The sequence below is a fragment of the Lolium perenne genome, chromosome 4, assembly GCF_019359855.2.
Source record: "Lolium perenne isolate Kyuss_39 chromosome 4, Kyuss_2.0, whole genome shotgun sequence".
In the NCBI taxonomy this organism is placed as follows: Eukaryota; Viridiplantae; Streptophyta; class Magnoliopsida; order Poales; family Poaceae; genus Lolium; species Lolium perenne.
The window spans coordinates 398,436,375-398,508,463 of NC_067247.2; the positions used below are offsets into that span (position 1 = coordinate 398,436,375).

A 72,089-nucleotide genomic window follows, 5' to 3' on the forward strand; every position below is an offset into this window, starting at 1 on the left:
TATAGGGGATCGCAACAGTTTTCGAGGGAAGTAAAACCCAAATTTATTGATTCGACACAAGGGGAGCCAAAGAATATTTATAAGGTTTAACAACTGAGTTGTCAATTCAGATGCACCTAGAAATAGACTTGCTCGCAACAATTTATCAGTGGTAACAGTTTTATAGCAGTAGTAGTAGTGAAGCAACAATAGTAATGAAATAAAAACTGCAGTAGTGATGATTGCAGTAGACAACATGATTAAAATATTGTAGACACATAGATGCATTAAATACTGTAGACAATAGGATTAAAATACCCCGTACAACATCATTCTTCACCTATTTCTCATACATGCTAATTTGTAAGCTTATTGCAAACCTAATCACTTCAAGCTGATGTCTCAAAGTGGTACACACATTTACCTTCAGTATAAGTAAGAGAGGCTCCTTTGTGCCCTTTTTGCTATGAATGAGTACAAATTTTTATGCACCCAGATATTTCTTCTTTAAAATTTTCAAAAATAATAACCATGCACATATCATACTCTATATTTTTCAATTATTAGTCATAAATATTTTACATACTACAGTTTATGAACTATTTCAGCAGCAACGCACGGGGTTTCATCTAGTTCATATAATAACAAGACATGGGCATTGCAAGTTTAATGATAAAAGAATCCTAGTATAAAGTAACAATAGGCGTGTGTTCCTATTTAGTCGTGTGTGCTCGCAATGAGAAACTTGCAGGACATCGTTTGTCCTACCAGCCCGTTGCAGCGAGGCGTCAAGGGAAACTACTGGTAATTAAGGTACTCCTTTTAATAGAGTACCGGAGCAAGGCATTAACACTCCGTGAACACACGTGATTCTCACATCGCAGCCATCCCCTCCGGTTATCCCAATTGTTGTCACTTTGGGCCTCGGGTCCAGACAACGATATGTGTATACAACTTGCAGATATGATCAAAAACAATAATTATCCTCATGAATCAATAACATATTTAGATCTGAGATCATGGCACTCGGGCCCAAAGTGATAAGCATAACGCACAACAAGTTGCAACAATGTCATAAATACTAACACCGGATACTAGGCGCTATGCCCATAACAATCTTATAGCTATCACATGAACAATCTCATCCAATCCCTACCATTCCCTACAGCCTACAGCGGGGAATTACTAACACATGGATGAGGGAATCATGGATGGTTGATGGAGACACGTCGGTGATGGCGATGACGATGATATCCTCCAACTCCCCGTGCCGGTAGGGTGCCAAAACGGAGTTTCTGGGCAAGTTTTGGCAGATTTCTGCCACTTTGCTTTTGTGTGACTCTTTCAGTTTTCTTTCTCTTGTTTTTGCTTTATTTCTTTTCTAAAACACAAAAGACCAAAAATATTTCTGCTGTTCCTCTTTATCATTTTTTTATTTGGTTTCTTGTTCCTATTTTGCTTTATTTACTATCGTGGCTTGCTATGAGAAAATCCAAAAAGATTTTACCGTCGTTCAGTGACTCTAATATCGAAAATCCAAAAATATTTGTTGTTCTTCTTTGGTTTTATATAGTTTGATGCAGGGTTCAGTGGTCTCTCAAGGATATATTGGAGCATGGTTTTCATTTTATATCATTCGAGCCACACAAGTATAGCAATAATGACGATCTATGACAATCTGCTTATGGCGAGAGGCTGGTATGAACTCTATTTATTTTCATTTTTTTACATATACTCATCTATGTGAAGGTACTTAGTTTATTCATGTGGGGTGTATGTTACTCAATTATATTCAGTAGTACCGCTCTCTCACGACTGGTTTCAATTTACATTTGGTGGGTAACATTTTACATTCGCATTTGCTTGCATTGCTCTTTTCATATAGTGGTATTGACATTGTGGTATCCTCCTCTGACTGTTTCATTTGAATCGACTTGGCACATGCTCACGCATGCATATGACTGAACAATAGTCAATTAAGCCTTGATGATTTATTTTGCCTCAGAGATCTTGCATTGCTTTTATGCCATTTTTAATCGCGTTTTGTCGCAAGCATGATTATGACCGCCAATGCATTTTTGATTGTCGCTTCACAGTCTTTTGCTAGCCTTCACTTGTACTGAGCGGAGTTACTGCTCGTGCATCCAACTACTGAACCAAAGCATGCCAAATGATTCCACCATATCTACCTACACGTGGTATTTCATCGCCACTCCAAGCAAATTTGCATGTGCTACCTTTAAAACCTTCAAACAAATCCTCGTTTTGTGACACTGTTTTTAGCTCATGAGGATGTGAGAGTTATTATTGTCATCTTCCATGCTTTACTAAGTACCGCAAGACTCGTGAGCTTCATCTCGCTTGTCAATAAAAAAATTATAGATATAAAAAGAAGAATATTTTGTTTGACCACAACTTCCAAAAGGGGAAGAAAATAGGAAATTATAAGAAAGTGGCACTCCTCCATGGTTTGTGATTGTTGGTCGGCACCCGAGGATTCGGCTAGCCATGGTATGTGTAAGCAATGGATGGGAGGAGTGTCACAGTTTTATAAATAGCATAGATGAAAAGAGGCTTCGCCCAAATATTTCGGAACCGCTCTCAAACTTGTTTAGTATCGAAGATGACAAAAACCCTTTTACCGATTCGTTGACAAAAGCAACCACCACTCAAAAAGCAATTTTACCTCAGTTTTACAAATGAAAAGCTCTAGCACATGTTTAATCTCTGCTTTCCTTTGCATAGGACCATTCAACCACCGCAATGTTGAGTCACCATTCTCTCTTTTAAGGCACTTTCCTAGAAGCATTGACAGTCATTCTTAGTGTAATGTGCTTGTCCCAAGACAAGATTATTTATTGCATAGTTGTGATGCTTGCATCTTTCGATATCTTTACTTCTAGTCTTCTTTTGGACTTCAGAGGTGCCTTGTGCATTTATGTTTTGCTTCCAAATAGGGGCAAACGAGATACCACTTTGTCTTACTTCATTATGACTATTGCAATCTTGCAAGTGTTTATGTTTCATGTTGATTATCATTGCTATTGGTATCCACTCATGGTTTGCATTACTGCTGAATATGTTGTTTCACATGCTCCTTATTTATGAATTAGCTAAGTATTTGATCATCCGTGAGAATATATACATCTTATGGAACAAATAGGTTCGTGAAAGTCTTTTATCGCACTCAGTTGTCACTGAATTGCTTGAGGACAAGCAATAATCTAAGCTTGGGGGGAGTTGATACGTCCAAAACGTATCTACTTTCCCCAACCTTTTTGTTATTATTTGCCCTGAAACTTGTGTGTTTTGAATGCAACTAATGCGGACTAACGTTGTTTTCAGCAGAATTGCCCTGGTGTCTTGTTTTTGTGCAGAAAATCAACTTCCAGGAAAAATCCAAGAAATATACCCAAATGCCTTATTTTCCCGGGGAACTCACGGAGCCAGAACGTGAAGAGCAGGGGGGCCTGGAGCTGGGAGTACATGGCCCAGGCGCGGCCCAGGCCTGGCCGCATGATACGTCTCCGACGTATCGATAATTTCTTATGTTCCATGCCACATTATTGATGTTATCTACATGTTTTATGCATACTTTATGTCATATTCGTGCATTTTCTGGAACTAACCTATTAACAAGGTGCCGAAGTGCCAGTTCCTGTTTTCTGCTGTTTTTGGTTTCAGAAATCCTAGTAACGAAATATTCTCGGAATCGGACGAAATCAACGCCCAGGTTCCTATTTTGCCCGGAAGCATCCAGAACACCCGAGAGCCGCCAGAGGGAAGCCCTGGGGGCCCCACACTACACCCTGGCGCGGCCAGAGGGGGGGGCGCGCCGCCCTATGGTGTGGTGGCCCCAGGCCCCCTCCGAGGCTGCCCTTCTACCTATTTAAAGCCTCCGTCGCGAAAACCCTATCACGATCGACGAAACCCACAGAAACCTTCCAGAGCCGCCGCCATCGCGAAGCCAAGATCTGGGGGACAGGAGTCTCTGTTTCGGCACGCCGCCGGGACGGGGAAGTGCCCCCGGAAGGCTTCTCCATCGACACCGCTGCCATCTCCACCGCCATCTTCATCACCGCTGCTGTCTCCCATGAGGAGGGAGTAGTTCTCCATCGAGGCTCGGGGCTGTACCGGTAGCTATGTGGTTAATCTCTCTCCTATGTACTTCAATACAATGATCTCATGAGCTGCTTTACATGATTGAGATCCATATGATGAGCTTTGTATCGCTACTAGTTGTGTGCTACTCATGTGATGTTATTAAAGTAGTCTATTCCTCCTGCATGGTGTAAAGGTGACTAGTGTGTGCACCATGTGGTTCTTGTCGTAGGCTATGATCATGATCTCTTGTAGATTGTGGAGTTAATTATCATTATGATAGTATTGATGTGATCTATTCCTCCTTCATAGCGTAATGTGGACAGTGTGTGCACTATGTTAGTTCTTGGTTTATTTTGCAATGATCTATTATGCTCTAAGGTTATTTAAATATGAACATTATTGTGGAGCTTGTTAACTCTGGCATTGAGGGTTCGTGTAATCCTACGCAATGTGTTCATCATCCAACAAAAGAGTGTATGTAGCACATATGAGAAAGAGTTATTTATTATGCGATCAATGTTGAGAGTGTCCACTAGTGAAAGTGTAATCCCTAGGCCTTGTTCCTAAATACGCTATCATTGCTTGTTTCTTGTTTTCTTGCGTTACTACTGCTGCGTTACTACGCTTGTTTCTTGTCTGGGCAAAGCACTTTTCTGGTACCGTTGCTACTGCTCATATATATTCATACCACCTGTATTTCACTATCTCTTCGCTGAACTAGTGCACCTATTAGGTGTGTTGGGGACACAAGAGACTTCTTGCTTTGTGGTTGCAGGGTTGCATGAGAGGGATATCTTTGACCTCTTCCTCCCTGAGATCGATAAACCTTGGGTGATCCACTTAAGGGAAAACTTGCTGCTGTTCTACAAACCTCTGCTCTTGGAGGCCCAACACTGTCTACGGGGAAAAGGAGGGCGTAGACATCAAGCTATTTTCTGGCGCCGTTGCCGGGGAGGAAAGGTAAAAGGTACTCACACTCCGGATCTCGGCTACTAAGCTATTTTCCGGCGCCGTAAGTACTCGAAGCTATTTCCTTTAGATCCTGCAATTGCAACTTTTTGTTTCTTGTTTACACTAGTTAGGCATAATGGAAAACAACAAAAATATGAGAGATCTTTATGAACTTTATCTTGAATTAGGACATGATGTGTTTGAAGAGAGAATTGAAAAACCCATGGAACTTTCTATGCATGCTAATGGGAATGTTATTAATATGAATGCTTTGAACACTATTGTTGCTAATGCTATGAAAAATCCTAAGCTTGGGGAAGCTGGTTTTGATGAGCATGATCTTTTTAATCCCCCAAGAATTGAGGAGGAAATTTACTTTGATGATTCTTTACCTCCTATTTATGATGATTATAATGATAGTAGTCTTTTGTTACCACCTGTTATGGAGGATAAATTTGATTATGATTACAATATGCCTCCTATATTTGATGATGAGAATAATAATGATAGCTACTTTGTTGAATTTGCTCCCACTACAACTAATAAAATTGACTATGCTCATGTGGAGAGTAATAATTTTATGTATGAGACTCATGATAAGAATGCTTTATGTGATAGTTATATTGTTGAGTTTGCTCATGACACTACTGAAAGTTATTATGAGAGAGGAAAATATGGTTGTAGAAATTTTCATGTTACTAAAATACCTCTCTATGTGCTGAAATTTTTGAAGCTACACTTGTTTTATCTTCCTATGCTTGTTACTTTGCTCTTCATGAACTTGTTTATTTACAAGATTCCTATGCATAGGAAGCATGTTAGACTTAAATGTGTTTTGAATTTGCCTCTTGATGCTCTCTTTTGCTTCAAATATTATTTCTTGCGAGTGCATCGTTAAAACTGCTGAGCCCATCTTAACGGCTATAAAGAAAGAACTTCTTGGGAGATAACCCATGTGTTATTTTGCTACAGTACTTTGTTTTATATTTGTGTCTTGGAAGTTGTTTACTACTGTAGCAACCTCTCCTTATCTTAGTTTAGTGTTTTGTTGTGTCAAGTAAAGTCGTTGATAGAAAAGTTCATACTAGCTTTGGATTACTGCGCAGAAACAGATTTCTTTGCTGTCACGAATCTGGGCTAAATTCTCTGTAGGTAACTCAGAAAATTAAGCCAATTTACGTGAGTGATCCACACAGATATGTACGCAACTTTCATTCAATTTGAGCATTTTCATCTGAGCAAGTCTGGTGCCATTTTAAAATTCGTCTTTACGGACTGTTCTGTTTTGACAGATTCTGCCTTTTATTTCGCATTGCTTCTTTCGCTGTGTTGGGTGGATTTCTTTGTTCCATTACCTTCCAGTAGCTTTGAGCAATGTCCAGAAGTGTTAAGAATGATTGTGTCACCTCTGAACATGTGAGTTTTTGATTATGCACTAACCCTCTAATGAGTTTGTTTCGAGTCTGGTGTGAAGGAAGTTTTCAAGGGTCAAGAGAGGAGGATGATATACTATGATCAAGAAGAGTGAAGAGTCTAAGCTTGGGGATGCCCCGGTGGTTCACCCCTGCATATATCAAGAAGACTCAAGCGTCTAAGCTTGGGGATGCCCAAGGCATCTCCTTCTTCATCGACAAATTTATCAGGTTCCTCCCTTGAAACTATATTTTTATTCGGTCACATCTTATGTACTTTACTTGGAGCGTCGGTTTGTTTTTGTTTTTGTTTTGTTTGAATAAATGCTTGTGTGGGAGAGAGACACGCTCCGCTGTTGCATATGGACAAGTATGTCCTTAGTTTCTACTCATAATATTCATGGCGAAGTTTCTTCTTCGTTAAATTGTTATATGGTTGGAATTGGAAAATGATACATGTAGTAAATTGCTATAATGTCTTGGATAATGTGATACTTGGCAATTGTTGTGCTCATGTTTAAGCTCTTGCATCTTATGCTTTGCACCCATTAATGAAGAAATACATAGAGCATGCTAAAATTTGGTTTGCATATTTGGTCTCTCTAAAGTCTAGATAATTTCTAGTATTGAGTTTTGAACAACAAGGAAGACGGTGTAGAGTCTTATAATGTTTACAATATGTCTTTTATGTAAGTTTTGCTGCACCGGTTCATCCTTGTGTTTGTTTCAAATAACCTTGCTAGCCTAAACCTTGTATCGAGAGGGAATACTTCTCATGCATCCAAAATACTTGAGCCAACCACTATGCCATTTGTGTCCACCATACCTACCTACTACATGGTATTTCTCCGCCATTCCAAAGTAAATTGCTTGAGTGCTACCTTTAAAATTCCATTCTTCACCTTTACAATATATAGCTCATGGGACAAATAGCCTAAAAACTATCGTGGTATTGAATATGTACTTATGCACTTTATCTCTTATTAAGTTGCTCGTTGTGCGATAACCATGTTCCTGGGGACGCCATCAACTACCTTTTATTGAATATCATGTGAGTTGCTATGCATGTTCGTCTTGTCTGAAGTAAGAGCGATCTACCACCTTATGGTTAGAGCATGCATATTGTTAGAGAAGAACATTGGGCCGCTAACTAAAGCCATGATCCGTGGTGGAAGTTTCAGTTTTGGACATATATCCTCAATCTCATATGAGAAAATTATTAATTGTTGTTACATTCTTATGCATAAAAGAGGAGTCCATTATCTGTTGTCTATGTTGTCCCGGTATGGATGTCTAAGTTGAGAATAATCAATAGCTAGAAATCCAATGCGAGCTTTCTCCTTAGACCTTTGTACAGGCGGCATAGAGGTACCCCTTTGTGATACTTGGTTAAAACATGTGCATTGCGATGATCCGGTAGTCCAAGCTAATTAGGACAAGGTGCGGGCACTATTAGTATACTATGCATGAGGCTTGCAACTTATAAGATATAATTTACATGATACATATGCTTTATTACTACCGTTGACAAAATTGTTTCTTGTTTTCAAAATCAAAGCTCTAGCACAAATATAGCAATCGATGCTTTCCTCTTTGAAGGACCATTCTTTTACTTTTATGTTGAGTCAGTTCACCTATTTCTCTCCATCTCAAGAAGCAAACACTTGTGTGAACTGTGCATTGATTCCTACATATTTGCATATTGCATTTGTTATATTGCTTTGCATTGACAACTATCCATGAGATATACATGTTACAAGTTGAAAGCAACCGCTGAAACTTAATCTTCCATTGTGTTGCTTCAATGTCTCTACTATGAATTTATTGCTTTATGAGTTAACTTTTATGCAAGACTTATTGATGCTTGTCTCGAAGTACTATTCATGAAAAGTCTTTGCTTTATGATTCAGTTGTTTACTCATGTCATATACATTGTTTTGATCGCTGCATTCACTACATATGCTTTATAAATAGTATGATCAAAGTTATGATGGCATGTCACTCCAGAAATTATCTTTGTTATCGTTTTACCTGCTCGGGACGAGCAGAACTAAGCTTGGGGATGCTGATACGTCTCCGACGTATCGATAATTTCTTATGTTCCATGCCACATTATTGATGTTATCTACATGTTTTATGCACACTTTATGTCATATTCGTGCATTTTCTGGAACTAACCTATTAACAAGATGCCGAAGTGTCAGTTCCTGTTTTCTGCTGTTTTTGGTTTCAGAAATCCTAGTAACGAAATATTCTCGGAATCGGACGAAATCAACGCCCAGGTTCCTATTTTGCCCGGAAGCATCCAGAACACCCGAGAGCCGCCAGAGGGAAGCCCTGGGGGCCCCACACTACACCCTGGCACGGCCAGAGGGGGGCCGCGCCGCCCTATGGTGTGGTGGCCCCAGGCCCCCTCCGAGGCTGCCCTTCCGCCTATTTAAAGCCTCCGTTGCGAAAACCCTATCACGATCGACGAAACCCACAGAAACCTTCCAGAGCCGCTGCCATCGCGAAGCCAAGATCTGGGGGACAGGAGTCTCTGTTCCGGCACGCCGCCGGGACGGGAAAGTGCCCCCGGAAGGCTTCTCCATCGACACCGCTGCCATCTCAACCGCCATCTTCATCACCGCTGCTGTCTCCCATGAGGAGGGAGTAGTTCTCCATCGAGGCTCGGGGCTGTACCGGTAACTATATGGTTAATCTCTCTCCTATGTACTTCAATACAATGATCTCATGAGCTGCTTTTCATGATTGAGATCCATATGATGAGCTTTGTATCGCTACTAGTTGTGTGCTACTCATGTGATGTTATTAAAGTAGTCTATTCCACCTGCATGGTGTAAAGGTGACTAGTGTGTGCACCATGTGGTTCTTGTCGTAGGCTATGATCATGATCTCTTGTAGATTGTGGAGTTAATTATCATTATGATAGTATTGATGTGATCTATTCCTCCTTCATAGCGTAATGTGGACAGTGTGTGCACTATGTTAGTTCTTGGTTTATTTTGCAATGATCTATTATGCTCTAAGGTTATTTAAATATGAACATTATTGTGGAGCTTGTTAACTCCGGCATTGAGGGTTCGTGTAATCCTACGCAATGTGTTCATCATCCAACAAAAGAGTGTATGTAGCACATATGAGAAAGAGTTATTTATTATGCGATCAATGTTGAGAGTGTCCACTAGTGAAAGTGTAATCCCTAGGCCTTGTTCCTAAATACTGCTATCGCTGCTTGTTTACTGTTTTACTGCGTTACTACTGCTGCGTTACTACTGCTTGTTTACTGTCCTGGGCAAAGCACTTTTCTAGTACCGTTGCTACTGCTCATATATATTCATACCACCTGTATTTCACTATCTCTTCGCTGAACTAGTGCACCTATTAGGTGTGTTGGGGACACAAGAGACTTTTTGCTTTGTGGTTGCAGGGTTGCATGAGAGGGATATCTTTGACCTCTTCCTCCCTGAGATCGATAAACCTTGGGTGATCCACTTAAGGGAAAACTTGCTGCTGTTCTACAAACCTCTGCTCTTGGAGGCCCAACACTGTCTACAGGAAAAGGAGGGGGCGTAGACATCACCGCACCTGGGGGTGTATTCCCGACCCCTTCGTCGTTTCAGCTTCCCCTTTCGGCTATAAGATCCTCGTCACGAGAAAACCCCACGAGGTTCGAAGTTATTCCAGAGAAAAGTCTGTAGCGCCGCCGCCTGGCGAAACCCTATTTCGTAGGCAGGAACTCCGTTCTGGCACCCTGCCGGGACGGGGAATGTGAGTAGTTCCCTCGCTGTAGGCTGAAGGGGATGGTCGGGATTGGATGAGTTCGCTCATGTAATAGCATTAGAATTGTTCGGGGCATAGTGCCTAGTATCCGTTGTGAGTATTTTATGTATTGTTGCAGCTTGTTATACTTAATGCTTGTCACTTTGGGTTCGAGTGCCTTGATCTCAGATCTAAACATATTGTGTTTTCATGATGATGCTTTATATATTGTTCTTGATCATATCTGCAAGTTGTATACACATGTAATTGTTCGGAACCAAAGGCCCCGAAGTGACAATAATCGGGACAACCGGAGGGGATGACTTTGATGTGAGGATCACGTGTGTTCACGGAGTGTTAATGCTTTGCTCCGGTACTCTATTAAAAGTACCAGTAGTTTCCCTCGAGGCCCCGCTGCAACGGGCTGGTTGGACAAAAGAAGTCGCGCAAGTTTCTCATTGCAAGCATGCGCGGCTAAATAGGAAAACACGCCTATGGTTATTTTATTCCTGGATACTTGTATCACTTTATCTGCAAATGCCCATGTCAGCTATTATATGAGTCGTCTCATTCATGCAACGCCCGGTTATCCATCCCTGTGCCAACAATATTTTAATCCTGCTGTTTACCGCATCCACCACTGCTGCTGTTTTTACTTTATTTCAGCTGTTACTTTATTACTGCCACTGCTATAAAACTTTTGATACTGATAAACCTCTGCGAGCTAGTCTATTTCCAGGTGCAGCTGAATTGACAAGTCAACTGTCAAGGCTTATATTTATTCTTTGGCTCCCCTTGTGTCGAATCAATAAATTGGGTAATACTTCCCTCGAAGACTGTTGCGATCCCCTATACTTGTGGGTCATCAGGGTGCCGGGGTGGCCCACACTACACCTAGGTGTGGGCCAGGCCAGGCCGCTCCTAGGCATGGTCTGGCCGCCGTGCTACACCTCTTCGACTCCCTTCGTACTTTGTTTTCGTTACGGTATAATATTGACTTCGGGTTTTGTTTCGTACAATTCCGAGAATATTTCTTGTATAGCTTTTCTGAGACAAAAAAACAACAGAAGACAGGGAACTAGCACTGTGGCATCTTGTCAATAGGTTAGTGACAGAAAATGTATAAAAGTTTAATGAAGTGCAAGTAAAACGTAATAGAATTGGTGTAAAACAAGCATAGAGCATAAAAAATTATAGATACGTTTGCGACGTATCAGCAAGTATTTTAACATCATTAGCGGTTCTTTCCACAATATCATGCAAATTACTAATAGCACTAGAATTTTCCATAAGATGATTTTTCATTCTATTATTAAATTTATCTTGTTTAATAATATAATTATAAAATTCATCTAAGCATTGATCAGGAGGTTTAGAGTAGGGAATATCTCTACTATCAAAACATTCTTCTATAGGTGGTAGATTCTTCACATCTTCAGATTTAATACCCGGCCTTCTCCTTAAGAGATTTCTTGGCTTTCCTCATCGCTTCATCAATTAATTCAATCATTCCCCTCTTCTTCGGTGTTGCTGTTGGTGTAGGGGTCCACTCAGGTGTAGTCCAATCATCATAATTTTTGCTTATTTTGGCCAATAATTTCTCAGCTTCAGCAGGAGTCCTTTTCCTGAAAACACAACCAGCACAACTATCCAGGTATGTCCTAGATTCAACAGTTAGTACATTATAGAATATATTAAGGAGTTCATTCTTAGCTAATTGAAATCTATGTAATGATCTTATTAGAGAGCAAAATCTTGCCCAAGATTTATGCAATTTCTCTCCTTTTATTTGCACAAAGTCAAAAGATTTTCTGCAAAGCAGCATATTGAGCACTAGCAGGAAAATATTTCTGAAAGAAAGCATTAACCAAACTAATAGGACTATCAATAGACCCGGGAGAAAAATTATCATACCAAATTTTAGCTGCACCTTTCAAAGAGAAAGGGAAAATTTTAGTGACAAAGTAAAGTGCGTTTCTTAATATCATCAGAAAATAAATTGCTCAAAGTAGAGAGTTCATTCATATGTTTCATAGAACTTTCATTTTCAGTACCAAAGAAAGGTTCTTTCTCAACAATAGATTTATAAGATAAATCCAAAAAAAAATCATAATCCGTATCCATAATGTTTATGGGAGATGTGGCAAACTCAACATTAGGAGACAATTTATATCTAACAGCTCATCTTGCAAGAAGACTTTTAATAGCACTTGCATCACTAGTAGAATGAAATTCATCAATGAAATCATCATCATGTTCAATATAAGCTTCATCAAGATCATCACTAGGATCCCCTCTAGACTCAGGTGAACCAACATGTGTAATAGTATTATCAATTTGTTTAGCCCTATTAATTGTAGCATATAGGAAAGGACCTAAGAGCAATTTCAATAGTGTAGCTAGTTGCTGGCTATAAGCCAAGTGCCATGTTATCTATAGCCAATTTAGAGCCAACATATACAATAGTGAGCTAAAAAATGTAGTACTTTATCAATGTATGACCCACCTTTCACTCTCACAAAGTGCCTAGGAGCACGTGATAGAGCTGACTCTTGCATAAGAGCTCACTCTCCTTCTCTCTCTTCCTCTCTCTCCTCCAACTAAGCAATAATATATTATTTTAATTCTTATAGCCAGCTGACTAGGACTTATTGTACTTGCTCTAACAAACCACTCTCATCAAGCATAGTAGAAGTATCATCAAAACTTTCAGATTCAGCAGAAGTAGCATGTGTATGTGGTGGAGTAAGAAGCTTACTCATAACAGATGGAGAATCAAGAGCAGTAGAGGTGTTTAGAGTTGTACCTCTTCTTGTAGTGGATGGCAATATAAGGAATTTCTCACGAGGCTTCCCCATAGTGAATAGATGGTGGCGAACAATATCACTTCCAAGTGGACTTATAAATAAAGCTATGCTCCCCGGCAACAGCGCCAGAAAATAGTCTTGATAACCCACAAGTATAGGGGATCGCAACAGTCTTCGAGGGAAGTAAAACCCAAATTTATTGATTCAACACAAGGGGAGCCAAAGAATATTTATAAGCTTTAACAACTGAGTTGTCAATTCAGATGCACCTGGAAATAGACTTGCTCGCAATAGTTTATCAGTGGTAACAGTTTTATAGCAGTGGTAGTAGTGAAGTAACAGCAGCAATGAAATAAAAACAGCAATAACGATGATTGCAGTAGACAAGAGGATTAAAATACTGTAGGCACAGGGATGGATTAACGGACACTGCATGGATAAGAGAATTCATATAATATCAAGACATGTACATTGCAAGTATAATGATAAAAGAATCCTAATAAAAGTAACCATAGGGGTGTGTTCCTATTTAGTCGTGTGTGCTCGCAATGAGAAACTTGCAAAACATGTTTTGTCCTACCAGCCCGTTGCAGCGGGGCCTCAAGGGAAATTACTAGTATTAAGGTACTCCTTTTAGTAGAGTACCGAAGCAAAGCATTAACACTCCATGAACACACGTGATGCTCACATCACAGCCATCCCCTCCAATTATCCCAATTGTTGTCACTTTGGGGCCTCACGTTCCGGACAACGATATGTGTATACAACTTGCAGATATGATCAAAAATAATAATTATCCTCATGAATCAATAACATGTTCAGATCTGAGATCATAGCACTCGGGCCGAAAGTGACAAGCATTACGCACAACAAGTTGAAACAATGTCATAAATACTAACAACGGATACTAGGCACTATGCCCATAACAATCTTATAGTTACATGAACAATCTCATCCAATCCCTACCATCCCCTACAGCCTACATCAGGGAATTACTCACACATGGCTGGGGGAAATCATGGATGGTTGATGGAGAGGCATCGGTGATGGCGATGTCGATGATCTCCTCCAACTCCCCATCCCGGCAGGGTGCCAGAACGGAGTTTCTGGTCCCGAATTGAGGTTTCTGGTGGCGGGGGAGCAGCTGAACTCTTTCTGGAAAAACGTCGAACCCCCTGTGGTTTTCAGGTTAGGGGCTTTATATAGTGCGAAGGAGAGGTCGAGGGGGTGGCCGAGGCGGTCAGACCACCCCTAGGCGCGGCCTGGCCTAGCCCGCGCCTAGGGCAGGTGTGGCCCCCTTGTAGCCCTTCTCCGTCTCGTCTTCTAGCTCCGTGAGTCTTCGGGAGAAATATGGATTTTGCAATATTTTCCGGGAATTTTCTTGAAAGCTGGATTTCTGCACAAAAACGAGACACCAGAGCAATTCTGCTGAAAACAACATTAGTCCGCGTTAGTTGTATTCACAACATACAAATTAGAGGGCAAACAATAGCAAAAGTGTTCGGGAAAGTAGATACGTTTTGGACGTATCATTCCATCCCAAAAACTTCATTTTTAATTTCTTCCATAGAAAATTCTTTTGTGGGGAAAACTTTATCCTCCTCAGATATTGAATCTACATCGGCAGTGTCTAGACGAATTGAGGTGGGGGCTGGTTTAAAAAAAAAATTATAGAAGTTTGTAATGTACTCCCTCCGTTCTCTTTTAATTGACTCAGATTTAGTACAACTTTATACTAAATTTGAGTCAATTAAGAAAGAACGGAGGGAGTAGTTTTTTAGGTTCTCCTGCCCTTTGATCAACCCTATTCACTTTCCGAATAAAAACTCTATTGAGCTACCCAAAAAAGGTATAAACTTTATTGAACCAAGGGTTCTTAAAATTGGGAGATTTGAAATACCAATTCCTCAACCCAAACCAAATTACTAAACATTAATGGTTGGAACAATTCCAATCCATTATAAGGTACCATAAGCTTTAATTTATTATTATTATTATTATTGTTATTATTATCATTTAATCATTGTTTCCATCTTTATAATAGTAATAATGAGACTTGATCAACCTTATTCTTAATATGAAAATAATAATATGATGATTCCTATTTCTTAGGACCAAAATCATTTGAATTCTCTTATGTACTATTTAATTTCTTTAATTATTTCTCTGCCTAGTTTTTGACCGCTTTCAACTTCTAAAATTTTTACACAGAAAGGTTCTCAAAAAATCACAAAAAATTACACAGGTCTATTTTTCTGCACAGAGGATCCACCAGGCAAAAGGACAAGACAAAACAACAAACAGGGGAGGAAAGAGTAGGTGTGGCGTGCCCCTACCCTCGGAGCGTCACCTGCCCTCTTTGGCCCCACAAAAGGACTTAGGTAAGGGGCAAGTGCCCAACTTCTTCCATTCGACTCAAAACCCGACCATGTACCCTCGAAAAAATTCTCCGCCCCCTTGCTGCTCCATTTTTATTCTATCAATTTGGGCATCCATTTTCAATTTCCTTTGGTAGGATTGCTCTTCGGTATGTGATTCCGTCACCCATCCAATATATTTTTGATATGATACTCTATATTTTGAGGAGGATGATGTTACTGGTGTTACATATTATGCATGAATAACCCATGGATTTGCAAATTTTAAGTTGATATGACTTATAATTTTTCTTGGTAGAGCTTCTGTGAGTATCTTTGAGTAGTTATAACTTGCTATTTAGTGGTCTAATATCAAGGAGGAGTGCCAAAGTTGCCATCAACTTGGATGATGGGCCACAAATAGAAGATGATATGATCTATTAGGCAGAAGCTTTGCATGTGCACTCCACAAGATGGCAAGAACTAAGCGTGTTGGGCATATTTCACATTGAGGATGATTTCACAAACTTCCTGGTGAAAACCATGTTAATTTTTTTACAAGAGGCCCGCATAAGACTTATGCGGAGATCAGCCGCGAGTTCCTTGCTACTTTCAAGTTTGTGCACATCAAGAAGAAGGTAGGGAAAAGGGGTAAAGCCACCCCCGACACTTTTGATGTCAATTTTTTTATGAAGGGGCAAATAATGGTCATGTCTTTAGAGGAATTTTGTAAGGCTATCAATGTGCCAAATGTTGGAAGTTGGGAAGAAATTCCAAGGGACTCTGATGCATCCCTTCGGGATTTCTGGAGGAGCATTAGTGTGGATGCGCATATGAACATCCACACGGGTAAGCTCTCAACTATCCAACATCCGGGACTAAGATACTTTGTTTTGTTCCTTGTTAGAGGATTTCTAGCTAGGAAAAACACTACTCCTTGCACTGGTCCCATAATCCATTTATTAAGATGTGCAAAGGAGGGAACATATGGTAAGTATAATTTAGGTGTCATTCTTGCTAGAACTTTCTCTTATGTTGTTGCCCATAATGAATGTAAACCTCTTTATGCTAGATTTATTGCCACCATGGTCTATGAGTATATTAAAGAGGAAAGAAAAATTGGAAGCTTAGGCACTGAAATCCTGGAATCAAATTTGTTGGATTTTAGTAAGTTGCTCAAAATGGGAATACTTGTAAGAACTTGGAACAATGACTTCGTGATGTATATGTACATGGTTAGGGAGGATGTTTTTAATTGCACTACGCTTCCTCGCCTTTAGTATTTTGACAGGTTGACATATAGGTGGGTTGTTGAGGAAGAAGAACCTGAATGGCCGGGAGTCCCAGAAGCTCCGACAAATGATGGCTGGGAGGCAATTCCGGAGCCTCCACATCATGAGGTATTGGAGGGGGTTCCTGCACCGCCTGTGCAGGATCAGTGGTATGCGCCTACGCATCCAGCGGTGGATGCATGGGAGTATGCACCTGTAGCGCCTGAGTACCACCATGAGGAAGGTTCTTCTTCCTAGTGGGGGAATGAGGGAGCTACCTTAGAATGGCCGCAGTGGGGAAGCATGGTCCCCACTATGGCGGTGGATTATTTGGTTGGGGGTAAAACCCTGACTATCCCGGCTACTAGCTTTACCCCAAGCTTGGGGGAGTATGTGTTCTTCCCCTCATATCTATTGTATATTAACATGTTAGTTTTATTTCAGCAGTTCTATAAGCTCATAAATCATCATTAATTTTAGTTGGCCAATCAGATCTTGCTTTATTAACTATCTTTTTCAATATAAGCTTAATTTCCCTATTACTCAATTCAACTTGGCCACTAGTTTGTGGATGTTATGGAGATGCTACTCTATGATTAACGTCATGTTTAGCCGAATGAAGTGAAAACCACCAACTGTAATTAAAAATCGAGGTACTCCAAACCTGGGAAAGATGATGTCCTTTAACATATTCATTGTAGTAGCATGGTCAGTACTTTTTGTAGGAATTTTTTCCACCCACTTAGTAACATATAGCCCACTGCAACCAAAATGTGAATATGCTTTGATGTGAATGGAGGAAATGGTCCCATAAAGTTAAATCCCCACACATAAAACGGTTCAAGAGGAAGTGAATACTACATAGCCATTTTATTTCTCTTGCCAATATTTTCCACACGTTGACATTTATCACAAGATTTAACATAAGTTGCACAATCTTTAAATAGAGTACGCAAATAAAAAATAGACTGTAATACCTTTGCAGTTGTGTTGTCTCCTGCCTGGTATCCTCCATAGGTACTATCATGACAATCTTTAGTAATGCTTTGATGTTCAAACTCAGCCACACAACATCTAATAATACCATCTTTCTATAAAGAAATGGATCATCCCAGAAATAATGTTTAATATAATAGAAGATTTTCTTTCTTTGTTGATAAGTAAAATGAGGTGGTATAACTTTTCTGACAATAAAATTAGCATAATCAGCAAACCATGGATAGACTACTCTAGCACTTACACATTACTGTTTGCAAGTTATTCATTAGAAAATTTATCATTGATAAGAGTGGAATATGCAGGTATATTTTCCATTCTAGATAAATGATCAGCCACAGGATTATCCTCACCTTTCCTATCAACAATATGCATATCAAAATCTTGAAGTAATAAACCCATCTATGGTCATTTTCCTAATTAACGTGATTAATATGTACACTTGTATACAGCGGAAAAGTGATTTTTCGCATTTTAAATGCTAATTAACTTCCATGCGCGCCGGAGAGTCAAAGGATCAAAAAGATTTTAAATGCTATTAATTGTTCTAGAATTTACTATCCTCTTATCTACTCCAAACTTTAAATGCTGATTAATTGCCATGCACAAGAGATTCAGAGGATCAAAATCTTGAAGTAATAAACCCATCTATGGTAATTTTCCTAATTAACGTGATTAATATGTACACTTGTATACAGCGGAAAAGTGAATTTTCGCGTTTTAAATGCTAATTAACTTCCATGCGCGCCGGAGAGTCAAAGGATCATAAAGATTTTAAATGCTATTAATTGTCCTAGAATTTACTATCCTCTTATCTACTCCAAACTTTAAATGCTGATTAATTGCCATGCACAAGAGATTCAGAGGATCATAAATGTTTTAAATACTACTAATAGTTGTCCTAGAATTTCTTGTCCTCTTAAATTGTGGTGTTTTCCTCCGCTGTATTGATCTCCATTGCAATTATTTTCCTATTTACCAAATATTTTAATGATTTTAAATGCCACTTTATCCACAGATCATAAAGTGGTCAATGATGGTTCAGATACGAAGACATTTGTCCCTGTCAGCCAAAAGATCATGTCCCAAGATCTTGGTAATATTTTGTAGCGGCTAGCTAGATATTGCCTAGTCTATTAGGGACCACTATATCAGAATAATTAATTGTTTTTATTGCATATCAATCCTCAATTTGCAATCGATATATATAGAAGCTAGGGAAGGCACCTCGTGGTAAACACTGTCAAGAGTTGAGCTAGTAAGGAAGTGGAGCAGCTAAGCAATCTTTCTTCAAACACTAAGTTTCTCCTGGTGGACTTGTGAACGCTCTAGGGTGTCATGGGACCGAGGCCAGTCATTCGATGGCTGGCTCCTGTTATTGTCCTACTTCTCTTATGCCGTGATGGTGAGTTTCTGAACTCTGTATAGGTTCTTTGTAACAACAGACAACTGGATATTTTTTCACTAAATATGCTGAACACTCAAAAATGTTTCATTTTTCTTCATAATAGTTGAGGGGGGGACCTGGTGCGTGGCAAGTCCGAGTGCCGATGACGCGACCCTACAAAAGGGTATAAACTATGCATGTGGGGAGGGCGGGGCGGACTGCACTGCGATCCAGCCCGGTGGAAGCTGCTTCAACCCAAACACCCTCCATGACCATGCAAGCTACGCATATAACTCCTACTACAACGATCTATTACTGCCAGCGAAGTGGCATGGTGTCACCTGCGACTTCGACGGCAGCGGCATGCTTACAAACACCGATCCTAGCACTGCCACATGCAAGTACCCGTCGTCGAGGTAAATAAATCCCAAAAATAGATCATTTTGTTTCCAAACTATTCGTGTTGAAGAATTATTTTCATCTCACTTGAATGATCAATGCAACACCAGACATGCAGCAACGTCTAACACAGGGGGTCACATGGGCAAAACAATGGATAAGGCCTAAATGGTATGATGGCGACATCGAGGGAAGATCGAAGTTGCAACTAGTTCCGATGTGTGTGGGGTGTTGTTTAATAATCATGTGGATCCCTTATGTAAGTCGGTGTGTAAGTCCCTGATATTGTTGAACCGTATTTGGAATTGGAATGGGGCAATCGAATAATAAATATCTTCTTGAGGCGATATTGAGCGAATAATTCTTCACCAGCCTGTTACGCAAATTCTATTCTATTTATTTTCTTGTTTGCAGGAGTCCAAACTGTCTTGTTCTCTTGGATGAATTTGTTGTAACACATGCATTTTCAAAACCCAATGATTTTGTTGTTTCGGGAGATTCCAAATCGAACTAAACACGCGGTCTTAGATAGATCGTGATTGTCATGGGCCTAGAGTTGTGCGGCAGGACTAGTCCGGTTGCACGGGCTACCTGACGCTGGTTTTATTTTGTTCCTTCGTCCGATCCTGACGAAGTTGCCTTCCAATGGAACCACGATCGGCGCGCCGCCACACGCCGCCGCCGCCTCGCCCCGGCCGCATGGACCGCATCAGCGCTCTATCCGACGACATGCTCCTGCATGTCCTCGCACACCTAGGATGCGCCCGCGCCGCAGCGCAGTCCAGCCTCCTCTCGCGCCGGTGGCGCAGTCTCTGCCTCGGCATGACCGATCTCACCTTCCGCGGACTCGCGCCAGCAACGGTCGAAGCAGCGTTGCCCAGCTTCGCTGCTTCACCACGGGTATCCACTCTCGACATCGCCGTTTCCTCAACACACACCCCCGCCAGCGCCAACTCGCTGCTGCGCGCCGCCGCGCAGCTATCTCCGGCGAACCTACTATTCACCCTGCAGCACTCGTCCAACGGGTACTTGGACGGCATCAAGCTGCCTTGCTTCCAGCGCACTGCCTCGATCGAGATACACACGGAGCGTCTCGGCGTCAAGCTGCTGCCGGACGGCGAGTTCGCCGCCCTCGAGAGTCTAGCTGTCACCGGGCAAATCGACGACCTCAGGGCCTTGCTCAAACGTTGCCCACGTCTGCGCGAGCTCAGCGTTCGCAACCCAGACATGCATCTTTCCCCGACGACAACGCTGCCACCTGCCAGCGAGTTCCCCGCGCTGGACAAGTTATCCCTCTCCGGCAAGATCGTGGATCTTGGTCCCTTGCTCAACAATTGCAAACGGCTGCGGGAACTCAGCGTCACTCAGCGGGACGACACGCGTCTCTTACGCATCACGCTGCCACTGTCCGGCGAGTTCCCCGTGCTCGAGAAGCTCTCCCTCTCCGGCAACATCGCTAACTTTGGCACCATCCTGAACCAGTGCCCGCGCCTGCGTGTGCTCGGTGTCACCTTCCGTGGAATGGCGCTCGGCTCGATTGAAGCGGGGCTCACCGCACTCGAAGCCGCGGCACGGCTCGGCCTGATGTTGTCCCTCCTCTGTGTCCAAATTCCTTGGAGAGACGACGTTGACGCTGCTCGCTTCAACTCTCTTCTCTGTTCCGTGGCCAGGCTTTCGCCCCATGAGTTTATCTTCATTGACAGCTATGAGGGAGTCAAATTCAGTACGTTTGACACAAAGGTAAATGCAGATCTGCCCTGTTTACCCCGTGCCACGTCGATGTCGATCGCGATGACCTTGAAAAATGTATGGTTCACAACGTCGCCAGCCAGCGATTTCTTGGCGCTTAAGAGGCTATACCTATCAGGCCATTGCGGCATTGTCGACATTGGCACCTTGGTCACCCGCTGCCCGGGCCTGCAAGAGCTAAATGTCACCGTTCCTATGTCCAACATCACTGTGCACTCGCCCTCCCTGCAGAAAGTTTATTTTTCACATAACATGGATAAACCTACTGAATGCCATAGCATCGACATAGTAACTCCCATGCTTAAGCAACTGATACTGAATGTCCATGCCGCCAGGGACATGGGTGTGTCCGTCTCAACGCCGGCACTTGATAAGTTCTCATGGCGCAGCACGTATACACCATCATCGTCTCTTTTGTTTGGTTCTTGGAGGCTCCAGATCATGGGCATAGAGACATTTGAGAGGAGCTACTTAGACAACAGCGATGACACGTACTGGCAGCCGCCTCCACGGTTTCACCAACTATGCCTGCACCTAAATGCCGGTGTACGTCTCTTCTCTGTCCTGCTCAATCTACTATATATACATAGTATTCAAGCACTAAACTCTTGTTTGTTATATGCATGATGTCATGTCTGAATTGTGTTGCAGAATCATCTGGATGGGGAGATGAACTTTGCACAAGAAATTGAGAAACTCCCGGTCACCAACTTCTCTGTGGTGGAGCTAGTTTTTAAATACGAACAGCATGCTTATGGAGCATTTGTGTTGCAATTCCTTCAATTACGTCGAATTCGCACCACTATGAAAAAGCTGAAGGTCTACCCTACCTTTTGGCGTGAGGTAATTCTTTTTCATATATTTAGTTCTTTCAAAAATACATTGTACATTTCTTCTGTAGCAATTTTGATATTAAGGATTAACCGAGAAGCTAGCACAAATAAATAATAAATTTCCATGCTCTTCATTTGTTGTAGGAAAAGCGAGCATGTTTAAGAAATTGTCCTTGCAATAAGCCCGAGAATTGGAGAAGCCAAAATATCTTCTGTACAAGTCTTGAAGAAGTGGAAATCTACGGCTTTAATGGAGATGATGATGAGTGTGCTTTCTTAAGACTGATACTCATATGCTCACCAATGCTGAAAAGACTGACCATGGTACTGGCAGAAAAAATTAGAGGTGGCACCACAAAATTGTCCAGCATTTTATCGGCACATCCATCCGTAAATTGGTGCTATCGTCATTTCAACTCTAGTGAAGTGTTTTCACGAGCATCTTAGGACCAAAATTCTTTGGCCGGAACATCCACATTGAGCCTTTCAAGGGTTTTCCTTTCCGTTTTTCTCGGACCCTTATCGTGATTGCCTTGAGAAGGAATATATCATTTGCATTTGTTACAGGGTGAATACCGCAAGAGTAGACTCCTTCACTAGGGTGTGATCCATAGCATTGATATGGACGCTATAACTATATAGAAATCATATAGTTTGAGGGAAATGAAATGATATGGTTTTATTTGTAAACAAATCATCTCCTTTGCAGTTTATATACCGGTGTAGGCAATGTCTATGCTCTGCGATCTACTCTACATGTTTGGAACACCACAAGTTGTTTACCTTATTATCTACATGCATGGAGCAGGTGGCGAAGGATATTTCCATATGATTCCCGTAGGGTTCTATATTTTGCCTTTATATTCACTTTCTTTGACAATGCAGTTGTGTGTATCTCGTATATGAAAAGACCAGGTGTAAAAGTCTTTTGTTTGTATCAAAATGATACATACTTTTTATACTGCAAAAATATCTTTTATTGAAATAAGAAAACCACACATATGCGGAAATTCAATTCGGCTCCCAGGTGCATATGCTCCCTCTACAAAAAATCTTATTTCAAAGTGTCAAAAAATGTTGGATGTGCTGCAGCGATATAGATATCCCCACAGGACAACTAGACCCGTGAGCGTTGATCTTATTACTATAGTACTGCCTCTGTTATATGAAAATTGTCATCGATTTAGGAAAATGTAGATGTATCCACGTACTAGATAGTGTTTAAATAGAACTAAATTTTAACAAATGAAAAACAATTTTCATGGAAGGGCATTGGCAAAGTTGGTTTATTGCAAGATGCCGTGCACTGAATGGATCGTCCCGCGTCGTATAGTAGATGGCAACAGTCATGACTCATGACACAAACAAAGTTTGTGAGACATTATTAGTACTAGTACATTGGTAGATAGATCTGATCTGCACTGGCTCCGCACCATTATAATCGCCCTCAATTCCCTCTTTCCTCCGCAACGTTTGACTCTGCATAATTTGCTTATGTATATGTACATCAACAATACCTGCATAAAAATAGTGTACTACCAAATAATGTATGCACTTTGCTCATAACAACATATATAGATTATGCAGTACTAAGTTTCTAACTACTCATTGTTGTTGACTAAGGTTGAACGAATTCTTGTTGCCCCAGCCTCCCGTAACTCCCCAGCCCTAAACACCGCCGCCTTTAGCGCCGCCGGGGCAAAGACCCTCGTGGCGTGGCGGCGGCGGGGGCCCTTCCTCGTCGACGCCTGGTGGACGGCGGCCGGATCCCCTTCCTCGACGCATGGTGGGCGCGCGGATGGGTTGGGTGGCGGCGGCCTGCGCTGCGCCCCCTTCTCCCGTCGTCTCCGGCCGGCGCGGTTGGGATGGGCGGCGGCGGCCAGCGCCGCGGCCTCCCTCCTCCCGTCGGCTCTCCGCAGCACTCCGACAGGGGCTGGTGGTGGGCGGCGGCCAGGCTCATGGCCTGTGCCAATTTCCCCCCGCCTCTCGCCGGTGAGTGGAGGCGATCTCGGGCTTCAGCCGCGACACGAGGTCGCCCGGGGCAGCAGCCTTGGGTAAGACGGTGGAGGTGGCCCTCTTCTTCGCCGGAGAGGGTTGGCCTGCGGTTGTGTTATCACCAGAATTTGACCGAGTCAGAGGTGGGCCGCGATCAAGATGGACTTGAAGAATATACATGGAGGAAATACGTGAATCGGCCTGTTATGCAAAGTTTGGGCTAGTTTGCCCTTGTATCTGTAACATAGTAGGATACGTGTCGGTTAGTCAGAGTTTATCTCGCGCACGGTGGGGATTATTCCCACGTTAGAAAGTCTACGGACTATAAATATGTATCTAGGGTTTATGAAATAAACAACAACCAACGTTCACCACAAATCAATCTTGGCGCATCGCCAACTCCTTCGTGTTTTTATGGTAGAGACCGATGCGATGCCATCGGCTCTTTTGGGAGATCGTTTGACTTTGACTATCGGCAAAAAGTTGACTGGAAGTACTTCTTCATTAATAAAAGGAGGGTTTTTTACAATGAAGAGCCGATTGCTCAAGAAAAGGGGAACAAAGGAAGAGCCGATTGCTCGCGTACTACTGATCCTATTTTTTCTAATCCTCGCTGCCCTCGTCGTCGGCGTCGTAGCTGCCGCCGGCGCTACTTCCGGAGAACTCTTCGTCACTGCTACCCCAGCCTTCGGCCGGAGCTTCTTCCTCTTCGTCATCATCGTCATCTTCACTATCCGCCCAAGCACGGAAGCGCTTCGCCGGCGGGTACCCAGCGGAGGAGGAGGAGTCGTCTTCCTCCTCTTCTTCCTCTTCCTCCTCGTCTTCCTCTTCCTCCTCCTTATCGGAGGAAGTGGGGTTCCTCCATGAGTGGAAGTCATCCTCGCCCTCGCTCTCCAGTTCCCCTTCAATGAGGAATTGGAGGTCGCCCTCCCCATCAGTCAGGGGTATGTCGCCATCTGACATGAAGTCGAAGTCCCACTCGGGCTCTGACATCGGCTCACTCGAGGAAGAAGATTGGAAAGAGAGGCCGGAGGAGACGGAGGAAGAAGAAGACATTGCTACAGGAAAAGAGGGCTTTTCGATGCCGATAGCTAGAACAGAGGAGGGGGATAAAAAAGCGAATCAGTCGGCACAGTTAAATAAGGGGGAGCCTAATGGAGATTTAATGCCATTGCAGTTTCCAAGGAAGTGGTGCTAGAGCTATCAAATTTTGCAGAGAAGTTGAGAAGGCAAGGCGTCATGATGGAGAATACTGCGACAGTTCTGTTCTGCCACGACATGACCCGACGAAGAGAAGCAGAGTGATTTTGGAATTATTAATTCCAAAACCAGGGGGGCATGTGTTGTCACCAGAATTTGACCGAGTCAGAGGTGGGCCGCGATCAAGATGGACTTGAAGAATATACATGGAGGAAATACGTGAATCGGCATGTTATGCAAAGTTTGGGCTAGTTTGCCCTTGTATCTGTAACATAGTAGGATACGTGTCGGTTAGTCAGAGTTTAACTCGCGCACGGTGGGGATTATTCCCACGTTAGAAAGTCTACGGACTATAAATATGTATCTAGGGTTTATGAAATAAACAACAACCAACGTTCACCACAAATCAATCTTGGCGCATCGCCAACTCCTTCGTCTCGAGGGTTTCTTCCGGTAAGCATCATGCTGCCTAGATCGCATCTTACGATCTAGGCAGCACAAGCTTATTTGTTATTCATGCGTTGCTCGTACTGAAGCCTTTTTGATGGCGAGCAACGTAGTTATCTTAGATGTGTTAGGGTTAGCATTGTTCTTCGTATCATATGCTATTGTCGTGCAACCCTTATACATCTAGCCGCCCTTACACCTATCTTAGGTGTAGGGGCGGGACCCCGCTTGATCATTATTTAGTAGATCCGATCAGTTACGGTTGCTCCTTGTTCTTCAAGGATTAGTTTAATATCTGCAATAGTTAGGCCTTACAAAGGGTTGGAGGATCCAGCGGCGCGTAGGGTGTCGTTTGCTAGTCTTAGACAGGATGTTCCGAGGATCAACCTCGTGTTGGTTTTTAGGCCCTATCTAGGATCGGCTTACGATCACCGTGCGTGGCCGCGAGGCCCAATCGTGAGTAGGATGATCCGATTATGCGGTGAAAACCCTAAATCGTCGTAGATCGTTTTAGCTTTATCTTGATCAAGCAGGACCACCATATATTCGTGCACCTCGTACGAATCATGGGTGGATCGGCTCCTTGAGCCGATTCACAGGACAACCTGAGAGCCGATCGAGGCTCGTATTTAATGTTTACGTGTATGCCATGCAGGAAACTAAGCGAGGCATCTCCATCACCTTCCTGACCAGGTATAGGTCAGGTGGCACGCCCTTGCATCAGCATCGGACGTGCGTGCCGGAGTCTTTGCGGGCCGTCGCTCGGAGGGACCAGGGCCAGCCGCAGCCCTAAGTTGCTCCCGGCTCTACTGTGTTGCCCGTCGCTGCTCGCCGGTGGGTTTCTGACCGCAACACATTCTGGCACGCCCGGTGGGACATCTTCTACATCAACCACATCGCCATCTACATCCGAGATGGCAGACGGCACTCCAGTCACGTACGAGGATCTGACCGAGGAGCTCAAGAAGAATTATGACGAGGTCAAAGCGATCCTCGAAGCCGACCTCATCGGCTCTTTTCGCAGAACCCGCTCACATGGTATTCGTTGAACAGCTTGGGCCTCTCCCATCTAAGAACAAGCAAGCTGACTCCTCTTGGGAAGAAGACCTCGAGGGGCGAAAAGATGACTGTGGAAGAGAAGAGGACAGGTACCACCGGCCAAGGTGGTGCCCTGATGGACTCAGCCGTTCCCAAAAGCGTAGGGTTCAGCGACTGCGTGGCTTGGAGGAAGCCGAAAGGTAGTACCTGCACGCGCTAAGGAAGGTGCGGCCTGGTCTGGCCGCAAAAGTTCGACGAACCCTGGACGAAGAGGGTCGACCACAAAGGAGAGTATGGCGCCCCAAACGAAGGAAAGCCGGTAGTGAGACATCGGCTGGCACAACGAGGTGTAAGCCTCTTCTGAGCAATACAATCAAGATGGGGGCCAATTCCAGCAATCGCCCCGTATTATCCTTGCCTTACGCTTCGCCTGCGCTCAGCGTCGATCTAACAGGTGACGGAAGGCTGGGGTATGGGTTTACACCGGCTTGCGAGCTCAAGGAAATTGGCGTTAGTCCTGACTACAGAGCCGATGTTCAGGTATAGTCCTATCGACAACCGCAGAGCCGATATCTGCAGTAACCTGACAGATTCGGCTCGGGGGGGCACATAATCAGGTAGACAGACGCAGGAGCCAATGGAAAATCGGCCAGTACAAAAAATAAAAAAAAATACTACAGCCGAAGCAGAGTCATCGACTTCAGATCAAGTTCAGTGAAACATTTGTCTCTGAAGGCCCTACTGAAGAAACGCACCAAGGGCGTGAAGAGCGTCAGCACGGATGCGATCCACCTCGGCGATCTCAGCCTCGTCGTCCTCGTTTTTTCCCGTCACCAGCTGACTGCTCAGGGTACGAATTTCAGCCAGATCGGTCTTCAGATCGGCTGTGAGGCCCTTTGCTTCCTCTTGAGAGCGGGCAATAAGGGCTTCCTTGTCTTGGATAAGCTGCTTGGTCGCCCTGACCCTCTCTTCAAGGCTCTCCAGTGCCTTGCGCAGGGTCTCGAGTTCGGCGCTATTGGCAGAAGTGTCCGTTTTGACGTCCAAAGCAGCCTTCTTCTCATTGAGCCGTTGGCACTTGTCTGCAATATCGGCTCTCAATGGAAGCTGGGTGTGGCGAAGAGTAATCCTTTGTCGAGCCGATTGCACCCTTGACTTGAAGACCGACAGAGTAGCAGCTGGCCAGAGCTTCACTTGCAGTGTCACAGGGAGATGGGGCTGGATATCTTCGAGGATGCCTTTGACTTCCTCGGAATTTTCAATCAGGGTCTCAATTGAGGAAGAGAGCAAATCCTTGAGACGCTGGAGTGGACCATGGACCGTGCTAGGACTGGGCTCTCCACTTGCCTTGGAGGTAGTTGGTTCGATGGATTTTGGATCGAACGTCAGCAAGCTCGAGAGATCACAACCCTGACAAGGCAAACAAAGTGAGTGTAGCATACAACGAAGAAAGTGATAAAGCCAAGGAAAGGGGGTATACCTCTCCCGAGGTAGGAGGAGCAGCCGACGTAGTGATAATCGGCTCTTCTGTGGACTTGGCTAGGTCAGCCACTTGGTCAGCCGCGATCGTCGAGGTGGCCAGGCCTAGCATGGCGGACGGCATCAGTACCTCCTCGACGTCTCCGCTAGAGATTTCTTCGGTCTGCAGGAGGAAGTGGTTAGCCTATCCAAATGGCAACGGGTTAGCATGAAGTGTAACCGGGGAGATAATTACATTTGAGACCTCCTGGCTTGATGGAGAAGCTCGAGCCCGTTTGACGCATCGACGCTTCACGTGTGACCCCGATTTGGTCGGGGCTTGGGGAGCAGGAGGCTCGGGAATCGACCTTTTCTTAGAAGCCGGCGCTGGCGAAGCCGTCTGGCTCTGGGTGGTGGACCTCTCGGAATTGCCCGAGCTCAAATTCCTCTGGCTGGATTCTGCGGCCCCGCTGGAGGTTTCTTCGGTGGAAGTCTGTAGAGAAGAACACGAGCGTGTTGCAAAAGACTGAGAAAGCGGATAAATGTGGACAGGGCACGAATCAACTTACGTGCAGGCTTTCTTGGGCAGGAGCTTTGCGCTTCAAGGTCTTCCTGGCAGCCACCTTCCTCACTGCCGTCCTCGCCTGAGTCGAGACTCGGGGGGCAATTGGCCCCGAGGATGCTTTACTCTTGGGAGCCGATTTCGGTGAAATCGGCTGACTCTGCATTATGACTTTCTTCAGGGGTGGCGAGCTCTGGCAGAAGAGAACCACTGGGGCCGGAGGAAGGAATACGAAAGGGGAGCCAACGGTTTGCGTGGGAGCTGGGCCATCTTGTTGCTGCTAGGAGAGGGAGTCAGGTCACAGACAATCACCATAAGCCATTACAAGAAATGTTTAAGTGATGGTACCTGGTCTGCAGGGACGTCATACTCGGCATCAAGTTGTCTCAGCAGCGGTCCTAGAGCCCTTCTGAAGACATGGGTCTTCCACATGGACCACCAAGTCTCGAAACCATCGGTAGTAAAGGAGAAACGGAGGTCGTGGGGAATTGGAATGGCCAAAGCATCAAAGAAGGTATAACACCTTTGGCCAGTAAGGATGTCAGGCAGTTCAGCTCTGCTTGCTGTCAGGTGGTGTAGGAAGAAGTGTGGAGGCACCTGCCCGAGACCAAGCTGTCGGGCTACCACTACCGGTTGGTAACACTCATAACCAGGCTTGATGATCCGGTTCGAGGTACTCATGCCAACGGGGAGGAAGCAAGGACGAATCATGATAGAATACAGATGCTGGGTGCTAGCGTCATCGGCAAAGTTATCCAATCGAAAGGAGACTGGGTTTTCAAAGTTTTCCGATTCAGTATAAGGAAAGAACAGGGGGTTGTCCAAACCTTGGAAGAAAATCTTGAACCACCCTGCTGCTTCCTTAGGGATCAGCCTGCTGCCTGGAAGACCATACAAAGCTTGGCCATAGCTGGTGCATCGGATATCCTTTCCATTAGCATCTGGAAAGGTGCAGGTGGTCAAAGGTGGGAAGTCTGGGATCTGGTTCTGAAAGTATAGCTGCGCCCATAACTGAATAAACCACCAGGGGCCGCCAGTTTTAACTGTCTTTTGAGAGAACAATTTGATAGACATCAGTTGGAGAGATCGATAGACCTCTCCAAGAAACAGTTTGCCTAGGCCAAGTTGGGTGCCTTTGGCAAGTTCATAGGCCAGGGAAAGGTAATTCTTGGTAGGGGCAAGTGATGGGCCACAGAATACGAAGTGCTCCAACCAGAAGTTCAGAAAGGCTGTGTGTTCTCTCTCTGTCACAGGGCCCTTGGTTTTCATATAACGATTGAGGTAGGCACCCCAGCTGGTACACTCTTTTTTAGAGGAAAGGGTGAAAGGAACTTTCGGCAGTTTGAATGCAGAAGGGCTTGGGGATGCAATGTCTAGGCCTGTGAGCATGGCCACATCCAGCAGAGTTGGTGTCATAGGGCCATGGCCAAACATGAAGCAGTTCAGTGCGTCAGACCAGAAGTAGCCGATGGTTTTCAGAATATTTTCATTCTTCTCAAGGGGAGACAATGATAATGACAAGGCATCGGCTATCCCTATGGCTTCCCAGGTGGCATAATGGGTTTTGGATACTCTATTGTACCATGCCACCCAACCTTCAGGAGGATTAGGACAGGCTCGCAGGCAGTCGGCCCAGGAAGTCAGATCTAAGTTCTGACTCACGAAGGGGATTCTGTTAGCTTCGCATGAAATTAAGAGGGCGGGACTTTCGGAAGAACGAGGACCGAGGCACATAGAATTTGCGAGAGAAGGATGTGGCAGTAGGATGTCTGAAACCTAAATTAATAACGGAACAAAACATTAATTCAGGTGTTTGCTATTAATCCTAACGTCGATTCGAATGGCCAGAGGAGGTTAAGGATTACCTTCAGATCGGAGACCATGGCGTTGGTATTGGATGATTCCGCCATTGGATGCGCGGTCGAGATCTGGGATGCAGATGGCCGTGAGTTGGAACTGCTCAGGCGGTGATTTGGGGATCTGAGTTTGCTTTCTCAGACGGAGGTCGCAAGTTACCGTTTGGAGGGGCAGCTAGGTCGGCCTTACTCGTGTTTTTATGGTAGAGACCGATGCGATGCCATTGGCTCTTTTGGGAGATCGTTTGACTTTGACTATCGGCAAAAAGTTGACTGGAAGTACTTCTTCATTAATAAAAGGAGGGTTTTTTACAATGAAGAGCCGATTGCTCAAGAAAAGGGGAACAAAGGAAGAGCCGATTGCTCGCGTACTACTGATCCTATTTTTTCTAATCCTCGCTGCCCTCGTCGTCGGCGTCGTAGCTGCCGCCGGCGCTACTTCCGGAGAACTCTTCGTCACTGCTACCCCAGCCTTCGGCCGGAGCTTCTTCCTCTTCGTCATCATCGTCATCTTCACTATCCGCCCAAGCACGGAAGCGCTTCTCCGGCGGGTACCCAGCGGAGGAGGAGGAGTCGTCTTCCTCCTCTTCTTCCTCTTCCTCCTCGTCTTCCTCTTCCTCCTCCTTATCGGAGGAAGTGGGGTTCCTCCATGAGTGGAAGTCATCCTCGCCCTCGCTCTCCAGTTCCCCTTCAATGAGGAATTGGAGGTCGCCCTCCCCATCAGTCAGGGGCATGTCGCCATCTGACATGAAGTTGAAGTCCCACTCGGGCTCTGACATCGGCTCACTCGAGGAAGAAGATTGGAAAGAGAGGCCGGAGGAGACGGAGGAAGAAGAAGACATTGCTACAGGGAAAGAGGGCTTTTCGGTGCCGATAGCTAGAACAGAGGAGGGGGATAAAAAAGCGAATCAGTCGGCACAGTTAAATAAGGGCGAGCCTAATGGAGATTTAATGCCATTGCAGTTTCCAAGGAAGTGGTGCTAGAGCTATCAAATTTTGCAGAGAAGTTGAGAAGGCAAGGCGTCATGATGGAGAATACTGCGACGGTTCTGTTCTGCCACGACATGACCCGACGAAGAGAAGCAGAGTGATTTTGGAATTATTAATTCCAAAACCAGGGGGGGCATGTATTATCACCAGAATTTGACCGAGTCAGAGGTGGGCCGCGATCAAGATGGACTTGAAGAATATACATGGAGGAAATACGTGAATCGGCCTGTTATGCAAAGTTTGGGCTAGTTTGCCCTTGTATCTGTAACATAGTAGGATACGTGTCGGTTAGTCAGAGTTTATCTCGCGCACGGTGGGGATTATTCCCACGTTAGAAAGTCTACGGACTATAAATATGTATCTAGGGTTTATGAAATAAACAACAACCAACGTTCACCACAAATCAATCTTGGCACATCGCCAACTCCTTCGTCTCGAGGGTTTCTTCCGGTAAGCATCATGCTGCCTAGATCGCATCTTGCGATCTAGGCAGCACAAGCTTATTTGTTGTTCATGCGTTGCTCGTACTGAAGCCTTTTTGATGGCGAGCAACGTAGTTATCTTAGATGTGTTAGGGTTAGCATTGTTCTTCGTATCATATGCTATTGTCATGCAACCCTTATACATCTAGCCGCCCTTACACCTATCTTAGGTGTAGGGGCGGCACCCCGCTTGATCATTATTTAGTAGATCCGATCCGTTACGGTTGCTCCTTGTTCTTCAAGGATTAGTTTAATATCTGCAATAGTTAGGCCTTACAAAGGGTTGGAGGATCCAGCGGCGCGTAGGGTGTCGTTTGCTAGTCCTAGACAGGATGTTCCGAGGATCAACCTCGTGTTGGTTTTTAGGCCCTATCTAGGATCGGCTTACGATCACCGTGCGTGGCCGCGAGGCCCAATCGTGAGTAGGATGATCCGATTATGCGGTGAAAACCCTAAATCGTCGTAGATCGTTTTAGCTTTATCTTGATCAAGCAGGACCACCATATATTCGTGCACCTCGTACGAATCATGGGTGGATCGGCTCCTTGAGCCGATTCACAGGACAACCTGAGAGCCGATCGAGGCTCGTATTTAATGTTTACGTGTATGCCATGCAGGAAACTAAGCGAGGCATCTCCATCACCTTCCTGACCAGGTATAGGTCAGGTGGCACGCCCTTGCATCAGCATCGGACGTGCGTGCCGGAGTCTTTGCGGGCCGTCGCTCGGAGGGACCAGGGCCAGCCGCAGCCATAAGTTGCTCCCGGCTCTACTGTGTTGCCCATCGCTGCTCGCCGGTGGGTTTCTGACCGCAACAGGTTGGTGGTGGGGGATCTATCGATCTATCACCGCGTTCCGGCGGCGAGATGGAGATGCTTGGAAGCCGGCGACGGAGTCGCCGGTGGAGGGTTGGAGTGGCCAGCCCGGGATGGTCGCCGACGTGGGGTCCGACCTGAATAAAGGCGGTGGTCCTAGGGTCTCTCTTGCGTGAAGAGGAAGACCTACCGGAGGCCTGGACTCGTGATCTAGCCGGAGTGTTGAGTTCCGGAAGGCTCCGCCGGCGAATGTAACAGTGCTTTTTGCCTGGAGTTTGCTGGATCGGTGGTATTCGGTCGTGCGCACACATGCTTTTGTTCTGACCGATTGGTTCTGGAGGGAGCGGCGCGAAGCTCTTTTTCTGTGTTGACATCAACTGACTATGCATCCATGATGGAAGTCGGAAGAAGAGAAGTTCATGAAGGCCGGAGGGGAGGACTAGCTAAGGGAGGTTCAATTCTCCGCGTTGTTGAGGGACTTGCTTGGTGTTCCGGGCTTCACAACAGCGGTATGAAAGTGGGGGCGACAACACAGGTGAAGTTCAGAGTCCTACCTTTCAGGGTGAAAACCCAAGGTCTGGTCTTAACTAGTTGTGCCTGGCAATGACCTTGTTGGAGGCATTGTTTTGAGAGCGGGGACTATCTTCAGGGTGAAAACCTAAGATCGTTGATCGGGCGACGATGGTGTTCGCGCACTGTTCCCTTCTTGGATGTGTCGTTTTTGGAGATTATGTATTTCAGGTGTTGTCTTGGCGGTGGATGTATTGCTGTTGTTAGGCCCGAAATACTATAGCGGGACTTTTGTTTCTTAATTTTCTTTTCTTTTTTTTGGCTGTGTGCATCCGTAGTGCCATTAGGGTGGTGCGTTGTTGCAGAGGCTGGGTGTAATTGGTATCGTTTTGATATTAATATATTCCCTTTATCGAAAGAAAAAAAAACGACATATATAGATAGCGAATGAAGTGCATGCATGCTGGGCATCCACGTACCTTTGCCAGGCTCACCTTATGATATTTGTAGCCCTGAAACAACGTAGTAGAGAACTTTCATGTCAGAAAGATGCATATAATTTTACGTTTCTTTTTGGCTGCCATAATAAGTTAATAATGAGATATGTATGGGTCATAGGTACGAGTATACTTACTTTGTCCGTACCATACAAATAATCGCAGAAGGTGAAAACAGAGGAGAAGTTGCTTTGACTCTGCCTTCCTACATGGTGATGTTAGTCGTGGAATTCCGCCCCTCCGTAGAACGGGATGAGCCTCGTAGGGTTAAACGGGAAGTTGAACCTACATCAGATTTTTCTGGTGAGAGTGTGTACTTGTAAACTTCACACTCACGTCGACTCGAGAGTCCACACACAAGTAAGTTTTTCTAATGTGTGTCTAATTATGGTATGATGATGTCTGATCTAATGTTGACTCAGCTGCATCTTTCCTAAGTTGAATCTCAACGTGGAGACATTGGACAGCTGAGGATGTCCACTTAGAGATAATCGAAATATCTTGAAACACTTAGTTGGAACGTGTGTGGGCCCTAGGATGGAAAGCAAGACCTCGGATGCGGATTTCTAATCCGACCCACGGGCGACCATTTTTTATTTTTAGCGTGCCCAAACGGTTTTTTTGTGAAGCAGCTATATGGGGCGCATTTTAGTATGACGTGAAACTTCCGTGCAGTGATAGTAGATCACCTACGCACCACCTATCACATGCCATGTGCACGCATTAGTTTTTTGGGAACCCGTGCGAATTTTGGCAGTGTCCCGCCAAATCCGCTGAAAACTGACCGGATTTGAACTAGGGCTCAACTATCCGTCGCTCCAGAAATTCCGAAAAAAATGTTTTTAGTTCTACGACGGTCATATGTGTTAATTTTTGTCTGTTTAGTTTGTTCGTGAATGGGTGCACCCGCACGCCCGGTACGGTGATACCGCATGTCCCGGGGGCCCTGTTTTGGCCAGATGGCAAATCGAGCAAAGTCAAAAAAATCTCACGGAGCCGCGTGGCGTCATTTTATATGTCATAGTAACTATTCCGTTTCTAAATTTGGGATACGGTAATTATTTTGAAAAAACCCTTCACGAAAAGGGCTATCACGTCCGGAGTTCAATGGATTTCAGGGAAAATGAGGTGGGAAACGGCCTCGGCATGACATAGTTTACCGAAACGAGGTCATATTTGGCACATGTGTTGGCCCTAGGATGGGAAGCAAGACCCCCGACGCGGATTTCTAATCCGACCCACGGGCAACCATTTTTTCATTATTGGCGTCTGTGAAAGCCATGAAACCTCGAACATTATAGCTCATTTCTAAGAAGGTTTGTTTAGGTATTTGAAATATTCCATTTTTGTAATTTTTCTATGATAGATCTCGTTTTTCTGCAAAATTTTATATATTATACTTATTCTTCTCAATTAGAATGATTTAGCTTTTTTTTTTTGAAGATTGATGTGGAGGAATTAATAAAAGTTATGTCGTAACTGTCGGCAAAGGCCTGTAGTGAAAAAAATAAAAAAATATTGTGCCAACAGCCAGAACTGTGCCGACGGTGGCCGTCAGCACCTCCGGCATGTACCGACGGCCAGTTTAACGCCGACGATCATCCTTGTCGCAGCTCTCCAGAGGCTCCTGTGCCGAGAGCCCCGATATTTGGCCGTCGGCACATCTGTGCTCTCCCGTAGTGAATTAAGACCGATTCAATATATACATATCAAACAGTTGAAACCGAAATATGATTATTAATGAAAAAATAGAATACTTCTAATTTAAGTAATAAAAAATATACTGGACATAAAAAATTTAAAGCAATCGAAACGTTGTCAAATTAATAGAGGGTAGGTTGGGGTTCGTTAGTGCATATCCACCGGATCCATACATTCTCGCTCCAGCAAGCCTCCCCATCCACGCTGAACTGACACCTTGATGTCTAGACACCTTCCACCTTGATTCCCATGCCACCTCCCATCCCTTGGGGTCCAAACATCGATTGACGCATAACCCCCACCTGGTCGGCACGGGCGAGCGAGCGATGGTTGACACTAGCCGTCGCGAGGGAGCTTGGGACGGAACCCCTGGTGAGCTTTCCCAACCAGAGTACCTTCTACGCCGGGTGTGCGAGCGAGCGGTGGCGGACGTTGGCGCGAGCGAGAATGCGATGGGGTGGAATTGCCACAACATGGGCATTCTTCTTAGCGAGAATTATTGCAGTAGGATAGTGGCTAGGAGGATTTGAAAGGCATTATGAAATTAAGATTTGCCAGGTTTAGCCAAGGTAATGGGTTACTCCTACAGCACGTCCTTGTATAATGCTCAAGGCTCTAGCACGATGGGTGCGGTATCATGTACAGTTGATGCTGAGGGCAGTAACAAAGTAGAATCTGGCACGGTTCAGGCTCGGTACGAGGGATACTTTCTAGGCTACTGGCCGGGGCACAATGGGTCATCTCAAAAAGGAGCATTCTTGAGCACACTTTGGAAATCACCAATCGAATCCTCCATAATCCTACAACATGAAAGAACCGGGGTCATTATAGTCCACTAACTCAAAGCTCGAGGGAAATGGTGTGTGAAACAAATGCATAAAGTCAATTGCACCCACTAAATCGACATATTGGCACTAAGCTGTTTACACTAGGACCATTTTGGACTATGTTCATGCAATTATGCACACAAGAGGATATCCCATTTTGAACTTCGTGCAAAACAGGGGCTCGAAGAGAATAAGACCCACCTCACAAAGACTATTATCCCCTACCGTAAACATGAGAGGAAGAGAAGCCTATACATCCTATGGAGCTGATAGATATCGAGTGCACCCAGGTGAGGTAGGTTTAGCACTTTAGTAATCCGAAGCGGGAAACCTAGGTTGGTTATTTTACCGGATTGCGCTTCCTTTCGCTTCGCCCCTTGTTTGTGTCTAGGCCACTCTTTGTCTACTTATTTGCTTTCGAAGCCGTGATGCATCGAGAGATCTAGGCATTTAGGTAGTGTGGGTATGCTCAGGCGGGGTAGTCTTCTTTACCTATATCCACATGGAAGCAAGGCTAGCATAGGAAATTGGTACTGGCCATACAAAACGGAGTTAAGAAAAAGCCAAGCAAAAACGTATGCGCGTATAGATCCACAAAAGGTCTGTAGATTTCCTATTTCTAGTTTGGTATTAGAATGCAAAGAGAACAAACACATAGAGGGCGGGCACCCCTCCTTGTTCGTTCCTTTACTTGGGAATAAGCGTGTGAATGTAGATAGTATTAGATAGAAAAAAGCAAAAGAGATAGCATACATAATCTTGAAGCCACAGAGAAGGTAAGCTACAATCACCTGATTTGTGGTAATCGAAAATATGTCAAAACGCATTTAAGGTAGACTGGTATCAACATCTTCACCTCAGGTTCTGGCTGGTATGATCTGGACTCTGAAGCTTTGTTAGCTCAGGTTAATATTTGTTCACGTCTTGCTTTGGGTGGTATGCTTCCTTACTGTTGCTATTCTGCCCTTTCCCGGTAGTCAACCACCAACGAACGTAGGCTAGGACCTGCATGTAATGTTACAGCCTTGCCAATACTATACAGTCGTTACATCAACATGGGATTGCAAAAGGGAGGGAATTGAAAAAGGCGACTCCTCCTTAGTAGGAATAGTAGCTGAGGCTGCTTCAACTCATAACGAAGCTATTCCAGCACATAAGTCCGGGACTTTTTATACTGCTCATCTCAGGACAAGTCACAGAAGAGGTAAGGCGCTATAGCCAGTGAAGGAACGGGAAAGAAGAATCAGTGGAATTGACCAATAATTTATACCATTACGACTTTGAATAATCGCTAATACAAAATTAGTTGTGTGCATCGGCAATGTTTTATGATATTTCATTTTTTGCAGAGACTGGGTGTAATTTGTATATTTGCAATATTATTATATCCTCGGTGTCAAAAACAATGGATGCCTTTGTATTTTGCATTTGTTTTTTTTCTTTAGTTCTGCAATTGTGTGCATGCATCTTGTATATACAAAGCCCATGTGAAAACTTCTTTAGCTTGTATCAAAGAGATACAAACTTCTTAGATAGAAAAATCATCTTTTGTAGAAATAAAAAAAGACATACATACGTTGGATAAGCTGCGGTAATTAATATAGATATATATCCCCACGGGGCCACTAGACCAGTGAGCGTTGAAGCACTGTTTTCAACTAGTTAAAGATTAAAAAAACAGTGTCCCTTATCTGATCTGTACTAGGATATGCATGGGCAAAGTTCGTTTATTGCAAGATGCCGTGGCGCTCCGTAGATGGCAACAATCATGACACAGACAAATTCTGTGAGAGACATTACTACAGTGGTAGCTAGATCTGATCTGTAGTCTCCCCACCTTTGTAATTGCACATTCCATCTTTTCTCCGGAATATTTAATTGTGTGCCATCTCCTTCATCTGTATAATTTGCTTGTTTACTCATAACAACGTATATATAAAAATGACGGCGAATAAGGTGCATGCATATGTTGGGCATCCACGTACCTTTGCGATGCTTGCTTTATGATATTTGTAGCCCTGAAACAAGAAAATTCTTCACTGCCAGAATGATGGGTGTGCCGTATATACCATTTTACATTTCTCTTTGGCAGCCTTTATAGAACTAGTTGATGAAATATTTGGGTCATAGGTACTTACTTTATCCGTGCCATAGAGATAATCGCAGAAGGTGAAAACAGAAGAAAAGTTGCTTTGACTCTTCCCTCCTACACGGTGATGGTAATCATGGAATTCTGCCCCTCCGTAGAACGGGACGAGCCTCGTAGGGTTGAATGGGAAATCGAACCTACATGCATCAGATTTTTCTAGTGAGAGTGTGTAGAGTATAAAACTTCAATGCTACACACGCAATGTTTTTCTAATTATGGTATGATGTCCGATCTAATCTTGCGTCAGCTTCCTCTTTCCTAAGTTGAACCTCTCAACGTGGAGACATTGGACAACTCAGGATGCGCACTTAGAGATAATTTTTAGAAGAAGTCTTGAACAACATAGATTTAGCAGAATTGTTCATCAATTACCCGCTGTGGATCTCGATGGCTTCAATATGGCGTACGACGAACCAGAGCCAGAGGGTGGTGATGTGGCATGGCACGATGGCCGGGCCGGTGAAGGAGGGGACGCCGAGGATGAGCACCTCCGCCCAGTGCGCGTACGGCGCGGCGTAGCCGACGGGCGCCGAGAACTCGTGATGGACGCGATGGATGTTCTCGTAGCCCCACTTGGTGTGCAGCAGCCGGTGGATCCAGTAGCCGAGGTAGTCCTCCACCAGCAGGTACACCGCCATCTGCGCCGCCGCCTCCCCCAACGACGGCAGCGGCAGCCCCGTCCGGATCCCCACCATCTAATTTCATGACGGAGTCAATGTCAATTTACAGAGTACCATACATGGATGGACGACGTACGTTCATGTTGCTTGCTAGAATCTACGTAAAAAATGCATGAATATGGACGATGAACCTAACCTTGACGACCGGGAATGAGGCGATGCTGAGCATGCCGACGGTGAGGAGCAGCACGCGGGCAGTGTCAAAGTAGCAGCGGAGGAAGACGGCCGGCGAGAGGCGCGTCCGGGGCTGGAGCTTGAGTGGCGAACTGACAGCGCGCGGCGTCAGCAGCTCGAAGAGGGCGAGGGGCAGAGGCGCGAGGGTGTAGATGACGAGCAGGATGGCGACGTTGTGGCAGTAGAGGAGGTGGTCGGGCACGGACGCCGAGTAGCGGAGCCACGCCGCCTCTGCTCCCGTCAAGGCGCGGCCCAATGCCGCTTCCGCCCCCGCCGTCGTCGCGTAGGGGAGCATGGGATCGATCAGTCGACACTCGACAGTGATATACAAAACTGCTGCAAAGCTTTCTGTTTAGGTACTGATTGATTGATTGATTGGGTCGAGACCTTCTCTCCGTTTTGTAGCTGACACTGCAGGTCTCTATGCATGACACGTCCGTACTAGCTAGTGACTTTTTTTTCGAAACGGGAAAATATCACCCCAGCTTCTACATTTAAGGGTTGCACACATTTTTTTTATTAGATTATTTACAACACCTTACAAGAAGAATTACAAAGATCGAACCGAAGCCACCAAAACTAATGACAACTCGCTAATCCTACATCACCGATGTGGGGGTCAATGAACAGAGCTAACACCCTGACATCACACCAACACGCATCATCAAAAAACCGAAGGTCTCGACAAGTCGCCCAATGGCAAGCATGTGGTACAACCGGTCCGACACACCCTCGGCGTGTACCATCATACACGCTCCAGAAGTCCTCGCCGCCATCGTCTTCTACATACCCATCTTCAGGAGAGATCAATGCAACGACCTTGCGAGGCCTGCCACGAACGCCAACACGACGCTAGACAGCTCCACCACCCTGCGTGATGGGGCCTAAGGCCACGTGGGTTGCCCGATCTCACGAATTGACCGAGGGAAAGGCGAGGGAGAGGAAGAACACGGTAAACAAGCAATTGAATTATTTTGTGGCTTGTATAACCGCGCACGTCAGAATAAAGCAACAGACTGTCAACTATCATGCAGCTCACCATGTTGCTACACTCGTTGAACATATATGATGTTGCCCTTATTTATCTATCCATACTAGGCCATATATTGCTTACACGTTGTAAGGGTGGTCAGTAGGTATTTTCACTCCGAATCTTTTCTTTCATATAACGTCATAGAAATGATAGTTGTGCCGAATATTAAGATTATTTATTTACAGGAATTTGAATTGGTTTTCATTTTGGTCTACTGATTTTGGCAAACCTTCTGCTGAAAAAGGCAAGAAAGGCTCACTCATGAGTCATGTCAAACAAACACAAAGAGAAATAAAACAAAAGGAAAAGCGAAAAATCCGTGCGGCATGGACGCGTCAAAACAATCTAACGGCGCTGCCTCCCGATAGCCCTCCCCTCGTCTTTTCGTTCGGAGAAAAAAAAAAAGAAATACATGCCCATCCATATGACCGTATCCATCCTTCCGTGTACCGATTGCCTACCCTTTCCCTGAGTATCCAATCCCCAGTGTGAAATGGAGCTGGAGTAAAGACTGAAGCAGCGCGGTAGCTGAGCCATCCGGCGAGACCTCCGGCCATGCTCCTCTTCCTCCGGCCTCGAGCCGCAGCCCGTCGGCAGATATCGCCCGTCTGCCGCCTCGGGTCAGAGCTGCGTCCTCGAGCTGGACGAGCACAGCACGACGACGCCTCTATTTCCTCCTCCGCCGGTCAGTTCCCGGCAGCCGCGCCCCCGTACGAATCAAGCTGGCGGTGGCCTGGGTGGTCTCACGAGGAGGTTGACGAGGCTGGCCGCACCTCCATACCGACCGCGACTAAAGGCCCGTCCACGTGGGCCGCAGGCGAGCGCCAGGGCGGAGGACCTTTAGTCGCGGTTCTTCTGGCCAACCGCGACTAAAGGCCTCCGCAGGGTTTAGGGTTTAGCCCCCCCTCCCCCTAAATCTGGTTTCTTTTTAATTTGTATTGTTTTATTTCTTTTGGGTTTTAATTTTGAAGGAGTTTCACATATTCTACGGTACTACATACATGCATATGAATGTATAATTTCAAACAAATTTGAAATTAGAACCAAAAAGAATTCAAGAGGAATATACAATATATATTCAATATCGGATGACCATATACAATTTTGAACAAGTTTCCATCCATAATTTAGTGCATATGAAGTTCTACGTCCTCTACATAGTGTTCTCCTCTAGGATCGATGACTTCCCTCGCCAACCATCCAACTAGTTCCTCTTGAAGTGGTCGGAAGCGAGCTTCTGGACTAAGCATCTTCCGGAGGTTATTCCTCTTGATGTTGTTCTCACACTGCTGGTCCCGCTCATTGGTGTATCTCCGGATCCTCTCACAAACATAGTATCCACATAGATTGGTCCCCGGTGGCTGAATATCCCCAGTTGTCCGCACTGCCATTTTAAATTGTAGCTCTTTTTTGAATTCACCGACCTTTTGATCTACGAACCGTCTCCAAACCCTACGAGGCAAAGAAAATTAAATGAACAAGAGAGTTATTAATTAGTTACTTGATATTAGAAAATGATGAACGAAATAGGTCGATCGATATAGAGCGCAAATGAATGAAAATAATTACTTTTGCATCATTTTTCTCATGTCGGCCCAAAGCGCCGGATCCATATTCAGAGAGTCGTGGACGAGAACTGTGGAGGTGTGAAATTGAATTACCATCAGAATCCAGTGGAACCTGCGGACACGATACATGCACAGTCATGCATAACTCATCGATTAGCCACATACCATGCATGGAGTAAACAAAAGAGAATGTGCTCAAGACAGAAACACTCACCCAAAATGGTAAGGAAATAGAATATTACTTTTGAGTTCCTGTTTTCTAAGAAACCGCCACAGGTCATCCTCCACGTCGGCGGGGTGGTGTTCTAACACATATGAATTAACGATTTGTGGGTCAATGAACCCAACATCATGGATGTTCCTTATTCGCATTTCCCGCTTCTTCATTCTGCATAATAGCGTACACAACAAGATAGTTAGGACAATATATATATATAGTGCAGGCAATGAACGAGATGGGGTAGAAATTAATAAATCACTTACAGAACGTAGCAACTGATGATAGATTTGTCGAGCTCGCGCAGATTGAACAGCTGGAACAATTCACTCCGATGAATTGTTATATAGTAATGTTTGAAGTGATGCTCATATCTAACTTCCGCATAAATATAGTCTTTGGCGTTTTTAAGTTTTATGTAACCCTTGTGAAGGAGCTCGCCAATGGCGATGATCGGCATGGGGCGTTCCCGGCGACATGCAGAGGGGGAGAGGGGGCACGGCGCGTGAGGTGGCGGCGGTGCAGCGGCGGCGGTCTGGGGACGTAGAGGCGAGGCGTTCTGCGGGGAAACGGCGTAGAGGCGGCGGCGCGGCGAGCGACGTTCTCGGCGAGGCGGCACGGTGAGGCGAGAGCGACGTATGGCGAGGCGGCGGCGCGGCGAGTGACGTTCGGCGAGGCGGCGGCGCGGCGAGCGACGTTCGCGAGGCGGCACGGTGAGAGACGACGAGGTGGTGGCGTCGTTGGCGGTGTCGGGCGTGTGCCGGCGGGCGTCGAGAGCGAGGAAGACGAAGAACCGAACCGCCGAGGCGCCGCGCGCAAATATATAGGTAGCAGCCTTTAGTCGCGGTTGGGGTCACCAACCGCGACTAAAGGGTCCCTTTAGTCGCGGTTGGTGACCCCAACCGCGAGTAAAGTGTTTTTTCGCCGGTTTTTCGGTTTCTCGCGGGAAGGACCATTAGTCGCGGTTGGCCAGGCCAACCGCGACTAAAGGTCTTTTTTCAAAATACTTTTTAATTTCAGAATTTTAAAATACAAATAATATCTCAAAAAATTCAGAAAAATAAAACTAATTCAATTCAAAATTTTAAAAATACAAATAATATATCAAAAAATTCAGAAAAATAAAACTAATTCAATTCAACATTTTAAAAATACAAATAATACATCAATAAATTCATAAAAATAAAACTAATTCAATTCAAAATCTTGAAAATACAAATAATACATCACTAAATTCAGAAAAATAAAACTAATTCAATTCAAATTCTTAAAAATACAAATAATATATCAAAAAAACAGAAAAATAAAACTAATTCAATTCAAATTCTTAAAAATACAAATAATATATCAAAAAATTCAGAAAAATAAAACTAATTCAATTCAAATTTTTAAAAATACAAATAATATATCAAAAAATTCAGAAAAATAAAACTAATTCAATTCAAATTCTTAAAAATACAAATAATATATCAAAAAATTCAGAAAAATAATATATCAAAAAATTCTTTCTTCCCGCCACTTTCTTCCCGCCACTTTCTTCCCGCCTCTTTCTTCCCGCCACTTTCTTCCCGCCACTTTCTTCCCGCCTCTTTCTTCCCGCCCCTTTCTTCCCGCCTCTTTCTTCCCGCCTCCTGTCTTCCCGCTCCCATTTTTCCCGCCATTTGTCACTACATATAGGTAGCCCGGCTTGGCCAGCATTATCACATCTCTACAATCTCTCATCACTCTCTCATGGCTTCCACCGCACCCACTCTAACCTACCAGCAGGTGGAGGAGCTTTGCGCCTCGAACTACCCTTGCCCACCGGGCTACCGCGTCCCTGCCGGCTGGAGCCTAAGCGCCGGCGGCGTGCCGGTCCCTCCCGTCCCTCAGGGTACTGCGCGCCGGGCGGCCATCACTAACCACTACTACCTCGACCTCACGCCGGAGCAGCGGATGAATCCCCGCTGGCATCCCGATAACCAGCATACTTGGGACGCCTTCTTCATCAATCGGCGTGAGAGGGCGCTCGCCAGGTATGAGGAGGACGGTCTGCCTCCTGGAAACTTCCACGAGGCCGGCCGTCGGCTATGGTGGTACGGCCGGACTCTGCAGAGCGTCATGGACTACATCACGGCCGGCGATATCCCCCGCCTGCGCTACCCTCAGTTCGAGCCACGAGCGCCGCTCGACGACAGCGACGACAGCAGCGACGACCACGGCGGCAACTTAGAAGGCGACGACTACCAGTACAACGGCGGCGGCTATGAAGACTACGAGTATGCATATTATACGCCTAGGCAGGAGTATGACTAAAACACTCCAAATTTCATGTATGCAGGAGTATGACTTAGTCACTCCAAATTTCCCGTATGCAGGAGTATGACTGAATCACTCCAAATTTCATGTATCATCAGTGCTATCTCGAGTCAATTGAATCATTCGAAAATGGACACCAAACGCATCACGGGTAATATAATTCACATGATCCATTCAACAAAGTTTGGTACAATAAATTATTACACATCATTTCTTTCCTTGTGTCCCTGCTTGCTTACGATTGTGCCGTATCCATGGAGCATCCTCATCATTTAACTTAATGCTTGGGTCGGTGTTCACTTTGAAGGGCGGAATTTCAGCAAACATATTATAATCTTCTGACATGTCTGTCTTGTCCTCCACTCCCACGATGTTTCTTTTCCCTGAAAGAACAATGTGGCGCTTTGGATCATCGCATGATGTACTGATCGTTTTCTTATCTTTCCGTTTCCTCGGTTTGCTACTCATGTCCTTGACATAGAAAACCTGAGCGACATCTTTCGCTAGGACGAATGGTTCGTCAAGGTAACCAAGATTGTTGAAATCCACCATTGTCATTCCGTATTGCTGGTCCACCTTTACCCCACCTCCTGTTAGCTTGAACCATTTGCACCGGAACAAAGGGACCCTAAAGGAGGGTCCATAGTCAAGTTCCCATATCTCCTCTATGTAACCATAATATGTGACCTTTTGCCCATTCTCGGTTGCTGCATCAAAGCGGACACCACCGTTTTGGTTGGTGCTCTTTTTATCTTGGGCGATCGTGTAAAATGTATTCCCATTTATCTCGTACCCTTGGAAAGTCGTTATAGTCGAAGATGGTGTCTTGGCCAACATGTACAGCTGATCTACAACATGATCGTCATTCATTAAATGTTTTCTCAACCAACTGCCGAAAGTCTTCATGTGGGCCTTCCTAATCCAGGATTCAGGCTTCCCAGGGTTGTCCAAGCGTAAAATATTCTTGTGTTTCTCAAAGTACGGAGCCACCAAGCTGGAATTGGTCGAACCGTGTGGTGTGCTTCGATCGAGAGAATGGCCGTCCATACATATCGTTGATTTCCTTCCGATCGTGCCTTTTCCACTTAGTCTCCCCTCGTGCCGCGATCGAGGAAGACCAATCGGCTTAAGGTCAGGAACAAAGTCAACACAAAACTCAATTACCTCCTCATTTCCATAGCCCTTGGCGATGCTTCCTTCTGGCCTAGCACGGTTATGAACATATTTCTTTAATATTCCCATGAACCTCTCGAAGGGGAACATATTGTGTAGAAATACAGGACCGAGAATGGAAATCTCATCGACTAGGTGAACCAGGAGGTGCGTCATAATATTGAAGAAGGATGGCGGGAACACCAACTCGAAACTGACAAGACATTGGATCACATCGTTCAGAACCGTGGTAGAACTTACGGATTGATTACCTTCGAGAGATTGCATTGAGGAATGCACATAGCTTCACAATGGCTACTCGAACATTTTCCCATAGAGCCCCTCAAAGCAATCGGAAGCAATTGCGTCATAATCACGTGGCGGTCGTGAGACTTCGTGTTTTGGAACTTTTTCTCCGCCATGTTTATTATTCCCTTTATATTGGACGAGAATACAGACGGGACCTTCATACCGCTCAGGCATTCAAAAAAGATGACCTTCTCTTCTTTGGTCGAGCGTAGGCGGCACGACCTTGAAACCGTTCCGGATGCCGGTCATCAGGGTCTTTCAAACTTTGTTGGTCCTGCCGTGCTTCCTTTGTATCATTTGACTTCCCATACACGCCCAAGAAGCTTAGGAGGTTCACGCAAATATTCTTCGTAACGTGCATCACGTCGATTGCAGAGCGGACTTCTAGGACTTTCCAATATTCTAGCTCCCAGAATATAGATTTCTTCTTCCACATGGCTGCGTGCCCGTCGCCTCCCTTCGGAACCGATTGTCCGCCAGGACCCTTTCCAAAGATGACTTTCAAATCCTTGACCATATCAAATACCTCAGCACCCGGTGTGTTCGCATGCTTCGGCCGGTGATCTGCCTTGCCGTTGTAATGCTTGCCTTTCTTTCTTCTTTGGATGACCTTTCGGAAGAAATCGACGATGCCCAAGGTACACGTTCTTCTTACAATTTGGCAAATGTACACTTTCAGTCTCATGTAAGCAGTGCGTGCATGCATTGTATCCTTTATTTGACAGTCCCGAAAGGTTACTAAGAGCAGGCCAATCGTTGATGGTTACGAAAAGCAACGCTCGTAGGTCAAATTCCTCTTCTTTGTGCTCATCCCACACACGGACACCAGGTCTGCCCCACAGCTGTAAAAGTTCATCAACTAATGGCCTTAGGTACACATCGATGTCGTTGCCGGGTTGCTTCGGACCTTGGATGAGCACTGGCATCATAATGAACTTCCGCTTCATGCACAACCAAGGATGAAGGTTGTAGATGCATAGAGTCACGGGCCAGGTGCTATGGCTGGAGCTCTGCTCGCCAAAAGGATTCATGCCATCCGTACTTAGACCAAATCTTATGTTCCTTGCGTTAGCTGCAAAATCTTTGAACTCTCTGTCGATCTTTCTCCATTGCGTTCCATCTGCGGGGTGTCTCAACTCCCCGTCCGACTTACGGTCCTCTTTGTGCCATCGCAACAACTTGGCATGCTCTTTGTTCCTGAACAGACGTTTCAAACGTGGTATTATAGGAGCATACCACATCACCTTGGCGAGAACCCTCTTCCTGGGTTTCTGGCCCTCAACATCGTCACCAGGGTCATCGCCTCTGATCTTATAGCGCAATGCAGTGCATACCGGGCATTCATTCAAATTCTCGTATTCACCGCGGTAGAGGATGCAGTCGTTGATGCATGCATGTATCTTCAGAACCTCTAAACCTAGAGGGCAGACAACCTTCTTTGCTTCGTACGTACTGGCGGGCAACTCGTTATTCTTTGGAAACATATTCTTCAACATTTTCAGCAAGTTTTCAAATGCCGAGTCAGCTACACCTGCCTGTGCCTTCCATTTCAGCAAATCCAGTGTGCAGCCCAGCTTTTTCAGACCATCATCGCATCCGGGGTACAGCGCCTTTCTGTGATCCTCTAACATGCGATCCAAATTCTCCCTCTCCTTTTCAGTTTCGCAGCGTCTCCGTGCATCAGCAATGGTCCGACCAAGATCATCAACGGGCTCATCACGTGCCTCTTCTTCACCTTCCCCTTCACCTTCCCCTTCACCTTCAGCATCCTCCATGAAAGTATCACCGAAATGAGCAAGATAGCTTTCATCGATGAAATCATCCCCTTCTTCATCTTCTTCCATTATAACCCCTCTTTCTCCATGCTTGGTCCAACAATTATAGCTTGGCATGAAACCGTGCCGAAGCAGGTGCATGTGTGTTATCACCAGATTTTGGCCAAATCAGGAGGTGGGCCGTAAGGGAGATGGGCTTGGAAGATTACACGTGGAAGATCTCTGAAGCGGCCTTGCACGAAGAGTTTGGGCTAGATTGCCCGTGTATCTTTAATTATAGTAGATTGCATCTTAGATTAGAAGATAGAGTTTTACCCGTGCACGGTTAGGTGCACGCCTAAATTAGAAAGTCCCCTGGACTATAAATATGTATCTAGGGTTTATGGAATAAACAACAACCAACGTTCAAACCAACCAAATCAATCTCGGCGCATCGCCAACTCCTTCGTCTCGAGGGTTTCTACCGGTAAGCAACATGCTGCCTAGATCGCATCTTGCGATCTAGGCAGCACAAGCTCCACGTTGTTCATGCGTTGCTCGTACTGAAGCCTTTTTGATGGCGAGCAACGTAGTTATCATAGATGTGTTAGGGTTAGCATAGTTCTTCGCGTAACATGCTATCGTAGTGCAACCCTCGCATGTCTAGCCGCCCTTACACCTATCTTAGGTGTGGGGGCGGCACCCCGCTTGATCATTATTTAGTAGATCCGATCCGTTACGGTTGCTCCTTGTTCATCAAGGATTAGTTTAATATCTACAATAGTTAGGCCTTACAAAGGGCTGGAGGATCCAGCGGCACGTAGGGTGTCGTTTGCTAGTCCTAGACAGGATGTTCCGGGGATCAACCTAGTGTTGGTTTTTAGGCCTTGTCTAGGATCGGCTTACGATCACCGTGCGTGGCCGCGAGGCCCAATCCTGAGTAGGATGATCCGATTATGCGGTGAAAACCCTAAATCGTCGTAGATCTCATTAGCTTTATCTTGATCAAGCAGGACCACCATATATTCGTGCACCCCGTATGAATCATGGGTGGATCGGCTCCTTGAGCCGATTCACAGGATAACCTGAGAGCCGATCGAGGCTCGTATTTAATGTTTACATGTATGCCATGCAGGAAACTAAGCGAGGCATCTCCATCACCTTCCTGGCCAGGTATAGGTCAGGTGGCACGCCCTTGCAATCAGCATCGGACGTGTGACCAGAAGGCTTTGCAGGCCGTCGCTCGGAGGGACCTCGGTCAGCCGCAACCCTAGGTTGTTCCCGGCTCTACGGTGTTGCCCGTCGCTGCCCGCCGGTGGGTTTCGGACGTCAACACATTCTGGCACGCCCGGTGGGACCAGCTTCTACATCAACCACATCGCCATCTACATCTGAGATGGCGGACGGCACGCCAGTCACATACGAGGATCTGACCGACGAGCTCAAGAAGAAATATGACGAGATCAAAGTCATCCTCGAAGCCGACCTCATCGGCTCTTTCCACAGAACCCGTTCACATGGCATCAGGTGGAAGGGGTTCTCGCCCAATGGTGCACTAGATGGGATAGACCTCTCTGCCCCGTCGGAAGAACGCACCAGGTCCCTGCGGCAAGAGATCAACTACTTGGTGGCTCACTCGCTACACCGCCACTCTGAGAACCTGGTGAACACGCTGGAGCGTGTCGCTGTTCGCGTAATCCAGGAGATCATGAGGCACCAGTACTCGCCGTCAGGACCAGCTCTCGGGACGCATCAAGGAGAGTTGCCACTCCAGTCCCGTCCACCGCTGCCATACGCGTTGGCAGCACCAGAAGTGCCGGCTTCACCGGCATTCGTCGTATACAAGATCGGTGGTGACCCTAGTGACTACCAGTTCTTGCCTGAGGCGCCGAAGGAGATCCCTCACGGGTACACGTGCACGTATGTGCCAGATTGTGGTAACTGGGCACTCACAAACCAGGCCACAACATCATGGACTTCTGGGAAAACAGGAGGGACGTCAACAACAGAGCTTGAGAAGCAGACGTGGCTGACTAAATATGCCACCCCGACGAACCTCCAGAGCTCAGCTCCTGCAGTTGGCTCAGAGCTGGAAAAGCAAACATGGCTGGCTAAGTACGCCACCCCGGCGAATCTTCAGAGTTCAACTCCTGCAGCCAGCACAGCGGATCAGATCAGCAACATACTGAGAGACCAGTTCGGCATGGTGCCGAAACGGAGGGCAATCGGCTATTCCAAGCCGTACCCCGACGACTACGAGATGATCCCGCTACCACCTAAATATCGGCTCCCTGACTTCTCCAAATTCAGTGGATCAGATGGTTCCAGCTCCATCGAGCACGTGGGCCGATATTTGGCACAACTAGGACCGGCCTCAGTGTCGGATCAACTACGCGTGAGGCTCTTCTCACAGTCCCTCACGGGATCGGCTTTCGGATGGTACACCTCGTTGCCACCAGACTCCATCCGGACTTGGAAGCAGTTGGAAGAGCAGTTCCATACGCAGTACCATTCAGAGGCTTCCGAGTCCGGCATTGCCGATCTAGCACAACTACGTCAGAAGCGTGGAGAAACTGTGACAGAATACATCCAGCGCTTCAGGAATCTTAGGAACCGATGTTATTCGGTTCGTATAACTGAAAAGGAAGCAGTCGAGTTGGCAGTAGCGGGCCTCGCAACACCGCTCAAGGACATGGCCTCCCAAGCAGACTATCCCTCACTGGCGCACATGGTTCAGAAACTTTCAGCATATGAACAGCGCCACCCGGACCTGTACCAGGACAAATTCAAGCGTGCAGTAGTCCTGGTCGATGCAGTGGAAGACGAAGTTTCTGCGGGAGATCAAGAGGTAGCAGTGGCTGAATGGGCTCGGGGAGGAACCCCCGTGTCCTGCAAATGGGTAAAGCCACCAGGCCCGCCCCGGGGGTTTGATTTTGACGTGACCAAAACTGAGCAAATCTTCGACCTCCTGCTCAAGGAGAAGCAGTTGACGATTCCTGAAGGTCTCAAATTCCCCACGGCGCAAGAGCTGAACGGAAAGCCATACTGCAAATGGCATAACTCGCTCTCCCATGCCACCAACGACTGCAGGGTATGGCGTCAGCACATCCAAGCGGCGATAGAAAAAGGGCGTCTGATTTTCAACCAGTACGCCATGAAGGTCGACACCCAGCCCTTCCCCGCCGTTAACATGGTAGAATGCACTTACCCTGAAGGTTGCCAGCCAGGATCCTCGTTTAGCATCAACATGGTAGGACCTGGGCACCACTCTGGCAAAGATGGGGACGAGGGCAGCTGCTCTCGTAGCAAGGACACAGAGGAGGCCGCTCCACGCGATCGGCTCCATTATGATGGCAAGCGCTACGTCACAGAGGGAGAAGTGAAGAACATAAGATATCAGCGACCCCTCTCTGATCACCTCCTCAACAAGTATGTAAGTCAGTATGACCAACGCCGACGGTCCAGCTATGATGATGAAAGAGATCGTCTGGCTAGAGAAGCCAGAAGACATCGTCGGCATGATCGCGATGAGGAAGAGCACGAGCGCCGTGCCAAAGGAGAATCAAGGGAGCAAGATGACAACGACAGGCATTGGGACTGCCCCTTCTTCAGACACTGCTGGGATTCAGGAATGAGCCGATTGCCCACAATCGGCAATTGCCCAGAATGCAACCAGAAGAAGAAGGAGGCAGCCAACGTATCTGTGTTCAGGCGCTTAGGGCCTCTCCCACCACAAAGCAAACGCGCTGAGTCCCCTCGGTGGGCGGATCTCGAGGATTCAGAAGACGAGGGACAAGAAGAAGAAGACAGGTACCACCGGCCAAGGTGGTGCCCTGATGGACTCAGCCATTCCCAAAAGCGCAGGGTTCAGCGATTGCGCGGCCTGGAGGAAGCCGAAAGGGTATACTTGCATACGCTAAGGAAGGCACGACCTGATCTGGCTGTGAAAGTTCAGCGAACCCTGGACGAAGAGGGTCGTCCACGGAAAATGGAGTGGCGTCCCAAGCAAAGGAAAGCCGATGATGAGACATCGGCTGGTACAAACATGGTGTTCATCCTCCCTGCGGAGTTCAGTGCTCCAGGATTAGACGAGGCACCTGTGGCACAACTTGACTGCGGCCCACGGCCGGTTATCTTTGAGAAGCCACGAGAAAGAAGCTACAGACATCTGAGGGCCCTGTACTTGCGAGGTTATATCGATGGGAGGCCTGTAAATAAGATGCTGGTAGACACCGAAGCGGCAGTCAACATCATGCCGTACTCTATGCTACGTCGGCTGGGACGCTCTAGCTCAGATCTAATCAAGACCAACGTGACATTGAGCGATTTCAATGGCCAAGCGTCGGACGCACAAGGTGTTCTGAACGTGGATCTGACCGTAGGAAGGAAAACTATCCCTACAACGTTCTTCATCGTCGATAGCACGAGCACTTATTGTAACATCCCAAAAATTTCAAAAAAACAAAATAAATGAATTTCCCTAGTTCCAAATTTTGGAACCAACAAAAACTTTTATTAAATTAAGTGTGATACATAGTGAGCTTGCTTAATTCTTGTGCTATTGCCATGATTGCTTGTTATTAGTATTTGAAATAATCTTAAACCCTAAACCCCACCCCTCTTTTCATGATCCTAGTTAAAATAAAATAAAAGGAAGATAAATAAGAAAAAGGCATATGTGCCTATGGCTATAATTATAAATCTTTACCCTAGACCTTTCCACTTTGTTTAGAGGTTTGGAAAACCTTCATACACCTTACCTAGTACCTATCAAACCAATTCCAAGGGGTTTCCAAAGAAATTAAAAAGAAACTAAAAATGCCATAGAGGCATATGAGAGTAAAATAGCAAATTTGTGAATTTGAGATCCTTGACCCTAAGACTTTTTGTGAATGGTTGGATCACTTCCATATACCATTTCAACACTCAACAACACCTTTTGGGTCAAACAAAGTCAAATTAAAAATCAAATGCCACATATGCATAGAGACATATGTGACACATAGCCCTAATACCCAATTCTTGCCCTATGTCTTTAAAACTTGATCAAATGGTGGGAATCCATCTCTCAACCTAATATAACACTAAATTGACCCTAACCCATGTCCAAGTAAAGCAAGATCAACCAATTACAAGTTTAGTAAAATTTAACACATCACATCTTATGTGTGATGGCCATTTTTGCAAATCTTTGAGCAAGACCATTTGAATTGGTTTCAATGATCTTAAAATGTTTCTAAACTAATAAGAATCACTTTAGAGTCAATAAAGGTCAAATCAATTGGAGAGAATTCAAATGGTGAGATAATTCCAATTCTTACTCACATACACTAAGGGCAATTTTACAAATCTTCATATGAGGCCACCATTGCTTGCCCTATGAATTCTAAAACTCATATATAACAAAAACAAACACAAATGCATAAAAGAAACCAGATTAAAATCAAAGGAAAATTCAAAATTCACACACATATGATAATGGTCATATGTCCCATTTTTATTTTCTTCACTACTTTACACCCCTGCATTTGAATCTTCCTAAACTAAACTTGGTCAACTATGACCATGTCATCCAAGACCATATGAAGGTCAACAACTTTCATGTTGACTATCTATGCTGATGTTGACCAGGTTGACCAGTAGGGTTTTGACAAGTGGGGATGTTGGAATTATGGGAAGATAACCCCAAATTTGAAAACTTACAAATCTTTGTCAAAATGACCCCCACCACCACAAAACCCTTTCTCTATTTATATAAATGAAGTGCACCAAAAAGAATTTCAAAATTTGAAAAGAATTTTCATGCGGCCATTATGTCGAATACCTTGCAGGCATCATTTGGCAAATGAGAGACATGCTTTTACACAACAGATTTTGGCCTAAACCTTGCATGATCAGAGGTGATCATCACTCCCCTACCTCCCCTGCATCTCTACATGTACTGCCTTGGCTGATTAAAGTGAGGAAAGGACCCTTTTCCCTCCATGCCGTACCATGCCGGCCACCTTGAGCCAACCCCTCTCTGGCCACCATCTCGACGCATCTCCTTGTCCTGGAGCATCTATGCTGCACAAGGACGATGCCAGTACCCAGCCCGAGCTCGCTCGACCACGCCATTGGCCAGGCAAGCCGTGCCCAGACGCGCCAGAAACGTGCCAGGCACGCGGTGACCGCGCCCCGACCCAATCCTGGACGCGCCAGGGCGCCAAGCGCTCGAGCACCCTTGTCCTCCCCCTGCATCCCTATCTCTGTGACGAGAACCACCTCTACACCCTCTACCTCGTAGACACACTCAAACGCCTGCAGCCGCCTCGTCACCGTCGTCCTCGCCGGAATTATACCGCGCACGCCGTGGCAGAACTCGCATGCGCCCGAGCCACTCTATCACGCCCTGGACGCTCTAGCTGTACCTTGAGCATCGCCTAGACGTCGCCTACAAGATGCTGTCCTCGCCACGCCCTTTCGCACACCGGAGCGGCCGCGCCATGGACACCCTCCCACAGCACCCATCGGCCACCTCCCCCGCTATAAATAGAGACGCCCCGAGCTCCAACTCTTCACACCAACTCGTTCTACTCCCATCCCTGCTTCTTCTACACCAGTCAATTTGACAGTATCTCGCCGGAGCACCACCAATTGCAAGACGAAGCCCGCCGGAGCCCGCAGATCACCGCCGACGATTGACGCTTCCCCGCGCCTCGCCACTGCTACCAGGAGCTTCAGCACCATCGACAACGTCGACCAGCACCCAGCAGAACCCCGCGGGAACCTCGGTATGCCCTCCGACCCCCTAGGCTCGCCGTGAGCTCGTCGGAATCCCGCCGGAGACGACGGCCTCTATGAGCCGTCGATCCATCCTCTAATCCAACGCCTCTCAGCGCGCGTACCGCTTCGGCATTTAAAGGGTCACTGACGGGTGGAGCCCGCATCGTCAGGCGGCCCGCGTGTGCGAGTCACACTGCTGGGCCGGCCCAAGTCTTTTCGCCCGTTTAGCCCATTTCGCGTTCCCGCCAAGCCCACTAAATTCAAAAATCGAATTTCTATTTATTCAAATTCCCTGCTGATGCTGAATTCAAATTTGAATAGTTTTAAATCTACTGAACCAAATTTAGTCAATTTTATATACTCGGAAAGCTCATGAAATTATCTAAACAATGCCACTGGCTTCAGGTTCAAATTCGTGATTAAATTCAAATGATAAAAATAACAAGGCAGGGCCTTTTCTAACTTCAAATAAATACTAAAAATTATCTATAAATGATTTTGAGTTGATTCCAACTCTAATAATTCACATTTGACATAATCTAATTGTTTATGCAAAAATATAGCATAGTTGTTTTGCATGATCATGGACTAGATTCAAATAATGGCTATGGAGCCATTTCTAGTCCATTTAACACATACACATAAACTTATTTAAATAGTATGGGAGCTTCTCTCTCATTTAAATTGTGATCCTAAGTAATTAAAATAGAGGTACTGACCTTGGTCTAATAAGCCTCATGCTTGGTTACTTAGAGATTTTAAATCATTTAGATGTTAGTTTTAAATTATATGAGGTGTAGCCCCTCATTTAAATGATTACTCCCTCATAATAGATATGAAAGGTTGACCTGGGTCAACTTATATTTCATACCTTATTATTATTTGTGGAGATTAAATCTTGATAGGATTTAATGAGAGGAAATTATTTTCTCCAAAGACTTAAATAGCAAATCAAATAAATGCTCCTAATGAGAGGAAATTATTTTTCTCTTAAATAAGAACAAACCAAGTAACTCACCATACCATGCTTGAATTGATGTTAGAATAAGTTGTGTGAACCCTTTTGTGTGTTTTAGTCTAGCATGTAAGTATTGTTTGGTGATTGTATCCTCGTATTCGTTTATAGACGCTAGTACCGGAGACTATCAAGAGGAGGAGGTATTCTACCAGGAGGAAGAGCCAGAAAACTTTGATCACCTCACCAATCAAGGCAAGCTAATATTCTTGCAAGCTAATATTCTTGCAAGCTAATATTCTTGCAAGCTAACACTCTTGCAAGGTCCCCTTGTGCAAAGCTCCACAAGAGCAAGGCACCATTTTTTTTTACTTTATGCTTAATGCTCCTATCCCAAGTTTTTTACTTTCCAAGCTTTTCTAAATTTTGTTTATCAAAGTTTACTTTTTGATTCATGATTCACTTGGTTTAGATATAGAGTAGAACAAGAGCATCAAAGTTAGCCTAGAGCAAGAAAAGCTAGTTAGCACCCCTCATGACTAGTTGCTATTGCTAAATAAATAAAATTGATTACTCTAGATGGGATCATGTGAAATGAAATGACTTTGAAAACCTTGGAATGATGATTCATTCTATTGAAAGATTTTGAAGGTGAATATGACTTGGTGAATTTTACAAAAACTGATGGTTGGGTTCGGATGCGATACCATTCCAATTTGAAAGTACCCCCACAATACCCAATATGGGTAAGGGCTTAACTAGAAATTTATGTGCTTTAGTATGGGTTCCCTCTAAACAAGCGTCATCGGGGTTAGGCTGAAGGCTGCCTCTACAACAAAAGAAGTAATGTGATAAGATGTTAATATGAGGTGAATGTACGGCCCAAGCCCTGTGCAGTTCCCGGGTTGACTGCGGTTTTCACCGGGAGGCCAAGCTCATGGGGAGAGGTGCTCATACTAGAGTATGTAAGTGAAAGGTTATGGTTGGTAGTCCGCATACGGAGTATGGTAAATCAGGGCCAGTTAACCCTGACGGATTATTGCAAATGTTGTGGCACAAGTGTACGACCTCTGCAGAGTGTAGAACTATTCGAATAGCCGTGTCCACGGTTATGGACGGTTGGAAAGGCCATACTGTTCCGTCATCAGACCAATTTCAAAAATGTGACATATGACTTGATACTTGAATTTGAAAGGTGAATGATGACTTTGAATTGAATCACAACAGAATTGTGGGAATGACACTAATGTTCCCACTTGAGTTAGTTTAGCAAATGAAGAATCTTTTCTAAATGTTTATGAAATAAACTTGGCTTTATGCAAATAAACCTAGAGCTTAGTATCCCCTTACAAAAAAATGGATAGTGCTTACACTAGTATTAGTTTGCGAGTACTTTAAAAGTACTCATGGCTTTGTCCCTGGCTATTCAAATGGCCAGACTATGAAGGTGAACAGCAGTACGAGGAAGATGGACAGCAGGACGTCTACGACAACTAGGACCACTCCTGACGTCAAGCGTTGGCCTGTGGATTAGATAGCCACTACTACTTCGCTTCCGCTATTTGTGATGTTCGTTGATCAATAGATCAACTACTATTGTAATATTGGATCATGAGATCTACCCTTGTAAGACGATTATGTGTTGTAATAAATGATGACTCTATGATATTCAACTATTATGTCTCGCAACAACAATATTCCTGGGATTGCGATGTATGGCATAATAGGCATCTGGACTTAAAAATCCGGGTGTTGACAAGTTGGTATCAGAGCCATTGTTTGACCTTAGGAGACCCGAGTTAGAATGGACGTCCGAAAAACTTAGTTTCAAAACAAAGAAAGTGAATATTTCTGAAAACTTATTCTCACCCTTATCTTAAGATCTTTTCAAAAGAATAAATCCATGCTCTACTTTTCTTGGTAATTGTACCTAAAATTTTGCACACTTGATCAATTCATTAACCTACTTATCCTAATTGCTCACAGATGGAGTACCAATGGGAGTTCTATCAGCCTGGTCACGGAGGCGAACTAAGGTTTGAGAAGGATTTGAAGCAACTAGTGGAATACCTAGGCCACCCGTATCCCGAGTTCTTCGGAATACCCCTCAAAAACCACTCCGGAGAACCACCTCGGTGGGACGTTTCTACTGACCTACGAAGAAAGCTTGGAGCCCCGGTATGGGAAACCATCTGGTTTTCTGTAACGGGAAACACTTGGAAGGAAGGACTAGTAAGAGCTATGCAAGAAGCCATTTTCCGTCTGTGCGGACAAAATGAGAACAAGATCAAGAACACTCGCTTCATCTACTACCCAAGACATGACCCCATGGGAAGACCGATGACCATGCCACCACGTACGGAGATGAACCCCTATGTAGCACACCAGGACTTCAAGATGTACAAAACCCGCAGGGATTTGGACAACGCCCTCGCCTCTCGCCAAGCACATTACCCGTGAAGACGAAGAATTCCACCCTAAAGAGTAGTATCATTTAAGGCACTTTCGTATGTGTGAGTTATATCAGGATCCCCTTGTATCGTAGAGCGAATGAATGGTTCTTCAAACCAACGGTGTGTTAGTTTTGTAATATGTGATGTTTGGTATGAATGAAAAAGTGTTGTTGGTTTTTACCCCCGCAACACTACTCAAGTTTTCAATTTATGAACTTTTTTAACTTTAAACAAAACAAACCCTAGAAATTTCCCTCTTATCTTATCATCTACCTCAATGTTCAGATGGCCCCACCAACCCGCAACGCCACCCAGGATGCCATGATGCAACTGCTGCAGACGATGATGGCAGACCGCGAAGCCGAGAGAGCTGAACGCCAAGCAAACCTTGCCGCACTGCAACAGATAGCTCAGAACAATCAAGGCCACGGAAACCATGATCACCCTGGGTCAAAACTGAAGAATTTTCAGAACACCAACCCACCGATGTTCAACAAGACTGAAGAGCCCCTAGATGCTGATGACTGGCTCCAGACCATGGAGAATAACCTCGAAGTTGCGGGAGTTGAAGCCACAGAAAAAGTACTGTTTGCCACCCACTACCTGTCAGGACCTGCCAGAGCCTGGTGGACAAGTGCCCGTGCAATGAATGCGGGACAAATGATGACCTGGGAAGACTTCAAGCTGAAATTCAGCAAGTACCATGTGCCCCAAGGACTGATCAAGAAGATGAGAGACGAGTTTCGTGAACTCAAGCAAGGCAGAATGTCGGTGGTAGAATACCGCGACAGGTTCCTCACCTTGTCAAGGTACGCCCCGGATGAGACCGACACCAATGAGAAAAGGAAGGAGAGATTTCTGAACGGACTGCACGACGAGATGCAAACTGTGTTAGTGAACATTCCGTTCGCTGACCTCGAAGCCCTCGTGGACTCAGCCATACAGATGGAAGGAAAGCTGCATCAGGCCAATGAGAACCGCAAGCGCAGGATGATGAACCAGAATGGGCCCCACAATGCCCAGAAACACCGCAACAACCACTCTGGAGGATTCACCCCCAGAAACAACAGACCACCTGCTCAGACTTATCGCCCCAACTACGCCAACAACAACGGAGGACCCCCGAAGCCCGGAGGTAACAACAACAACAGCCACCACAACAACAACAACCCCAAAAGCAACAGCAACAATGGGAACAACAACAACACCAATACTGCCCCAAGAACTGGAAGCAATGCCACCCCTGTCACCCCGAAGGACAAGTCCACGATCAACTGCTATGAATGCGGAGTTGTGGGCCACTACTCCAATGAGTGCCCCAAGAAGCTTGCCAAGATTGCCGCCAACACTGCTACACCTGCCCAGCAACAGCGTCGCTTCGCCGGTAGAAGGAACCAGAACAACAACAACGGCCGCCTCTACCACATGACTGCCACGGAAGCTCAGGAAGCACCCCAGCCCATGACAAGTATGTCTTCCTGTTAATAAAATGTTCAATCTCTCTTAGGAACCTAACTTTTCTTAAAATTTCGGGACGAGATTTGTTTAAGGGGGAAGGGTTTGTAACGTCCCAAAAATTTCAAAAAAACAAAATAAATGAATTTCCCTAGTTCCAAATTTTGGAACCAACAAAAACTTTTATTAAATTAAGTGTGATACATAGTGAGCTTGCTTAATTCTTGTGCTATTGCCATGATTGCTTGTTATTAGTATTTGAAATAATCTTAAACCCTAAACCCCACCCCTCTTTTCATGATCCTAGTTAAAATAAAATAAAAGGAAGATAAATAAGAAAAAGGCATATGTGCCTATGGCTATAATTATAAATCTTTACCCTAGACCTTTCCACTTTGTTTAGAGGTTTGGAAAACCTTCATACACCTTACCTAGTACCTATCAAACCAATTCCAAGGGGTTTCCAAAGAAATTAAAAAGAAACTAAAAATGCCATAGAGGCATATGAGAGTAAAATAGCAAATTTGTGAATTTGAGATCCTTGACCCTAAGACTTTTTGTGAATGGTTGGATCACTTCCATATACCATTTCAACACTCAACAACACCTTTTGGGTCAAACAAAGTCAAATTAAAAATCAAATGCCACATATGCATAGAGACATATGTGACACATAGCCCTAATACCCAATTCTTGCCCTATGTCTTTAAAACTTGATCAAATGGTGGGAATCCATCTCTCAACCTAATATAACACTAAATTGACCCTAACCCATGTCCAAGTAAAGCAAGATCAACCAATTACAAGTTTAGTAAAATTTAACACATCACCTCTTATGTGTGATGGCCATTTTTGCAAATCTTTGAGCAAGACCATTTGAATTGGTTTCAATGATCTTAAAATGTTTCTAAACTAATAAGAATCACTTTAGAGTCAATAAAGGTCAAATCAATTGGAGAGAATTCAAATGGTGAGATAATTCCAATTCTTACTCACATACACTAAGGGCAATTTTACAAATCTTCATATGAGGCCACCATTGCTTGCCCTATGAATTCTAAAACTCATATATAACAAAAACAAACACAAATGCATAAAAGAAACCAGATTAAAATCAAAGGAAAATTCAAAATTCACACACATATGATAATGGTCATATGTCCCATTTTTATTTTCTTCACTACTTTACACCCCTGCATTTGAATCTTCCTAAACTAAACTTGGTCAACTATGACCATGTCATCCAAGACCATATGAAGGTCAACAACTTTCATGTTGACCATCTATACTGATGTTGACCAGGTTGACCAGTAGGGTTTTGACAAGTGGGGATGTTGGAATTATGGGAAGATAACCCCAAATTTGAAAACTTACAAATCTTTGTCAAAATGACCCCCACCACCACAAAACCCTTTCTCTATTTATATAAATGAAGTGCACCAAAAAGAATTTCAAAATTTGAAAAGAATTTTCATGCGGCCATTATGTCGAATACCTTGCAGGCATCATTTGGCAAATGAGAGACATGCTTTTACACAACAGATTTTGGCCTAAACCTTGCATGATCAGAGGTGATCATCACTCCCCTACCTCCCCTGCATCTCTACATGTACTGCCTTGGCTGATTAAAGTGAGGAAAGGACCCTTTTCCCTCCATGCCGTACCATGCCGGCCACCTTGAGCCAACCCCTCTCTGGCCACCATCTCGACGCATCTCCTTGTCCTGGAGCATCTATGCTGCACAAGGACGATGCCAGTACCCAGCCCGAGCTCGCTCGACCACGCCATTGGCCAGGCAAGCCGTGCCCAGACGCGCCAGAAACGTGCCAGGCACGCGGTGACCGCGCCCTGACCCAATCCTGGACGCGCCAGGGCGCCAAGCGCTCGAGCACCCTCGTCCTCCCCCTGCATCCCTATCTCTGTGACGAGAACCACCTCTACACCCTCTACCTCGTAGACACACTCAAACGTCTGCAGCCGCCTCGTCACCGTCGTCCTCGCCGGAATTATACCGCGCACGCCGTGGCAGAACTCGCATGCGCCCGAGCCACTCTATCACGCCCTGGACGCTCTAGCTGTACCTTGAGCATCGCCTAGACGTCGCCTACAAGATGCTGTCCTCGACACGCCCTTTCGCACACCGGAGCGGCCGCGCCATGGACACCCTCCCACAGCACCCGTCGGCCACCTCCCCCGCTATAAATAGAGACGCCCCGAGCTCCAACTCTTCACACCAACTCGTTCTACTCCCATCCCTGCTTCTTCTACACCAGTCAATTTGACAGTATCTCGCCGGAGCACCACCAATTGCAAGACGAAGCCCGCCGGAGCCCGCAGATCACCGCCGACGATTGACGCTTCCCCGCGCCTCGCCACTGCTACCAGGAGCTTCAGCACCATCGACAACGTCGACCAGCACCCAGCAGAACCCCGCGGGAACCTCGGTATGCCCTCTGACCCCCTAGGCTCGCCGTGAGCTCGTCGGAATCCCGCCGGAGACGACGGCCTCTATGAGCCGTCGATCCATCCTCTAATCCAACGCCTCTCAGCGTGCGTACCGCTTCGGCATTTAAAGGGTCACTGACGGGTGGAGCCCGCATCGTCAGGCGGCCCGCGTGTGCGAGTCACACTGCTGGGCCGGCCCAAGTCTTTTCGCCCGTTTAGCCCATTTCGCGTTCCCGCCAAGCCCACTAAATTCAAAAATCGAATTTCTATTTATTCAAATTCCCTGCTGATGCTGAATTCAAATTTGAATAGTTTTAAATCTACTGAACCAAATTTAGTCAATTTTATATACTCGGAAAGCTCATGAAATTATCTAAACAATGCCACTGGCTTCAGGTTCAAATTCGTGATTAAATTCAAATGATAAAATAACAAGGCAGGGCCTTTTCTAACTTCAAATAAATACTAAAAATTATCTATAAATGATTTTGAGTTGATTCCAACTCTAATAATTCACATTTGACATAATCTAATTGTTTATGCAAAAATATAGCATAGTTGTTTTGCATGATCATGGACTAGATTCAAATAATGGCTATGGAGCCATTTCTAGTCCATTTAACACATACACATAAACTTATTTAAATAGTATGGGAGCTTCTCTCTCATTTAAATTGTGATCCTAAGTAATTAAAATAGAGGTACTGACCTTGGTCTAATAAGCCTCATGCTTGGTTACTTAGAGATTTTAAATCATTTAGATGTTAGTTTTAAATTATATGAGGTGTAGCCCCTCATTTAAATTATTACTCCCTCATAATAGATATGAAAGGTTGACCTGGGTCAACTTATATTTCATACCTTATTATTATTTGTGGAGATTAAATCTTGATAGGATTTAATGAGAGGAAATTATTTTCTCCAAAGACTTAAATAGCAAATCAAATAAATGCTCCTAATGAGAGGAAATTATTTTTCTCTTAAATAAGAACAAACCAAGTAACTCACCATACCATGCTTGAATTGATGTTAGAATAAGTTGTGTGAACCCTTTTGTGTGTTTTAGTCTAGCATGTAAGTATTGTTTGGTGATTGTATCCTCGTATTCGTTTATAGACGCTAGTACCGGAGACTATCAAGAGGAGGAGGTATTCTACCAGGAGGAAGAGCCAGAAAACTTTGATCACCTCACCAATCAAGGCAAGCTAATATTCTTGCAAGCTAATATTCTTGCAAGCTAATATTCTTGCAAGCTAACACTCTTGCAAGGTCCCCTTGTGCAAAGCTCCACAAGAGCAAGGCACCATTTTTTTTACTTTATGCTTAATGCTCCTATCCCAAGTTTTTTACTTTCCAAGCTTTTCTAAATTTTGTTTATCAAAGTTTACTTTTTGATTCATGATTCACTTGGTTTAGATATAGAGTAGAACAAGAGCATCAAAGTTAGCCTAGAGCAAGAAAAGCTAGTTAGCACCCCTCATGACTAGTTGCTATTGCTAAATAAATAAAATTGATTACTCTAGATGGGATCATGTGAAATGAAATGACTTTGAAAACCTTGGAATGATGATTCATTCTATTGAAAGATTTTGAAGGTGAATATGACTTGGTGAATTTTACAAAAACTGATGGTTGGGTTCGGATGCGATACCATTCCAATTTGAAAGTACCCCCACAATACCCAATATGGGTAAGGGCTTAACTAGAAATTTATGTGCTTTAGTATGGGTTCCCTCTAAACAAGCGTCATCGGGGTTAGGCTGAAGGCTGCCTCTACAACAAAAGAAGTAATGTGATAAGATGTTAATATGAGGTGAATGTACGGCCCAAGCCCTGTGCAGTTCCCGGGTTGACTGCGGTTTTCACCGGGAGGCCAAGCTCATGGGGAGAGGTGCTCATACTAGAGTATGTAAGTGAAAGGTTATGGTTGGTAGTCCGCATACGGAGTATGGTAAATCAGGGCCAGTTAACCCTGACGGATTATTGCAAATGTTGTGGCACAAGTGTACGACCTCTGCAGAGTGTAGAACTATTCGAATAGCCGTGTCCACGGTTATGGACGGTTGGAAAGGCCATACTGTTCCGTCATCAGACCAATTTCAAAAATGTGACATATGACTTGATACTTGAATTTGAAAGGTGAATGATGACTTTGAATTGAATCACAACAGAATTGTGGGAATGACACTAATGTTCCCACTTGAGTTAGTTTAGCAAATGAAGAATCTTTTCTAAATGTTTATGAAATAAACTTGGCTTTATGCAAATAAACCTAGAGCTTAGTATCCCCTTACAAAAAAATGGATAGTGCTTACACTAGTATTAGTTTGCGAGTACTTTAAAAGTACTCATGGCTTTGTCCCTGGCTATTCAAATGGCCAGACTATGAAGGTGAACAGCAGTATGAGGAAGATGGACAGCAGGACGTCTACGACAACTAGGACCACTCCTGACGTCAAGCGTTGGCCTGTGGATTAGATAGCCACTACTACTTCGCTTCCGCTATTTGTGATGTTCGTTGATCAATAGATCAACTACTATTGTAATATTGGATCATGTGATCTACCCTTGTAAGACGATTATGTGTTGTAATAAATGATGACTCTATGATATTCAACTATTATGTCTCGCAACAACAATATTCCTGGGATTGCGATGTATGGCATAATAGGCATCTGGACTTAAAAATCTGGGTGTTGACACTTGTGCTGTTCTGCTAGGAAGAGATTGGATCCACGCCAACTGTTGCATTCCCTCCACGATGCACCAATGCATAATTCAGTGGGATGGAGATGAGGTAGAGGTCGTCCAGGCCGATGACTCAGCCGAAATTTCAACGGCTGGCATGAACGCATGGGAAGCAGCAGGCCAAGAACCCCTCTCAGGGATCAATTTGGACGACTGCGAGCGCATCGACATGACGAAGGGAAGGGTTAAGCTGGTTTTATCCACTGGCCTGACCATGTAGCTGAAGCAAAGCGATGAGCAAACAGGGCGAGCCTGATCTTTGTGATCGGCCCCAGAAATCTATGAAGGGGCATTACAGAACCTTCAGTCAGCGCTCCAACCAACATGGAGGCCGATTCCAGTAATCGGCCAAAATTATCTTCACCACATGTTCTGCTTGTGTTCAGCATCGATCTACTGGGCAGCGGCCACGTCGGCAGATGAAAGTCAGCACGAATCCTTGCGGAGCCGACGTGCAAGTACAGTGCCCTGGCTAACCATAAAAGCCGATATCTGCAGTCACCTGGTAGATTCGGCTCGGGGGGCATATAGTCAGATGAACATGTGCAGTAAACATGTGTACAATGAAACATTGGGGGCCGATGGAAAAAATCGGCCAGTAAAAAAAAAAATTTCATAACAGACAGCCGCAGCCGATGCGCAGCCATCGACTCTAGTACAGTTACACAAGACCAGTGGAACATCGGCGAGGAAACTGATCGATGGGGGCAAGTCTGGCTGATTCTTCATGGTGGTTATCTCGGATTACCAGATTAACCTAAGGTCAGAGCCTATTCTCGCCGTGATTGAGGCTCGGGGGGCAGCTCGCCCTGAAAGTTCTCCGCTCCGGGGAGCCGATTTCGTTGAAATCGGCTGGCTCTGCATCATGACTCGGAAAGCAGATGGTGGCACGTTTGGTTGGCTCACTGCTGTTCTCGCCTTAATGAAGGCTCAGGGGGCAACTGACTGCGCAGAAATTTTGAGGAGCTGGTGCGTGGCAATCGGCTCATTAGCCATTGACCGAATTGACAATCGGCTAAATTAGCATAAAAGGAATTCTCCATTGATAAACAAGATTCCTTACAAAGAATGAGTCGATTGCTCAAAGGGAGAGGTACAAGAAGAAGGGTCTGCTGACCAAACTGCTACTACTAGACCTACACTAGTGGATCCTATCTACGGACCGTCGCTTCCCTCGTCGTCGTCCTCGGAGCTCTCATCGGCACTGCTGCCGATGGGCTCTTCGTCGCTGCTTTCGTAGCCCTCTATGGGAGCTTCATCCTCCTCGTCATCATCGCTATCGTCGTCGTCCCACCACATGCGGAGACGCTTCGCCGGTGGGTAGCCCTCGAGGGAGTCGTCTTCGTCTTCCTCCGTCTCTTCCTCGGAAGAGGGACAGCCGTCCCAGGGGAGCAAGTCATCCTCGCTTTCCGATTCCAGTTCTCCATCGGCTAGGAACTGGAGATCTTCATCCCCGCTGGTCAGGGATTTGTCATCCTCGGACCAGACGGAGGAGGCATGGTCCTCCTGGTCCCATTCTTCTGGTGCGCGTACGTCCGAAGGTGTCTCGCGGGAGGAGGAAGACCCATAGGAAAGACCGGAAGAGGAAGAGGAGGAAGAAGACATGGTAGCGCAAGAGGGTTTTTTGGGTGCCAATGGCTGGAACAGAGAAAGGATGAAGAGGGCTAATCAATCGGCACGGTTAAATAAAGAGGAGCCTAGTAGAGATTCAATGCCGTTGCAGTTTCCGAGGGGGTGAGGCCAGAAATTGTCAAATCATACAGAGAAGGTGAGAAGACAAGCCATCATGATGAAGAATACTGCGACAGGTCTGCTCTGCCACGACATGACCCTTCGAAGGAAAAACAGAGTGGTTTTGAAATTATCATTACCAAAACCAGGGGGGCATGTGTTATCACCAGATTTTGGCCAAATCAGGAGGTGGGCCGTAAGGGAGATGGGCTTGGAAGATTACACGTGGAAGATCTCTGAAGCGGCCTTGCACGAAGAGTTTGGGCTAGATTGCCCGTGTATCTTTAATTATAGTAGATTGCATCTTAGATTAGAAGATAGAGTTTTACCCGTGCACGGTTAGGTGCACGCCTAAATTAGAAAGTCCCCTGGACTATAAATATGTATCTAGGGTTTATGGAATAAACAACAACCAACGTTCAAACCAACCAAATCAATCTCGGCGCATCGCCAACTCCTTCGTCTCGAGGGTTTCTACCGGTAAGCAACATGCTGCCTAGATCGCATCTTGCGATCTAGGCAGCACAAGCTCCACGTTGTTCATGCGTTGCTCAAATGCGAAGCCTTTTTGATGGCGAGCAACGTAGTTATCATAGATGTGTTAGGGTTAGCATAGTTCTTCGCGTAACATGCTATCGTAGTGCAACCCTCGCATGTCTAGCCGCCCTTACACCTATCTTAGGTGTGGGGGCGGCACCCCGCTTGATCATTATTTAGTAGATCCGATCCGTTACGGTTGCTCCTTGTTCATCAAGGATTAGTTTAATATCTGCAATAGTTAGGCCTTACAGAGGGCTGGAGGATCCAGCGGCACGTAGGGTGTCGTTTGCTAGTCCTAGACAGGATGTTCCGGGGATCAACCTAGTGTTGGTTTTTAGGCCTTGTCTAGGATCGGCTTACGATCACCGTGCGTGGCCGCGAGGCCCAATCCTGAGTAGGATGATCCGATTATGCGGTGAAAACCCTAAATCGTCGTAGATCTCATTAGCTTTATCTTGATCAAGCAGGACCACCATATATTCGTGCACCCCGTACGAATCATGGGTGGATCGGCTCCTTGAGCCGATTCACAGGATAACCTGAGAGCCGATCGAGGCTCGTATTTAATGTTTACATGTATGCCATGCAGGAAACTAAGCGAGGCATCTCCATCACCTTCCTGGCCAGGTATAGGTCAGGTGGCACGCCCTTGCAATCAGCATCGGACGTGTGACCAGAAGGCTTTGCGGGCCGTCGCTCGGAGGGACCTCGGCCAGCCGCAGCCCTAGGTTGTTCCCGGCTCTACGGTGTTGCCCGTCGCTGCCCGCCGGTGGGTTTCGGACGTCAACAATGTGAACATCTCTTGAGGAAGAGTAACCCTTCTGATTCTTACAGTTAACACATGGACAGATAACAAAACCCCCCTGCTTGTTCGCATTAGCCACTACGAGGAAATCTTTCAAACCCGTAGTGAACTCGCCGGAGAGTCGGTTACCGTACATCCATTGCCGATTCATCTACATTATTATAATATAAAATATATAATTAACCATCATGCATTTGTTAAACTAACTAGCTACAAACAATATAAATTAAACAATGAACTACACATGCATATTTTTATCAATGACACATCAAAGGTTCAAGTTGCTAACCGCGATCGAGGAGGAAAAAATAAATGAGAAAGCTCAAGTGTGGCTCCAACACTTCATATCATGTTTGTTTCATGCTCTTGGGGCATTTCATCAAACACCTTATGTGCATAAGAGGAACCAAAAGCAAACCTAACACCCACTTGTGAAGTTTGTGAAGAGAATGGCTCCAAATGGCTAAGTGTTGGCTGCTGGATGGGTATATATAGGGGGGAGGGGCTTTAGTCGCGGTTGGCCTGGCAAACCGTGACTAAAGGTGCCCGAAGGCCTTTAGTCGCGGTTGGCCTGGCCAACCGCGACTAAAGCCCCCCACGTGCACCAGCTGGCCACCGAGCGCCCCGGGCCCAGGCCTTTGGTCGCGGTTCGCCTCCCGAACCGCGACTAAAGGTCCCATTAGTCGAGGTTCCTATAGCTCCGCGACTTATGGGGCTGGACGGAAGCCTGTTTTTCTACCAGTGCTTCTTTGCTTCGTACGTACTGGTGGGCAACTCGTTATTCTTTGGAAACATATTCTTCATCATTTTTAACAAATTTTCAAATCCCGAGTCAGATAGACCTTCCTTTGCCTTCCATTTCAGCAAATCCAGTGTGCAGCCTAGCTTTTTCAGACCATTATCGCATCCGGGGTACATTGACTTTTTGTGATCCTCTAACATGCCATCCAAATTCTTTCTCTCCTTTTCATTTTCGCAGCCTCTCTGTGCATCAGCAATGGTCCAACCAAGATCATCAGCGGGCTCATCACGTGCCTCTTCTTCACCTTCCCCTTCACCTACCCCTTCACCTTCCCCACCTTCAGCATCCTCCATGAAAGTATCACCGAAATGATCAGGATAGTTGTCATCGTTGATATCCTCCCTTTCTTCATCTTCTTCCATCCTAACCCCTCTTTCTCCATGCTTGGTCCAACAATTATAGCTTGGCATGAAACCCTACCGAAGCAGGTGCAGGTGAACGTCTCTTGAGGAAGAGTAACCCTTCTGATTCTTACAGGCAGCACATGGACAGATAACAAAACCCCCCTGCTTGTTCGCATTAACCACTACGAGGAAATCTTTCAAACCCGTAATGAACTCGCCGGAGAGTCGGTTACCGTACATCCATTGCCGATTCATCTACATTATTATTATATAAAGTATATAATTAACCATCATGCATTTGTTAAACTAACTAGCTACAAATAATAGAAATTAAACAATGAACTACACACATGCATATTTTATCAATGACACATGAAAGGTTCAAGTTGCTAACCGCGATCGAGGGGGAAAAATACATGAGAAAGCTCAAGTGTGGCTCGGACACTTCATATCATATTTGTTTCATGCTCTCGGGCATTTTATCGAACACCTTGTGTCATAAGAGGAACCAAAAGCAAATCCACCACCCCTTGTGAAGATTGTGAAGAGAAGTGGCACTGTCAACACCCGGATTTTTTTGTCCAGATGCCTATTATGCCATACATCGCAATCCTAGGAAGATTGTTTTTGCGAGACATAATAGTTGAATATCATAGAGTCGTCATTCATTACAACACCATAGTAGTTATTACATAAAAGGATCACATGATCCAGTCTCATTACAACACTTGATCTAATGATCAATACATAATACGTAGCGAAAGCGAAGTAGTAGTGGACTATCTATTCCACAGGCAACGCTTGACGTCAGAAGAGGCTCCTAGTTGTCGTAGACGTCCTGTTGGCCGTCATCTTCATACTGCTGTTCAGCTTCATAGTCTGGTCATTTGAATAGCCAGGGACACAGCCGTGAGTACTTTCAAGTACTCGCAAACTAATACTAGTGTAAGCACTAACAGTTTGAGGGAAAGTATGCTAAGCTCTAGGTTATTTGCATAAAGCCAATTTTAGTTCATAAACACTTTAATAAAAGACTCCTCATAAGCTAACTAACTCAAGTGGGAACATTAGTGTCATTCCCACAACTCTGTTGTGATTCAAATCAAAGTCACCTTTCAAGTTCAAACCACAAGTCACCATTTTGTAAAAATTCTGATAACGGAACAGTATGGCCTTTCCAACTGTCCATGACCGCGGACGCGGCTATTCGAATAGGTTTACACTCTGCAGAGGTTGCACACTTGTGCCACAACATTTGATTACATCCGTCAAGGATAACCCTGAATAATCATAACTCAGTATGCGGATCATCAACCACTAACCTTTCACTTACACACCCTAGTATAGGCACCTCTCCCCATGAGCTTGGCCTCCCGGTGATAGCCAACTGTTATCCCGGGAACTGCACAGGGCATGGGTCGTACATTCACCTCAGTTCACATCATTTCACTTTCAACGGAGGCAGCCTCGGCATAACCTCTATGACGCTTGTTCGGAGGGAACCCATACTAAGACACATAAATTTCCAGCTAAAGCCTTACCCATAATCAGGTATTGTGGGGGTACTTAAGAATTGGAATGATATCGCATCCGAACCCAATCATCAGTTTTCATCAAAAACACCATATCATTCAATTCACATTCACCTTCAAAATCCTTCAATAGAATGACTCATCATTCCAAGGTTTTCAAGATTCAAAAGTTCACAAGTTCCCATCTAGAGTAGTCACTTTTAATTTAGCACTAGCAACTAGGCATGAGGGGTGCTAACTAGCTTGTAGCTTTCTAGGCTAACTTTGATACTGTTGTACTACTTCACCACTAGACTCAAGTTAACTATAAAAGTAAACTTGTAAAGCAAAATAAAGCTTTGAGAGATAAAAACTGGGATTTTGTAAAGTGAAACAAAAGTTAATAGGGCAATGGTGCCTTGCTCAAGGAGAGCTTTGCACTAAGGTAGCTTGCAAGAATATTAGCTTGCCTTGGTTGGTGTACTGATCAAATTGGTATTCTTCTTCCTGGAAGTAGACCTCCTCCTCCTGGTACTCCTCGATACTAGCGTCTAAAATCGAATACGAAGTATACAATCACCAAGCAAGTCTTAAGGCTATACTAATCACACACATGGTTCACTCAAGTTATTCTATCATCACAACACTAATCAAAAGGGGTTGGCTTGTGTGTTAAGAAAACTTGTAAGAGAGAAATAATTTCCTCTCATTGAATCTTTTTACAATTTAATTTCCTCAAATAATAATAAGGTATGAATTCATGTTGATCAAGGTCAACAATTCATATCTATCATTTGGGAAAAATGATTTAAATGAGGTACTAACCTCATACAATTTAAACCTTAATCTTACGACAATTTAATGTCTCTAAGTAATCCATTATGTGATTATATAGACCAAGTCAACACATCACTTTGAATTGCTTAGGACCATGATTTAAATGAGAGGAAACCTCTCATACTAATTAAGAAATAATTTTGGGATAATTTAAATGGACTAGAAATAGCTACATAGCCATTCTCTTGCTCTAGTCCATGATCATACAAACAACTATGTGATGTTTTTATATAAACATGTAGAGTATGTGAAATGTGATTTATGAGAGTTGGAATCAACTCAAAATCACTTAGGGTTGATTTTTAATAATTGTTTGAAGTTCGAAAAGGCCCCGCCTTGTTATTTTTGTCACATTAATTCTACAAAGAAGTTTGAGATGAGACCAGTGGGGTTGGATAGATTTTTTTCACCCTCTTTCCAACAACACCAAATTCATCAAATTTGGTTGGGTAGATTTTATTCTATTCAAATTTGAAAATAGCATCTGCAAGCAATTGGACAAATTCGAAAAATTCAATTTTGAATCATTGGGCCTAGGCGGGAAAGGAAACTGGGCTGCACAGCAAAATTTAAACGGGCCGGCCCAGCTCAGCGTCTCGCGCGAGTGGGCCGCCTGACAGTGGGGGCCACTCGTCAGCGAGTTTAACTCACCGAATCGGTACGCTGCTCGTGGGGCGTTGGATCAGACGAGGATCGGACGGTGGAGCGTCGTCGTCATCGTCGACGAGAAGCATGTGCTGGCACGTCGGAGGTAGGGGTCAGCGGCGATCCTGGGCTCCGGCGATCAACGGTGTTGGTGCAGGGCGACGTTGCGGACGACGGCGAGGCGGCTGGTACCGACGACGACTCCAATGGTGGCCGAAATCGATGGCGCCCTTCTCAGCACCGCCGTGGGCTTCGGCTGATGGGATTCGTAGCATAGAAAACAAAAAATTTCCTACCGCGAGAACGCAATCCAAGGCAAGATGTAATCTAGAAGATGG

The 72,089-nt window shown here is 45.1% G+C and overlaps 2 protein-coding genes across 2 annotated transcripts; one reads left to right on the top strand and one right to left on the bottom strand.

Annotated features, from left to right (window-relative positions):
• Positions 1-20,124: 20,124 nt before the first annotated feature.
• On the top strand, positions 20,125-22,351 carry LOC139830397 (uncharacterized). The gene is made up of 3 exons (XM_071818397.1): positions 20,125-21,720; positions 21,826-22,017; positions 22,289-22,351. The coding sequence occupies exons 1-3, from the start codon at positions 20,125-20,127 to the stop codon at positions 22,349-22,351; spliced, it is 1,851 nt and encodes a 616-aa protein (XP_071674498.1).
• Positions 22,352-37,869: 15,518 nt separating this feature from the next.
• On the bottom strand, positions 37,870-39,741 carry LOC127297591 (very-long-chain aldehyde decarbonylase GL1-10). The gene is made up of 5 exons (XM_051327916.1): positions 39,347-39,741; positions 38,903-39,225; positions 38,520-38,667; positions 38,367-38,399; positions 37,870-38,279 (listed from the first exon to the last, which is right to left on the bottom strand). The coding sequence occupies exons 1-5, from the start codon at positions 39,677-39,679 to the stop codon at positions 38,256-38,258; spliced, it is 861 nt and encodes a 286-aa protein (XP_051183876.1). The 5' UTR covers positions 39,680-39,741; the 3' UTR covers positions 37,870-38,255.
• Between the last annotated feature and the right edge of the window lie 32,348 nt (positions 39,742-72,089).

Bases quoted from the DNA above. Each gene is read 5' to 3' on its own strand.
- LOC139830397 (XM_071818397.1), top strand. From the start codon at position 20,125: ATGGACCGCATCAGCGCTCTATCCGACGACATGCTCCTGCATGTCCTC. The intron at 21,721-21,825 runs GTACGTCTCTTC...ATTGTGTTGCAG, and splicing joins GCCTGCACCTAAATGCCGGT to AATCATCTGGATGGGGAGAT. The intron at 22,018-22,288 runs GTAATTCTTTTT...TGCTTTCTTAAG, and splicing joins ACCCTACCTTTTGGCGTGAG to ACTGATACTCATATGCTCAC.
- LOC127297591 (XM_051327916.1), bottom strand. From the start codon at position 39,679: ATGCTCCCCTACGCGACGACGGCGGGGGCGGAAGCGGCATTGGGCCGC. The intron at 38,668-38,902 runs GTAATTGATGAA...TGATGCATGTAG, and splicing joins GCCATCGAGATCCACAGCGG to GTTCGATTTCCCATTCAACC. The intron at 38,400-38,519 runs GTAAGTACCTAT...TTCTTGTTTCAG, and splicing joins ATCTCTATGGCACGGATAAA to GGCTACAAATATCATAAAGC.